This window comes from Peromyscus maniculatus, chromosome 14 (assembly GCF_049852395.1).
Source record: "Peromyscus maniculatus bairdii isolate BWxNUB_F1_BW_parent chromosome 14, HU_Pman_BW_mat_3.1, whole genome shotgun sequence".
NCBI classification, from domain to species: domain Eukaryota; kingdom Metazoa; phylum Chordata; class Mammalia; order Rodentia; family Cricetidae; genus Peromyscus; species Peromyscus maniculatus.
Window position 1 is genome coordinate 64,347,285 of NC_134865.1, and position 72,089 is coordinate 64,419,373.

Below are 72,089 nucleotides of genomic sequence, written 5' to 3' on the forward strand. Positions count from 1 at the left end.
TGTCTTCAGTAAGAAACTAGCAACAATCCTCAAGGTAATGGTATTGGACAGGGTCAATATCAGGGGTTGGGAGGTGAGCTACAGGGTGGGCTAGACTAAATGGGTTCGTTCTTTGGTCCTGAGTGAGTTCATTGTCAGTAGAGTAAGTGCTTTCAAAAGGTGAGCTTATTAATTTCCCAGTCTTTCCCTTCCTCCGCTGTTCCCTTTTTGTAGCACTCTCTAGTATGTGCTTCCATGTGCCTCCTCTGATGCAGAGCCTTGACACTCACTTCTCAGCCTCTAGAACGGTGCAAACACATGCAGGAATATACATAAATATGCTTGTGCATATGTGAATTAACCAGCTTCCGGTGTTATATAGCAGAGAGAGAAGAGAGGAGAGAGGAGAGAGAGAGAGAGAGAGAGAGAGAGAGAGAGAGAGAGAGAGAGAGAGAGAGACAGAGACAGAGACAGAGAGACAGAGAGAGACAGAGAGAGACAGAGACAGAGAGACAGAGACAGAGAGAGACAGAGAGAGAGAGAGACAGAGAGAGAGAGACAGAGACAGAGAGAGACAGAGAGAGACAGAGAGAGACAGAGAGAGAGAGACAGAGAGCCTGTTACTCTCATTATGACCAATTGCTAAACCTTTGCCAGCACAACCCTGGTTCCTAAGTACCAGGGAAGCTTTATTCATGTTGCCTCCTGTCAGCATTAACCAGGCTATCATGAATCAGAGTATATGAGCTGATCTAAGGGTGGTCATTCTCTGGTGTCAGAGTTCAACAAGAACAGAGAAATGAGACATGAGTTTGGGGAGAAAGAAAATACTTTTAGCTTTGCATTACAGGAGTCATTTATTTCTTCTGGAGTCCCTAAAGAAGACAGTTGGCATTTTCCCAAAGTGGCTGATCCTCCTGGGCTGCCTCCTGGCTGGTTTCCTAGGTCACTGCCTGCTGCTTCCTGCTCAGAACCCCTACTAGCATCTGGGGAAATTGAGTTGGCATAACAGATGCTAAATGTAGGGCAGGAACCCACGGGGCGCATCACCATCCTGCTGATGCTGTTTCCTCAGTTCCAAGCTGTTTTTATGCATTTTCATGTACCAGGTGTGCAGGACAACATGTGCCTCTTGTCCTACTTTGATGGAGGTTTTGTAAGAATGTCCCTTGACTGGTAGCTTCCTTACCATATTTCCTTAAGAAATTTACCCGGCTGTAGATAGTCACCTGAAAACTCTATGCTTAGAGTGCTCTACTAAATTCCACTCTGCATCATTTCCCTTTCATACTCTGTAGCTGTATACATTGCCAAGCACAGTAAACTGATTTGTACCTCACTTTCGTTGCCACGCGGATTGTTTTGCAGTTCAGGAAAACAGGCTGTGTTTTCCAAATCAACACTTTTCTGAGCTGTGACATTGGGAAGATAATTGAATCCTGCTGTATATCGTGTGTGTGGGGGGGAGGGTGTCAACATTTCTTTCCCATAGAACATTTGATAAATTTAGCTAAATAAGTAAGAGTTTGTGGCCTGTTTCACATTTCTGTAGTAACAGAGCACATATGTGGAAATAGAAGGATTCTGTTTTTGAAATTCGTGTAAAGCACCTGTCCCCTTTTCTGTTCCTTTCCTACTTAGATGTCCCATCTTTCTGTTCCCCTTGTGCACTCCTGTGTTAGGCCATTTGTCCTTCTCAGGCTAGTAAGACTGCACTCTGCCACTTAATGTTGATTTCAATATTGATCTGATTGAATCTACTGACTTCATTACAGTACTGCTTTGAAGTCTGGTACTTAGAATAAGACACAGTTCCTAACATCTCTATTATCTTTACTCCCAACTCAACCTCCCTTGAAGTACTCCTTTTGTAAGACTCACACAAACTAAGTTGTTGGTGAACTAAATCTGCTTCTTCATTGGCTTCCTATACTACCTTCTTTATTTTTTTTCAGCATTTAAATTGCAGGATGGAATCCTTTGGACATCCTGAAAATTACATTAAAGAGAGAAAAAAAATAAGAAGACCAAAGAACAAATTTAAATAAACTGCAGCTAAGGAAAGTGCTGGTGTGAGCACCCAACCTTTCCTGTTTGGTGATGTGTTTAATGGAAATCTCAAGCTGCTGTTGAGAGTGGATGCCTGTGTTGCTTTCTAGGCTTCACATGGCTGACCTGGTTTTTCTTGATGCTCATTACTTTATGCTTGATTTCTCTACATTTCTTTTCTCCAGCTTTTGCACAGTATGAGAAATGAATGATTTTAATAACCTAGGACTGGGTAGGTAAATCCAATCTCAGAATATTTGGTGACAGTAATTTCACTCCATCAGCCTTTCTGTCTTAAGATCCCTCAATCTTTTTTCCCAACTGGAAGGACAACCCAGAATGTGATTGCTTTCTTTTGGCCTTGTTACTTAGAGGATTTATCTCCTTTACTTAAAAACTGTCTTGGGATGCCCAACTGGCCAAGTTAATAGGGACAAATCTGGACCAATCAATAAAGGTCACACAATATAGAAAATAGTTGACTATCTCATCATTGATCCATCACCTGAAGAATGCAAAATGAAACATTAAGTTTTGCTGCATGCAGTCTTTTCATTGACACTAACCCTGATGGGCAGAGTCCATTAAACAAACTCAGCCTCTGACCTTTTGAGTATAGTGTTTTTCTCAAGAAGGTGTTTATATTATTAGTTTTAAAGCTAAGACACATATGCAACAGAGGCAATGTAACCTACAAACTACAAGACATACTTTTCTCGTGAACCCCTGTTTATCCATGGGTAAAACACGTAGTTCCTTGCAGTGCAACAAAATTTAGGACACATAATCAGTTCATTTTTCTAAAAAAAAAATCAAGGAGGGAATAGCAGGATTAAAGAGCGTTTAAAGTAGATTCTGGGAATGACACATCATTTCTGTGTTACTATTATATCAATGATAATTCTGCAGACAAGGTATCTAATAAGATAATAAATGATGTGTTAGGCTAGGTGCGGTGACACATGCCTTTAATTCCAGCACTAGGGAGGCAGAGGCAGACAGATCTCTGAGTTGAAAGTTATCATGGTCTGTATAATGAGTTCCAAGCCTGGCAGAGATACATAAAGAAACCTTGCCTAAAAAAAAAGTGGAATCTTACAAAGAAATTTGCTTTTAGTTCAATTAGTAGTGACAGCAATATAATCTTTGTAAGGCATTTAATAATTTTCTAGTATGCGTTGTGGGTGGTCTCCCAATACTTCATGGATATAGTTAATCAGAACCAAAAAAAAAAAAAAAAAAAAGCTTGCTGGCAATACCATTTAAATTAGGGAAATCAGACAAAGGTAAGCATTTACATTCCATGCACATAATAAAAGACCCCAAAACAGCACATGTGTTCACATTTTAAAACTTGTGAAGACAAGAAAGCTGTTATTTCCATTTCTATAGGATCTGTGAATTAGGGGGTTTTTTTGTTTGTTTGTTTGTTTTTGCCGCCTTTGGTTTAGACCAAAGGAAGGAATAACAAAAATCTTGAGAGTTGGAAGAGTTGAGGCTATGAGGTAACTTCTGTTCACATGCAGCTGTCATTACATTCTTAGCTTCCCACCAATTCTTTTTTAATCACTTAGTCCCTTTACAAACTCTTTACATGGTTTAACACTAAACTTTTGGTTAAAGTCCAAACAGTCCAAAAGGCCAAAAGCCTTGGATAATTTTCTAATAGTTAATATAAAATTTTGGGGCAAATAGAAACTAGGAAACTTAGCTATGGTATCTTATTATCCATTTTGTGTTTATTCCAGTGGATTTTTTTTAAATCTAGACTATTTTGCTTCACTTTATTCTGAGACTAAGAACTGACTTTAGATTTTAACAAGAATTGTTTTAAACGATAACATTTTGAATGATGATTTTTTATTTCTAGCTTTTTGAACTTTGCAATAAGGATATTCTATTCCCTTTAAAATGTCCTTTGCTGATTTGGTCCCTGACAAGAGTTACCAGTCAGACTTCCTGTGAGGAAGAAAGTTCTATTTATCTACTTCATATTTTCTCACTATTTATTTTTCATTTCCAAAATTGAAAATGGTATAAAAACTGTAAATTAATCCAAACACTGTTAGAGCACTGTTGATATTAAATGAGTCCATAAACAGATTTTTACAAACTGTCTCAGAAATGTATGTGATGAATATATACATTTCAGGGAAAGAGAGTCCAAGCATTGATATAATCCTCGGAGGGATTCCTAATAAAATTTATAGAATGTTTCCAAACTGCTCATACAGAAGGATGAACTGAGATATTAGTGTTTATGAGACTGATCATAATCATCCAACTAATCAGATCTTCAATGTGAGAAATCAACAAAGACTGTGTACATCCAGTCTAAGGTTGTGATCACTTAAGGAAAATTTTGTGTGTATAAATGTAAAGGATAACCTTAAAACATATTCCTTCCCAAACTCAATGTAAGTTTTTCTTTAGGACAAGCATGCCAAAAATGTGATTGTTACATGTAGCTTGGGAAATCAACAACTTTGTTCTTCCAGATGCCTAAGCTTAGTCAGGGACAGCGTTGGGCTCATAACTGTAATGTCTGTATCAACAGATGATGTCATAGCTCTAAATATTTAAGTGTGAACACATAAAATTTAAAATTTGGTTTAAAAATTAGCTGTCATCTAAGTTGCCATCTGTAGATAAGTGGAAACCTGTGCCAGTCTGATTTGTAATCAGGAATATGGTAATTGGTTTTGGCAAATGAATCTGGAAAACTTCTCCAGAATTAAAACGCTGCCAAGTGATGTACTTCTGAGCTCTATTCTTTCAGACTGACAGAGATAATACTCTAAAGACATACTATCTGACATTCTGTTTGAGACTTCAAAGAATTTTTGTTTTCTTATTTTTGCACATGTATGTGTGTATTGGGAATGTCTCTGTTTTCTAATGTGTGGGGGTACACAGATATGCAGATGACCACAGACATGTGCGTACATACATGTACAGGTTGATGTCTTGTGACTTCTTTAGTCATTAATTGCTTTATTTATTAGGGCAGGGTCTCTATCTGAACTCAGAACTTATATAATATCAGTTCTGTCTCATCTAGCTAGCCAGCTTGGCCCAGAAATCCTGTCTCACCCTTCTGCATACTGGAATTACAGTTTTTTATGTGGGTGCTGTGGATCTGAACACTGGTCCACATGCTTGCATGACAAGTACTTTACCTACTGAACCATATTTCCTTCCTCTACACTATAGTGTTTGTTGTTGGAGGGCTTCTCTCCAGGTTCCCCAAGCCTCACAGTCCCACAATCCACTTATAAAATAATCACTCAGACGCTTATATCACTTATAAACTGTATGGCCGTGGCAGGCTTCTTGCTAACTGTTCTTTTATCTTAAATTAACCCATTTCTATAAATCTATACCTTGCCACGTGGCTGGTGGCTTACCAGCGTCTTCACATGCTGCTTGTCCTGGCGGTGGCTGTAGTGTCTCTCCCCTCAGCCTTCTGCTTCCCAGAATTCTCCTCTCTCCTTGTCCCACCTACTTCCTGCCTGGTCACTGGCCATCAGTGTTTTATTTATATAGAATGATATCCACAGCAAGTGTTACTCTATAGTTGTGATAAAACATTGACCAAAAACAACTTGGGGAGGAAAGGGTTTATTAGGGTTATACTTCCCTGTTGCAATCAATCACTAAGGGAAGTCATCAGAGCAGGAACTGAAAAAAGGAACTTAGAAGAAGAAAGCATACAAAAATGGTTCTTGCGGGCAAATTCTTTGATTCGTTCTTTGATAGCTTTGTTATACAGCCCAGCATCAGCAGCCTAGGGATAGTACCACTCACAGTGGACTGAGCCTTCCTACATCCACGAGCAATGAAGACAGTGCCTCACAGACATGACACAGGATAATGTGATCTAGAATATTCATAAAATTTGTTAAGTGGTGCTCCCTCTGTTAGGTTTCAAACCTGGGAAATGCCTGAGGTGCCTATTTAACACATCAAAGCATTCCTAGCCACCAGGTTCTCCCTGAATTCTTTAGTCCTTAACCTGTTACAGGGCTCTCCTGGCTGGTATACTCCACCCTGTACCCTGAACTCTGCAGCCTGGGGGCTAGCCTGTTCTTCCCTATATAATCCAATCATTTTGGTTGCCTGCTCTCTTTTTGCCTTTGGGGACCTTGTATCCTGCACCTTGTTGCCCTCTCTCTTCTTTCTCTTCCCCTCTCCCTATCTCTACATGGTCCAGCTGAGTCTAGTCATATCCACTGTGGACTTTCCCAAATGTCCCTGCCTCTATCTATGTTTGCCTAAATATCTATAATTAACTTTGTCCTCTACCATATCTAGGAGCAGTCGTGTCCTTTTCTTTTCCTTTTTATTTTCTTTCTTATTAATTCTTCTCCAAGATGACTTTAGGTTGTGTCAAGTTGACAACAAAAAATAGCTACTTTTCCATTTTTATTTTATATTTATTTTATATTCTGACTAACGTTTCCCTCCCTCCTCTCCTCCCAGGCCCTCTCCTCTCATTCTCCCCTCACCTCTTCTATGCCTTCCCTCTTGTCCACTCTTCCTGTTTGAATTCAGAAAAGGGCAGGCCTCCCGTGGATATCAACATAACATGACATATCAAGTTGTGGTAAGACTAAGCACTATTAAGGCTGGGCAGGGCAAACTAGTATGAGGAATGGGGTTCCAAAAGCCAGCAAAAGAGTCAGAGACAGCCCCTGCTGCCACTGTTAGGAGTTCTGTAAGAAGACCAAGCCACACAACTGTCACATATAGGCAGAGTGCCTAGGTCAGTCCCATGCAGGCTCCCCAGTTGTGGGTTCAGTCTCTGTGAGCTCTTGTAAGCCCATATTACTTGATTCTGTGGATTTTCTTGACCCCTCTGTTTCCGGAAATCCTTCCTCCCTGTCTTTAGCAAGATTCCCTAAGCTCGACCTAATGTTTGACTGTGAGTCTCTGCATCTGTTTCCACTAGCTGCTGGATGAAGCCTCTCTGATGACAACTGGGCTAGATACCAATCTATGAGTTTATCAGAATATCATTAGGTGTTATTACATTGACATTCTTTTCCCAGTTGTGTTTGTTTCTAACCTAGGTGTCTGGGCCATCCAGCCTCTGGGTCCTGGAACTCTAGTCAGTTTGGGGGGAAAATCACTCTCATGGTGTGGGTCTCAGGCTGGACCAATCATTGGTAGGCCATCCTTACAATCTCTGTATCACCCTTACCCAAGCACATCACATAAGCAGGACAGACAATAGGTCATCCCACTTTCTCACTGATAGTCTTGCCTTGTCACAGGAGGTGGTAAGTTCAGGCTGCATTATCCCCTTTTGCTGGGAGTCTTAGCTGGGATCATCCTTGTAGATGCGTGGGAGTTTCTCTTACACCAGGTTTCTATCTGACCCTGAAATGATAACTTTCCCAGTCTTCTCTTTCAGAGCATAGCCATATACTTAAGAACACAGATGCAAACTACTTAATACTGCTTCCCAGAATTCTGGAGATAAGTATGACTCCTTGACACCTGCACCATGATGAAAAGCAGAGCAGGGCAGAACCAGTTGGCAAAGCTGTGCTTTTATTTTAGTTTAAAAACTCTCCTGGTCAGAAAAGGATTACAGGTATACAATAAAGACAGATTCAGATGGAAAAACAAACTCTAAACAGGTTACAAGATACTTAAAAATATACATAGGCTTGAGAAAGAATAGAAAAGGAGTAGAGAAAGTCTTTAAAAAACTAGAGTAAAAAAAGCCACCAGCCCGGCTAGCTCAGTTGGTAGAGCATGAGACTCTTAATCTCAGGGTCGTGGGTTCGTGCCCCGCATTGGGTGCCATTTGTTGCTGGAGGTTCCACGTAGCCCCACAGTCCCACAAACAAGTATAAAATAATCACTCAGACACTAATATTACTTACAAACTGTATGGCCATGGCAGGCTTCTTGCTAACTGTTCTTTTATCTTAAATTAACACATTTCTATAAATCTATACCTTGCCACGTGGCTGGTGGCTTACTGGCATCTTTACATATTGCTTGTCCTGGTGGTGGCTGCAGTGTCTCTCCCTCCTTCTTCCTGTTTCCCCAATTCTCCTCTCTCCTTGTCCCGCCTATACTCCCTGTCTGGTCACTGGCCATCAGTGTTTTATTTATATAGAGCGATATCCACAGCATAAAGATGGAAAATATACAGACAGTCTGGATACTGTATATTATTGTGTTGTCTTTGGGATTTTTTTTAGACTATAGAGAGACATTCAACTGTGGGGGTGGCTAAGTTAAACCAGCATATATATTTTAAAGATATTTTGACTTCAAAATTTGTGTCTAAGGATATGTTGCTTTGGAAAAGAGGTTCTGCTTTTGTTTCCATAGAAGATGAGAACCTGTGGATTGCTTTCAGGCTAATATGGTTTGATCAGCCAAGACACCCTAAAAGGTCTCTGATGACAGCCACGGCCCAGATGATCCAACATCCAGAGCAGCTTCAAGGCAGCTGGCTGAGATGACCCAGCCTCATACACTACTCCAGTCAGGATTTGACCATAACCTTAAATTTTCTCAGGATCCCCAAAATATTAGCAATGCCCCCAATCAGCAGGAAGTAGCCTAGACCACTATGCCCACATTCTCCAAAAATGGATTATGGATATTTGTCTTTATTTAGGGGGTTTGGCTACAAATTGATATTGGTCATAATGAGTCTCTTTCTAAAAGAAGAAGGGGGATATGATATGGCAATATATGATGTAGATATGATAGGATAAAAAGGTAGATAACTGAATCTAATTTAATCCAATAAACAACTGTTAATCTTACATATTTTACATTAGTATGGATTTTGGCTTATTGATACAAATTTAAAGTCAGTTTTATTATATTCTATGTGTAGTTTTACTCTTGTTGAAGATATTATGTTTTTACAACTCATTTAAAAATATAATATGTAATTAAAAAATAAAGATTAGTCCAGTCTGGTCTACAGAGCAAGATCCAGGACAGGCACCAAAACTATACAGGGAAACTCTGTCTGACAAAAACAATAAATAAATAACTAAATAAAAGATAAATAATTAATCATCTATAATAGTCAAACTTATAGTCATATTAGTTAGGTTTTTTAGGTATACAAAGATATGTTTCCGATAGGTAATCTTCAGACACTTCAAAAAAACTTATCATTTAAAACGTTTTAAGTACTTAGGCTTTTCTGGACAGAGAGAAACATCTGCTTCTGCAGCACCAATTACTTCAAAGAGGATGATGGACATTGAAGAAACTCATTATGGAGTTTGCTTACAATGTGGAAAGGGCTAGCTATTTCAACAAGAAACTGCTTTTCTCTGGCCTGCTTGACAGTATGTTGTATAAACTAGACATGCAGGACCCATAAGAAATGACCACTGAAGTTTGCCAAAACAAGGTGGGATTGTCCTTCAGGTTCATGTTTCACAGAAGAAACTGCCAGACATTCTACAGGAAATATTGCCAACTTAGGTGAAACAATTTTCAAATTTTCTGCTTCACTGAAAAGTATGCCAGAGACTCTAGGCCTATAGGCTGAAGCTAGATACCCCAGTGTTACAGAGAAGTTTGGGTGACTGTCCAGGCAGCCAGATGTCTCTGTCATTTCTAGAATTTTGTAAGTTGCTTGCAATGTAACTCCTGTTAACTCAGGTAATATTATATCTTTCTGGGGTCTTTGATGGAGTTGAAGACTAGATAGCTATAACTACAGTTTTCCTTAGAATAATAAAAGATAAATTAGATGTAAAACTTTAGACTCATGAAGATAAGATAGATGATAGGATATTTTCTTTAATTTTTGCCAAATACAAATAGACTAGATATTGTAACTGTAATTCTTGCTTGATATGTAATTTTACTATGTTAAAATGATAACTTTCATTTTTGATTAGACAGAAAAGGGGAAGCGCTGTGGGATGTCTTTCTGTATGGTGTGAATATGTGTTGCTACCACTGGTTAATAAGTAGCTGCTTTGGCCTATGGCCATACAGGCTATGGCCAGGTGGGAAATCCAAACAGAGATACAGATAGAAGGGCAGATGCTGTCAAGAGGCCCAAGGAGTAAGATGCCAGCAGACAGGTAATGCCACAGCTATGTGACAATATATAGATTAACAGAAATGAGTTAACTTTATATATAAGAATTAGCTAGTAATAAGCCTGACTCATAGATCAAACAGTTTGTAATTAATATTAAACTTGTGAATGCTTATTTGGGAACAGGCAGGTGGGAGAGATTTATCCATTTACATATCTATCTATCTATCTATCTATCTATCTATCTATCTATCTATCTGTATCTATCTATCCATCCATCTGTCTGCCCGCCTGCCTGTCTGTCCATCTGTCCATCTGTCTGTCTGTCTGTCTACTACTGATGACCAGCAAGAAAATTATTATTGTTAACTGTTATATAATTGTTAAGTGTATGTCTTTCACTAAGTTATCACCTATGTGTGTTAGGGTAGATATTCTTTGTAGATTAGAAAGATTATCCTTTCAGGAGTAACTTAGACATTGAAGTAGTTATGACCCTGGCAATTTGCATAAGTTCTGTCTGTTAAATTAGGTTGCTAGGAAATAAGAAGGAATAGGGGACCTATTTGAGTTGCAATTAAGTATTTAGTTGCATTGGTAGAAAATCATGAAGATCAGTTTCTAAATCTTTTGTGTATTCTCTGAAAAAATGTATTATTTATTTAACATTCTTTTTTTCATTAATTTTACATAGGTACTACAGTTTTCCCTCTCTCCTCTCTGTTCCCTCCCACTGCCTCCCATCTAGCCCCTCCCCCATCCACTGCTCCTCTGTCTATTCAGAAAGCACAGGCCTTCCATGGGCTTGAACAAAACATGGCCCATCAAGTTGAGGTAGGACTAAGCTTCTCCCCCTGCATCAAGGCTAGGGAAGGTAATCCAGCATGGGAACAGGTTCCTAAAGGCCAGCTAAGCACCAGGGACAGGTTCTGATCTCACTGCTAGGAGCCTTAGAAATAGACCAAGCTACACAAATGCCATACACATGCAGAGGGCCAATGTTGGTCCCATGAAGGCTCACTAATTGTCTGCTCAGATTCCATGTGCTATTTTTGTGGGTTCCCCCATCATGATCTTGACCCCCCTTGTCTCCTCCCTTTCTTCAGCAGGACTCCCAGAATTTGACTCAGTGCTTAGCTGTAGATCTCTGCATCTGCTTCTAAGATGATAATCAGGATATTCACCAATATATGAGTACAGGAGAAGGACAGTTCAGGCACCCTCTCTGGTATTGCTAGGGGTCTTAGCTAGGGTTATCTTTGTGGATTTCTGGGAGTCTCCCTGGCACCAGGTTTCTCCCTAACCCTGAAATGGTCCCTCCTATCAAGATGTTTCTTTCCTTACTTTCCCACTTTGTCCTGCTCCAAATTTACCTCCCTCACCCAGCCTGCCCAACCAGCTCCCTCAAGTTCCCATCCTCCCATCCCTTCCTCCCTTCCATTCCCAGTTTACTTTTTTTTAGCCGTTGACACACTTGTCTTTAAATACATTATAGAGAATATGTACTGCATTAAAACAGAGATCTGGTTTGTTTTCTCTGTGTTTAAGATTAAAATGAACCAGCAGATATAGATAGTTTGCTTGCTTATTTATTTACTTTGAAACACTGTGTCCTTTTGTGCAGGCTGACCATGAAGATGCTCCAAAACCTCTTCTAAAACTGACCTTGATATTATGATCCCTCATCTGACAGTGACATACTAAGGACCTATCCTTAGGTATTTGACTATGAAAAGGACCATTCTTTGGAAAGCAATTCCATCTTTCTTTGTGTCACCTTGTTTGAGGAGAAATGAAATCCAATTACCCTTTACTATGATTTGTGAAGTAGCAAATGGGTTTGACAACTTCTCAGCAATTCTGAAGACAGCCCATTTTTACTTTTCCCCTGTGGAGCTAAAATCATCACAGAATTTGGCCTTTGGCTCTCCTTTGTTACAGACTAAACAAGGTTTATTTAAAAAGAAAAATGAAAAAGAGAATAACTGTGGGTAAGAGCATAAATAACTCCTCATTATAGTATGGTAGAAACAGTGTTTAGCCCCAAGTATTCCACTGAGCTAAGATGATTAAGCAACCAGTATTTTTATAGCAACTTTCACTATTTATTCCACCACAAATGTTGAGTCCTTATTCTGTGACAGATAGTGTTTTTTTTTCTAGATATGTAAGATATGGACATGAATTGTCCATACCATTTCTTTACTGTCATGGAGCAGGTAGGCAGCCAAGTAAATAAAGGTAGAAGCAAGGCAATCGTTGAGGAAAAGTACTGTGAGAGGAGTACTATGATAGAGAAGGGAAAAAAATGCTCTATGCTGGATCAAAAGACAACACAAAGTTGTGTTCCAAATATAAAAGAATCTTCCATGCAATTTCTGGGTTAAAACAAGATGATCAGGCTATAATGGGCCAAAACGTGTCCCATTGGTGTGATGGTTGTTCTAAGCTGAAGGCAACTGAGAAAGAACAGACCTAGAATTCTCTATCCACTTATACTGTCAAAAAAAGGCTTGACTATACCTGTATGAAAGTGACATGAATTTCCATTTTCAAAGTTGTTCTCTTCTCCACATTATGAGGGGGGAAAACTCAACACAGGAGATATTTCTTAACACTGGATAAAGCCTAGGGTGAGTTTACGTAACAAACCTTATCTAGCATTCCTTTTCCATATATTTCCCAGTCACCTGTGGTGATTTAATGAGAATGTTCCCCATAGGCTCAACTATTTGATAACTTGTTTCTCAGTTGGTAGTGGTGTTTAAGGAGGTGCTGAGGCTTTGACAGAGGAAGTCTATTGCAAGCACTCTCATCTTTGAGAGTTTCCAATTTGCTCTCTCTGGTTAGTGCTTAAAGCTAAAGATGAGAGCTGTCAGTTTTTTGTTCCACCTTCATATTACCAAGTCTCCCTATCCTTAGGGACTATCCCTCTCAAGCCATAAGTCTAAAATAAATAATTTTTCTAAATCACCATTGGTCACTCTATTTCATTAAGTAAATAGTGACTTTACCACAGTTGATCATACAAACCATTTTTGTTTAGCCATGTCTCTGTAATTAAGCATCCTTTGACAAAATGGAATCTATATTTCTTATCATTCGGGTTTGTACTTTTTGTGTAAACCCATGAATGTAAAAATTCAGAAAATTAACTGAATTCTCATTTTTTCAAATCTTGATAATCTGTCCTTTACCAGAATCCAAAATAGTATAGGGAATACTTTTCTTTCCCACAGCAGGGGGTTTTCCAAAAAGAAAGACACTAAGTATAAAGGCCCTGAGTCAAATGGCATCTGAAACATAGATGGGGACTATATCATAAATAGGTCTATAATCTACATTTTTTAAAATATAAGTTTTTTTATGTGTGTGTATGTATATGTGGTTGTATGTGTGTGTGTGTGAGAGAGAGAGAGAGAGAGAGAGAGAGAGAGAGAGAGAGAGAGGGAGAGAGAGAGGGAGGGAGAAAGAGAGAGAGAGGGAGGGAGAAAGAGAGAGAGAGGGAGGGAGAGAGAGAGAGAGAGAGAAAGAAGGAGGGAGAGAGAGGTGCTTGTATCCTCTGGAGCTGCTACTATGAGTGGTTGTGAGCTGCCTGACATGGGTGCTGGGAAATGAATTCAAGTCCCCTGAAAGGATAGGAAGACATCTTTCCACCCTTATTTGATCTCTTATAGAATGTATGCGCACATTAGACTTAGGTCTAAATGGAAGAGAAAATATTTCTAAAGCAAATTAAGTGAATAGTACCAATTTATTTGACTTATTTAGTTTTTGTCCTAAGACACCATAATGACAGTCATGGGAATAAGATGTGACAGGAAGTATAAAACAGAAAGATGGAGATTCTGGGAATATGACAATAGTAGTGGATCAATATTTTCAGTAGCTTAATTGTCATATAAAAACAGACAGAAAACCAGACATCACAAGGAAAGGTTTTATGACAAGATACTGAAGGAAAAGTATTCAATGGCATTTTAAAATCATGACATTGCTAAGGTTATTTAGGACCACTGTGGTAGCAATTGGGTTTATAGTAACAGGATTTTTCAGTGAGAGACAGAGACTGAGTTCAACTCCATACAACACATGGACAAGTGGAAATTATCACGAGCAGGTAAGGTGGGGGGTGCAAAAATGGAAAATTACCAATGGAAACATGAATGGTGTCTTAAATGTTCTCTCCAAAATCATGTTGAAATTTAACTTACCAGTGTTGAGAGGTGACACTTTAATTTTTAAAAGTGATTTCATTTTTTTGAGATGATAATATATTTATATCATTTCTCTCTTTTCTTGCCTCCATCTAAACCTTCCCCTGTACCCCTCTTTGCTCTCTTTTAAACTAATGGAACCTTTTTCTCACTTGTTATATATACATATTCCCTAAATATACAACCCGAACCTGCTCAATCTGTATAAAGTTATTTGTGTGCGTGTTTCAGGACTGATTGCTTGGTATTGGATCAGAAGTCAGTGTGCTATTCCCTGGGAGAGACTATTTTTCCTGGATCACATTCCTGAATGCTTCAGCATCCAAAAGTGGAAGCCAAGCATGCACTTATTGTTTACAGAGGACCAGTCTGCAGTTTTCTCTGATAACTACAGATAATCAGCTAAGACAAAGGATGAGGGCATTCTATTGTAACAAATGACAGCTACAAAGTGCATTGATAAGACAAAGACCCAAACTAAAGCTTGGTCAAGCAAAGAATTTTTGTCAGTTCCTTTGAAAACCCTCAAATATGAGAGTGGAAGGTGGCACACATATACAATAGTAACTATATTGGTACAACTATTAAGGCAACTCCACGTAGTTAAAAGGGAGGTTTATTTTGTGAGGTAACTTACAAATGAAGGGATAGATTACAGGGTCTGGGAAAGGTGAGGCACAGTCCAGCGGTGTTCTCTGGAGAACTCTGCTTAGTCTACCTCCAGCGTCCAGGATCCAGGAACCAAGAGAGCCAGCCCATCCAGATATCGGGTCTTCAGGGGTTCTGTCTCAGCTCTGCCTTGTAGTGTGACAGTTACCGAAGCCTAAATGGGGGTGGAACTTGCAGGTCAAAGCTGGAACAGCTACCCACTGTATAACATATATAGAGGAGTAGAAGGAGTCAGCAAGGGAGTTTTAGAATAGCAGCTCTGACAGAAGACTAGAACAGCCCTTAATTCCCTAATTGTTTTCCAAGATGACTCTTGTTTCCCACACTGAGGAGAAACTTCTCTAAGAATAAATAAAAACAAAATAGTAAAGGGAACATAAACTTAAAGAGAAGTTTTAATACTAATTGCAAGAAATGGGCAAAACCAGGACACATGAGAAAGAAACTTCTTATTTAAATCCATATACTTAGAATAGAAAAGAGATTTCTGCAGTGTTGTAGTAAACACTTTCCTGAATCTTGCCTCTTCAAAATATTTAGAATTACTGTTTTCCCTAAAATATTTATAACGATAAATGTAAGGGTTCTGTAATTGTGGAAAACTGAGCCACAGATAGGGGAGGTTAACTTAAAATAAAACAGTGGTTAAAAGGAATCTACTGGCCATATATCCTGTTAAGATAAATACTGTTGCATTGAGGATGAGAGATAAACTTGTCCAGCTTGGCTCTTGATGAGCTGTGGTCAGAAGTAGCTGCCTAGGAGGTGCCTTCATAAGCATACTGGTAGCTGTATTTAGGTCCAAATTTTGTTTTCAAAGAAGTCTCTGCAAGGCTTGTGCAGCAATAACATTCATCTTTCACTCAGTCTCAGCAATTGCTTAGGCTGCCAAGAATGCTTCACAGGACTACTTGGGACAAAAGCTACTAAGCACGTGGGGAGGCTACCTAACTGCTGATTATGTTAGACAGTTGGATTGTCATTGAAGGCAATATCATTAAAGTATGCTATGTAACCCCATGTGCCTATTATCTGCATTTCTTCTCAAGTTATTTTTGTTCCTTTATAATAGAACCTACTCCCCTCCCCCATATATGAACTGGGCAGTTTTCCTTCCTGTATAGACTAAACACTTTAATGCATGGTTATTTTTACAAAGCTTTGAATTTGAATTATCTGTCAAAACTTTTTTATCATCAAATATAAGCCCTTTCTTAGCTGCTGTGGATATTGCTCTATATATAAATAAAACCCTGATGGCCAGTGACCAGGCAGGAAGTAGGTTGCCAGGCAGGAAGTAGGTGGGACAAGGAGAGAGAATTCTGGGAAGCCGAAGGCTGGAGAGAGACACTGCAGCCACCGCCAAGAGAAGCAGCATGTGAAGACGCCAGTAAGCCACCAGCCACGTGGCAAGGTATAGATTTATAAAAATGGGTTAATTTAAGATAAAAGAACAGTTAGCAAGAAGCCTACCACGGCCATACAGTTTATAAGTGATATAAGCGTCTGAGTGATTATTTTATACGTGGATTGTGGGACTGCGGGGCTTGGGGAACCAGGAGAGAAGCTCACCAGCAACAAATGGCGCCCAACGGCTCGAGTTTCCACCTTAAACCTGAGAATATTTAATAACCAATTCTAAACAGAGCCAAAACCAGGTTCCTGCTTCTTGTCTCATGTGAACAGCTAGACGCCGCAAAACGCAGGTTTGAACACTGGCGGATTCCTGGCGTGTGCCTTTGACCAGCAGTATGGCGGGAATGAGGGGTCTGCCAGAGTCACATTATGCTGTGTAGTAGATTCAGTCTTTACTAGTATTTTTTTAAAAAAAGGTTTCTGGGCTACATGCTGCTTTGATAAAAGCTTAGACCCACTATTTCTGAGACTTGATGACTCCCAGAGCTGCCGGAAAACTACCACTGCCATGTTGGGAAGCTGAAGTGGGCGGAGCCAGCAGCCACAGCGCTGTTTCAGGCTTAGAAGGATGCAGTTTAAAGCAATAGGCTCACAAAAAGACTGATTCAGATAACATCGTTTACAATGTGTGTAAAATATACGTAGGCTTGAAAGAGACAAAAAAATTAATGTAAAAAGCCACGTAAAGATGAATGTTACACAGACAATCTGGATTGTGTTGTCTTTGGGATTTTTAACTGCAAAAAAACATTTGATCAAAAAAGATGTTGAATTCAACCAATATGTATATTTTAAAGGTAACTTGACTTCAAAATTTGGATTTAAGGATATGTTGCTTTGGAAAAGAGGTTCTGCTTTTGTTTCCACAGAAAGCCAGAGGCTGTGGATTTGTTCCAGATTAAGATACATCAGGTTTCACCAGACAAGACCTCCTGAAAGGCTTCCGGTGACACCATGGCCCAGATGATCCAACATCCAGAGCGTTTTCAAGGCAACTGGTTCACACAATACAGCCTCAAGGACTACCCCATAGGCCTAAAATTTTCTTTGCGTCCCCATAAGATACAGCGCCCCCCTCCAGCAGGAAGTAGTAAGAGATGCTACGCCCAAATTCCCAAATATACCAAGCTGGCTTTAGAGGTGGAATTGGCTCAGTCCCCCTCTAAACCCAGACATATTGCCTTAAAAAAAATGGTTAAGAGATTCTTGTGTCCCAAATCAGAAGAGCCCTCTGATGTGGGACAGAGAAAAACCAATATTTTTATTTAAAACAGGTTGATTATAAATGTGATCTCTTTCTAAAAAAGAAAAAGAGGATATGATTAGATATATAGGAGGATATGGAGATGATAAGATAAAAGGGTAGATTAATGAACCTACTTTTAAAGAACAACTTGTTTAAAATGTTTTACATTGGTATAGATTTTAGTTTATGTTTAAAATGTTTTACATTGGTATAAATTTTAGTTTATTGATACAAACTTAAAGTTAATTTTGTTATACTGTATATATATATATATATATATATATTTCTATTCTTGTTTGAGGTATTATGTTTATGTAACTCATTTAAAATTGTAATGGATAATTAAATAATAGATTAATAATTAGTCATCTATGATAATAATATCTGTAGCCATGTTAGTTAAGTTTTCTAGGTATACATAGATATATTTCAGATAGATAGGTAATCTTGAAACACTTCATAGACCTAGAGAATATGGCATTTAAATAACTTAGAATTCTGTTGACATGAGACACAATTGCTCCTGGCTGCACCAATTTGATCCCGAGAGAATGTTGGGCTTCTAAGACATTTCCATTTGGAAGTTTGTCTTTTTGGCACAAAATGGCCTACTGGGCAAAGAACTGCCCTTGCCTTGATGGATGACAGTACAAATGCAATGCTGTCCTTTCTGGACAAGCGGGACACAAGGAAAGCGACCACTGTACTCTGCCAAGACAGGGTAAGATGGTCTTTCAGAAATCCTGCTTCTGAAAATAGTCTGTCAGATACTCTAGGCCTGTAGCCAATTTGAATGCACCAACAATGCTGAGAAACATTAGGTGACTGTCCAGGCTACCAGCTGTCTTGGTCTATTCTTGCAAGATTCCCGAAAGTTGCTTGCATCCATCTACCATTTCTCAGGTACCATTATGTTCCTTCTCAGGTCTTTGATGTGGTTGAAAACTAGATAGTTGTAATTTCCTCAGTTATGATAAAAGATAAGTTAGACATAAAACCTTAAACTCACACATATAAGATAGATAGGACATCTTCTTTAATATTGTAACTATAATTCTTGCTCGGTAATTGTTTTGTTATATGTAATTTTACCATTTTAAAGTTAAAACCTTCCTTTTTAAAAAAAGAAGAAAAGGGGAAGTGCTGTGGATATTGCTCTATATATAAATAAAACCCTGATGGCCAGTGACCAGGCAGGAAGTAGGTTGCCAGGCAGGAAGTAGGTGGGACAAGGAGAGAGAATTCTGGGAAGCCGAAGGCTGGAGAGAGACACTGCAGCCACCGCCAAGAGAAGCAGCATGTGAAGACGCCAGTAAGCCACCAGCCACGTGGCAAGGTATAGATTTATAAAAATGGGTTAATTTAAGATAAAAGAACAGTTAGCAAGAAGCCTACCACGGCCATACAGTTTATAAGTGATATAAGCGTCTGAGTGATTATTTTATACGTGGATTGTGGGACTGCGGGGCTTGGGGAACCAGGAGAGAAGCTCACCAGCAACACTTAGCTACTTGAGAAAAAAATGGAAATACATTTTAGTATAATCAGGAAAACGAAGAAAGAAATGCTTGGTGTTTTTTTTTTTAATTGTATCTTATAAACATACTTTTATTTTCAAAAGCAACTGTCACTCTGCCTCTAACAGATTTTCCCAGGTGCCTTTCAGGGGAGCCCACAACATCGCTACCAAAGTCAAATTGTTACTGGGGTGATACTGCCAGTCTGAGGAAGTCAATGTCCAATAACCAGTGAGGAAGTCAATGACCAATACCCAATAAATGGGCTCTTCTCTTCTCTGAGATCCATAGCTATAACTTCTCATCAAGGGATAAACCTTCATTAACTCTCAAGACTGCAAGACACTTCAGAAACAAGTCCTTCTTGTCACATAAGGGAAAGTCCTTGTTAATTCTGTCAAGACTGCTAAAAGGTTACCTTTCTCCATTCCATGCCCCATTCTATACCTCCTTGAAAGCTGTAATGAAAACAGAAAACATAGAATATCAAATATTCAGTTCGTCATGTCATAGAGCATACTATTTATACTTATTTTTGGGTAAGCAATTCTGCTTACTGGAATACAGTCACTATTGGTAAATAAGAATATCTGTTTATCAGCAGATTAAACAGATTTCTTGTGGCAATATTGGAGCCATGTTTTGTTTTTGTTTTTGTTTTTGTTTGTTTATGTACCAGTCATGCAGGAGAAATTTATGGATAAGGATCTTCTGAGACAGGGGCTGGGAGACTGTCCTAACTAGATTTCTTCCAATGCTGTGTTTTATCCATTCTGAGCATTTTGTATCACCACTTAGCTCAATCATTTTTTCTTATCATTCTGAACATAATTTTAGTGTTATATTGCTTAGGCAGCCTTTACTAATATTTATAACCTATAATACCATCTCTGATTTGTCTGATTTATAGCCACTAAATTTTCTAATTTTTCCCAAGAGAAAACTATACTATAATTTCTAACTAAATTCTTTTTTACTTATACTTTACTGTCTATTCTTTGTGAGAAGATGCTATGGATGTTTTATTTGATGTTAAATTCACAGTTACATTAATGTCTTCATAACACATGGATTTTCATTAAATATTTGTTGAACAAATTAATGAACAATCTATGAGCTAGACCTCACAGTAGCATTAAAAATACTTTTTGTTTTTTAAGACGAGGTCTACTTAGTATCCTATGGTGACCCTTGGCTCAAGATCACTCGGACTTAGTGTTCTAAGTCCTAGGACAACAGGTAAGTTTTCAAACCCCTTTGATTTATTCATCATTCATCTGATTCTAGGTATTTTCAATATAGTACATCATATACATGAATTTCAATCTAACATAATAAGAGGATGTTATCTATACTTTTGAGTGAAGAAAGTGAAATTTGTCAAGAAATTTCCATAGAACCATTTGAGAGTTTCTCTAAAGTTTTTATTTATTTTCTTTAAATTTGCTTCTTTTTTGATAAATCACTAATCCAAGTATCATTGCAAAACTGTATTTTGTGTAAGAACTCTATAAAATTGATGCTTTTTTTCCTTAGAAATAGAAAGTGTATTTGCCAAAGAGTCACTAAACAGACACTTCAAGTGGTTTAAACTTGAAAGGTAGACATGTGAGGCTTTGAGAAACATTTAACCTTGACATTCTTCCATCCTAATTGACATGTCTGCTGTTGGTTACTTGCTGAGATAAGAGGGATTTTCAATGGAGAATATGCAGGTCATTGGTTTTATGTTGGGTCCATTATAATTTATTGGAGTCTTGACAGTTCTAGGTGATAAAAAGAAGAAAGACTGGCTTTATTAGGTGATTTTCCTGTCTTCAGTAATGCTACTTTAATAGATAATAATGGTTAACAACTTGATGACATTTCCCCAATTTTACTTTAGCATTTGGAAGGTGATGAATTCTAGGACTTGGTAATGTTGGAATGAGCTCATAGCCCAGAATAGTGAATCTGGGAGTTGCAAAAGTCCATTTCTTTTAAACTTCAGCCCTATAGCTTTAGCTCTGTACTTCTCGGAGTACAACCTGACATTTCTTTTTGATTGGTTGAGAGCTCTAGGAATTAATAAGGGTTCACTTGGATATCTATCCATATATACCAATTTAATATGACTCACAAGAAGAAGAAGCCCAAATTATTTCCCTCACTTATGAAAAATATGCTTGATGCCAGCTAGTATTTAGAACCAACCTTATATCTAAGATGCTTTGTGATTTAGGTGGGGTGGGGTATAACATTTTAGGAGATCTTGATTGCATTATCCCCCAAATCTCTCATTTATTCTCAATCCCAGAACTGTAGCATGGAAAAGATTCATATTAGAGCTACAATTAGTGATAAGATTGTAAACAGTCCTAGAAATGGCAATGCTTGGCTTGCATGGATGTTTTTGCAAACCTGGCTGTAAAGCCAAATAATTGTGCCATGCAGTCTGGGATAGAAAAAGACGGAAAGAACATTATAGCCATGACTACCTGAAAGCAGGAAGAGAGAACTCATGTGTCATGACTTGATAGTCACATCACACAATTCTCAAAAGCCCTCTGTTCCCTCTCATCTGTCTCTCAGTGTTTGTCTTCCCTTCCTCTATTATTCTATCATTGTTTTTCAAATTCTTCTTTAGAATAGGGCCTTAGCATAGAGCTTCAGTAATTCAGTACAGGTGCTAAGACTGCAAAATTCCAACAACAATTTGTCAGTCAACCCCAAGTCAGATGTACTCTTGTTGGCATTGAAGATGGAGGTACTTGTTGCCAAGGAAAGCTGGTATAGTCTTGAAATATGCAATAGTTCAATGATAAGTATCAGTAAGGAAGCAGCGTCCTTGTTCTGAGAGGTGCTGGAAAGCTGAACTTGTATGTGGATTCTTCTGCCAAACACTTCAGTTAAAAGTCTAGTGCCATTGTGCAGGTCTTGTTTAGGAAAGCATGTTGTTGAGATTTTCATGAATGCTGCTTCCTCATCACATATAGAAGACATTATCGTGCAGCAGACATCTGGTCTTCTGGCTCATTCAGTCTTTTCTCCCATTCTGCAACGGCAGGCATATGAGTGACAATAAACGGACTCAGTAGGTTGTTTCTAAATGTTTGTATGTATGTACATATGTATGTATATGTGTGTGTATGTAACGATAATAAGTAAAGAGGAATTCATGAATTTGAGACATAGTAGGAATCATATGGGAGAAGTTGATGAGGGCAGAGAGAAAGAAATAATAATAACAGTAATTAAAACAATAATCATGGATGAAATTCTCAATTTTTTACTTTAAAAAGAAACATTCAGCCAGGCAGTGGTGGTGCACGCCTTTAATCCCAGCACTTGGAAGGCAGAAGCAGGTGGATCTCTGTGAGTTCAAGGCCAGCCTGGTCTACAAATCGAGTTTCAGGAAAGGCACAAAGCTACACAGAGAAACCCTGTTTCAAAAAAAAAAAAAAGAAAGATAAAAGAAAGAAAGAAAGAAATGAATTTAGTAAGGAAGAAAGAAAGAAAGAAAGAAAGAAAGAAACATTCAGTATCATCAGCACTTTGATTTTAACTTTGTTAGACATTAATAGAAAATCATATACTTGGGACCTACAGAAATGTGAGATAACAAATGGATATTGTTTTACATCTGGTGGTTATAGGCAGTATATTAATATAGTAGCTTAATAACTAATAGTAAAACAATCTCATTTCTCTCTTACTCACAGAAACGTTTGCCAATGTACATTGCAATTCAAAATATCATGTTCTCAGCTGTCTGAAGACACAGTTTGCTTAATTTTTGTTGATGAAGTTTCATAATTTTACTATGTTCTCTTCCATTTTTATTATAGATAATATGTTTTATTTATTTAAATTTTTAAGTAAAATTGTTTCTGAAAGCATATAATGTCATTAGAGGTACTGGGTATTAAAATGTTCTTATGTTAAAGTTAATTATGTATCTTTATCATTTCTCTTGATAATAGCTATTCCAAGTTAGTCAGTGTGATCTCACAGTTGAAAAGACCTTGAAGATTCATGTTTGAGTGATGTTCACTTTGAATTTCACAAAAGAAGGATACATATAGTGAAATGTATGTATCTTTAAGGGAGGAAGTAGATAGGGTGTTTTCTTTTTTTGAAGTTTCAATTAAATATTTACAATTTCTGTCCTTTTTGGACAAAAACAAAAAAAATCATATCTCTATTTTTCATTCATGTAAAGAAATACAATATGTTAAATAACTTGCATAAATTTGGTCAGAGGAACAGAGACAGCTTTCAGGGACAGAGTTTCTTTAGTATTATATTTTTCTACCACTTGTCTTTTCCAAGCTTCCCAGAAACTTTTTCATATCACTCTGTAACCTTTGGAATTGTTACAGGGCAGTGATTATTATCTAGAACAGGATCGATCTGCTAAGAGTTTCTTGTAAAAAAGAAATCATCATCATCTCTCCTTTTACAACAGGGAGTGAAGAAGTTTTGTTTATTGAGAAAGTATTTGTCTTCTTCTTAGAAAACAGAGAAAACATTTTTCCTCCTCATCTCCTAGGAGTAGTTAACGGTGTCTGGTATTGTAATAGACATTTGTCTTTAAGTTGAAAAGACTTTTAAAGAACAGGAGAGAAAGAAATTATGATGTCGTTTCTTATCTCTGGTTGATAATCAAAGTATCTTCAAGAATTTCCTTGGATATTCCCAGTCCAAGGATTAGGATTCAAGATCCTATGTTATAGCATATTTCCAAATCTAGTCTACATTGATACAGTTTGGAAGCCTGTTGAGTAGGATTTGCTTGGCGATATACCTACAGCAGCCTTAGATAAAGACAAGAATTTGCCTTTTTTATAGTTTCCAGGAGATGCTACTGTTGCTGTTCTGAGAACTGAAAGTGCTCCAGCTCTTATGTGATGATTGACATAATCCTAGAATGTTTAACCTTGGAATCAAGAGGAGAAGCAGACTGTAAATACATACCTGCAAAAGGGCAGTGGGCTAATTGCTGTAATAAAGTTATTATGAAACCTACCTTTGTGTCAGGCAATGTAGATATAAATTAATAACTCATTCCAATCAGAGAAACGAAAACACAAACAATAAAATCTAACTTGAATTTATGTACTTATTCACTTGCATAGTGTATGACTTTGTAGCTAGACGTGAGCTAATTGTGGTCTAGAATGATTAAGCTAGAACTAGTCAATATATCAGGGAGGGATAACAGCTCAAGTTCAATATTAACTTGTATTTAAATAGTTGAGGTTTAGAGAAGTAGATGTTGAGATCCTATACTAAGTAGAACCCATGGTCTTGTTTAATTCTTTCTCCCTCTCTCTCTTTCTCTCTCTCTCTTTCTCTCTCTTACACACACACACACACACACACACACACACACACACACACACGCAAACACACACACAGAGAAAGAATTTTAGTGTCAAATATTATTAGCTTTAGATATTTGTACAATGTTTTCTGCTTTCAGTTATGGGACTAGGGCATAGTTCAGTATCTTCAGCCTTTGCTCTGTCTCCATTCTCTCTTTCTATTGAATGCTCCCATCAATAGAATTGCATACTAACTCCCCCAAATGAAAAGGTAACTTCTATTTTCTGATACCATACTCAACCTTCTCTTGCTCAACAGCAACTATTTAGGAAGTCTTTGGTGTTTTCTAGTTCCTCTTTGGAATATTTTTTTTTAGACACCACTATTTCACTCAAATTGTTCTAATTAGTCATTAATGGTTTCTATTTTGCTACATTTCAATAGTCATCTCACAAGCACTCATATTTCTCATAGTGAATAAATCTGAAGATTTTGTAGTCTATTCAATGCACTCAATGGTGAGGAATGTTCTTCACTTCATTCCTAGGCTATCCTACCTCTTCTGCTATTTTCTTTTTGTCTGTTCATCTCTGTGATTGTAAACACATGATACTGACTATGCTTTATAACCTAAATGTTATACACAAAATAATTATGATTTATAGCTAAATATATTTTGACTATGCATGTGGAATCTAACCATCTTCTAATGGAAATAAACCATTTTTCATCATAATTATTTCTATTGCTGTTTCAGTAACAACTGGATTGATTTCTATGACCAAATATAGCAATTTGGGGGTTTGACCCTCATATCAATGGATCACATGTTATCCCAGTAGCCTTCTGTATCTCTGGTTGCTGTAATCATGAGTTCAACTAACTGTTGGTTGCAAATATTTCAAAAAATCCCATCTGTAATGAACATTGTTTTCATTGTACCCTAAACACAGCACTATACCATCTACCTCAGAAGTATGTACATTGTGCTAGGTATAGTAATGTAGAGATGACCGGAAATACATGGGTATAGTTATTTCATACCTGCAACCCCCTAGGATACTCTCACGTGGGTGGCTGAGTCTGTTCACTAGCTGGAACTGCTGAACCACCTTCTTCTTTTTTGTTTGTTTGTTTGTTTTTGTTTTGTTTTGGAGACAGGGTTTCTCTGTGTAGTTTTGTGCCTTTCCTGGAACTTGCTTTGGAGATGAGGCTGGCCTCAAACTCACAGAGATCCGCCTGCCTCTGCCTCCCGAGTGCTGGGATTAAAGGCGTGCGCCACCACTTGAACCATCTTCTTTGTTATCCTGATATATAGAAAATAAGATAGTCCTCACTGGAGAGCTCAGCTGACTTAGCTATTTTTGTTTCTTAAGTCAAAAATATGTTGTTCATTTGTCCATGTAGTGACCATCTTGATTACAGAAAACTCAGACTTTCCTTAATACCCATATTTTTTTTCTTTTCTGCCAATAAATTTTTCCTTGCCTTGGAAAATGAGATCCATTCTAAAATCTCTGGCCGAATCTTTAATTGTCAAGCTACTGCCTGACTGACTGTAACGTCATGAGTCTTTGTCACTCTGATCACCATTCCTATTACTAAAGCAGAATCTCAGTGTTTGTTGTTTTCATAAAAGACAGATCCATATGATGAGAAGTGGGGTGCAAGATTTCTTCCAGCACTAATATGATATCTATGCCCCTAGTTTGGGTTTTCCAGGATTTTTCTCTCAGTTAACCCATTCTGCTGTACTGTTAATCAAAGTCTAGTATCTAGAGTTCATTGACTTGCCTCAACTTCAGCCACCAATATAACTTCTGATAAAAATAAATATTCCTAGAGGCATAAAATAATTGGAAATTTTCCTTTTACTCTCTTCCAAGTTTCCATTCACATTTTAACTGTACTTTATTCTTTCAACTGCTGTAGAGTTAGCAGTAGGGTTAGATTTCTTCAGAATCTGCATGCTTTTCTTTTTATGGCTGAATTCAATCTTTCTAAGGTTCAATCTTTCCAAGGTTCATTTTTTTTCCTTATGTGCAAAGACATAATTTGAGTTATCTTAAAACTTGATTAGTTAACATCATTCAATGTTGGAAAATAGCTTCCCCTGTGTCTCTGGAGGCCATTTACAAATTAAGAAGGTATTGATATGTTCCTTTATGTTCTCCTAGACACTAAAAAGGAACCACAACAGGAAACAAAAACAGTAAATTAAACTAACCTTTAAAGACTCATCATTACCTATACATTAGTGCATCTGTCAGCCCTCATGAGAGAAGCTTCTTTTTGCGGTATCCATCAACTCATGAAAAGACTTACAACTGGATAAAATGCAGAAAGTAAGAGATTATGGGATGATCAGACCTAAACAACAGATCTGTATGAAAGTTCCTCCTCCCATGGCTTAACGCTCATTGTGAAGGGGGAGGCAGAAGGTTTGTAAGAGATAGAATCTGTGGAAGACTACAAGGAAACAGCATCTTCTTGACACAACAGGACAGTCGCATATAGAAATTCATAGTAGTTGAAATAGTATTCATAAGACCTGTACAAGCTCAAGCTAGACAAAATTATACCACGAAGAGGGGAACTATTGGCAGTTAGTAGCTGCTGGGAGAGGCAAAGTCAAATTTTTTCTTCAATGATGTTGTTTCTGGTGGGTTGACTACCTTCTTGTGAAGGCCACACATTCAAAAAGCAGCACAGATTAGACTGATAAAGTTGGAGCAAGAGGATACAGCTAATCAGGTTAGAAAAGGGGATGGTTCTGAGAGGAGTGAAAAAGGGGGTGATACTATCAAAATACATTGTATGAAATTCTCAAAGGACTAACAAAGAACCCCAAAACAAACTGAAACATAAGATTTCGCCATTCTTTTAAGTTAATGAGTTAATCTGCCTTTACCAATTAACATTTAAATTCTGCTTTTATAGCTTACCAAGGATATTTCATAAACAGTTTACTCTTTCACAACAAGAAAATAAGTGAAGAAAATGAGGGAGTTATAACTGGTCTATTCTCATTTCTAGACCCAAACACTGAATTTCAGGGTGGTGAAGGAACTGTGCCAAATGTTGCCTAGCTATGAAGCACAGGAGCCCAAACATGAACCAGATTTTTCCAAGCCTGAGAAGGGCTGTCCCATGTTTCCCTAACAGCCTTGAACTGTGTGGATAGGAAATATTCAATAAAAGGTCTCCAACTCAATTTGTTGTGAGACAATGGTTAAAACTGATTTCATGCAGGAAATAGACAAAGGCATCTAACCACAAGAGTGTGATCCAGCAGTTTGGAATGACAGTAGAGCCCATCTCATTGTTCTTTTTATTATCAGAAGGCTGCCTCAGCTGCCTGTGTTTTTGGTTTGGATGGGATTTTTATAGCAATGTTTACTCCATCCCATATGTGTAACATTTTGTGCAAGTCATTTTCTTGTGCTTCTGGGATTCAGCTCTGCACATTCCAGGTTACACATCTCAACTCCCCACAGCCATAAGAAAGGCAGTTTCATCATGATGAAGATCCTTCACTCTCGAGTAAGTTCAACCATAGACATAATGTCAGTGGACTGGAGACTCACTGGGGGCTATTTCCTGTTCCTACTTAACAGGAGAACCATTTATTTTTCAGACAGGGGAGATAAATTCTCAAACAACATTATATTATGATGTTCTATCAAATTATGCAACTTGATGTGATATGTTTAAAATGATATGTTTGCCAATGACTACATTTAATCCATTAAGAAGATGTTTAAAAGAAATTTGGTCTAGGTGAATGATGTCAGAATCCCATCTCTTTAGCTGAAAAGCAGATGTACAACACTCTTATTATCTTTAATCTCAGGATTCCAGTCTTTTATCATTCATCTAAAGAGATCTAAATGCTGATGTGTATAATGCTTTCTCTCAAATCACATCAATCAGTAAATAAAACACTTCAACCAAAGTGGACTATTTAAAGTAAGAATAAAAGTTCAAGCCAGATAAGGTGTCTCATACCTATAATCCTAGAACTTGATAGACAGCAGTAGGGACTGTCAGAGAGCTCAAGGGGAAGGTCATTATCTCATATCATTATCTGGGCTTCTCAGCAAGTTCAAGGACAGTTTGGGCTACATGAGACACTGTGAGGGGGCAAAGATATACAAAGTGGCTGGAGATATGGCTCAACAGCTTAAAGTGCTAGCTGCCTAAACATGAGGACCAGAATTTGGATCTCCTTTCACACATATGAAGTTGGATGTGGTTCCATGGATTTGTGTGATCTCAGTTCAGACAGAGACAGGAGGATTTTAGGGGTATGTAGGCTACTAGCCTTGGTAAAAAGTAAATACATAAAAATAAAACAAACATTTGCCTGTAAATTTCATGATGTCATTGTATTTTACTGCTGAGTAGTACTCCATTGTGTATATGTACCACATTTTCTTTATCCATTCTTCAGTTGAGGGGCATTTTGGTTGTTTCCAAGTTTATTACAATAAATGCTGCTATGAATATAGTTGAGCATGTGTCCTTGTGGTATGATTGAGCATTCCTTGGGTATATGCCCAAGAGTGGTATAGCTGAGTCTTGAGGTAGATCAATTCCTAGTTTTCTGAGAAACTCTAATACTGATTTCCAAAGTGGTTGTATAAGTTCGCACTCCCACCAACAGTGGAGGAGTGCTCTCATTGCTCCACATCCTCTCCAAAATAAGCTATCTTCAGTGTTTTTGATCTTAGCCATTCTGATGGGTGTAAGATGGTATCAAAGAGTCATTGAACAAACCAAACTAGTAGGAACTCATGAAATTTAGGTAGACCTTACTTTCTTGTAGGAGGGAATGGGGGTTTGGAGGTGGAGGCTGGAGGGGCAGGAGGAGGGAAGATCTTTGGTATGTAAGATGAATAAAAAATTTCTTAAACAAAACAAAATACATTATGGAAAAAATACTTTTCTAAATAAAAAAAAGAAAAGAAACAGCAATAACAAACCCTCTCCCTCAAAATTGCACTTTATATTCAGGAAGAGACCCTGCCTCAAAGGAATAAGGCATAGAGTGATAGAGCAAGCCAAAGTCTCTCTCTCTGACACACATCACAAAACTCATAGCAATTATACAAATCAAAAAGAATAAATGTGCTCAATATTGTTTTGTTGCCTAACAGCCAGTTGTGATGATGAGGCCATTTTCTTGAAAGGGTTAAATGAGAAGGGGAGCACCTTCTGGGAGCAGTCTGAATATTAAAAGGTCAGAGGAAAAGCCGTGCTGTTTTTGTCTGCTCACCTTGCTCCTCAATGGAGTGTACCTCTACTACATTGCTTCTATGGCTGCCATCATACTTTATGAAGCCTCTTCAGCCACCATGTAAACTAAAGGCCAACAGCTCTTCAGGAATCCTCCAAGGCTTTGCCACTAGACTGAGGCTGATGAAGCATGAAACCTTGTAGGTGTGTCTTCTAGATTCCTAGCCTCTCCAGTATGCAAACAGCTATTACTTGAATGCATGTATGTCAATCTAGTAGGTTGCCCTTATAATGTATACTCATTCTATTGGTTCAATTCCTCTACAGTATTCTGACTAATATACTAAGGTGACCATTATTCTGAAATAAAAAACATTGTGGCTGGGATGAGAAATTGTTAATGAAAGGGAAATGATTCCTTTTGTTTCCCTGGCCCTTTCATACTGTTTGATATTAAGCATGTATGTGTTTAATATCCTTGCAGAGATGATTGTCATTTTTAATAACTGAAAGGTAAATCTTCAGTAAAATCTATGCATGATAATTTATAATGAAAGGCAGAAGCAAGTTTGATAATTTTACTTTGTCCCTTTTATTACATAGACATGTAAACTAACTCCTGGAGACATGTCCTAATTTGTTTAAAGTAACACAGTGTTATGTTATAGGGACTGAAATAGGAGTGGAATAATTTGTGTCTGGCTGCCTAATCTGTTTGTCCCGTATGCCACTGAGAGAAATGAACACTTGAAAACAGGATCAGTAGCAGGAAGCCACAAGCCATTACCACAGACATTCCATTCTGATGGAATGCAATGGTGACCTCTGTGCCTTCCTTAGTTCTTGGAGTAAGCTCCTAAGATTGTCCTTGTCTTAGTTAAAGTTCCTATCACTGTGATGAAATAACAAAGCAACTTGGGGATGAAAGGGTTTATTCTGTTTAAAGTTTCATATAACAGTTCATCATCAAAAGCAGTGGGCAGGAACTCATACAGAACAGGAACCTGGAGGCAGGTGCTGATACAGAGGGTATGGAGGATGCTGCTTACTGGCTTACTCCTCAGAACTTGCTCATCTTGCCTTCTTATAGAACTCAGAACCACCAGCCTAGGGATTGTACCATCCATAATGGGCTGGACCCACCCCCATCGATCACTAATTAAGATAATGGCTTGCCTGACCTTATGGAGGTATTTTCTTAATTGAGGTTCCTTCCCCTCTGTTGTTGTAGGTTTTTGCTCTTTTGGGGAACCCACTATTGCTGTGGGATGTCTTTTTGTATGCTGTGAATATACGTGGCTCCCATTGGATAATTAAATAATGCTGTTTTGGCCTATTTGGATAATAAATAAAGCCCTTTTTGGCAAGAACACTTACAACCAGTCAGGAAATTTAAGCAGGGATACAGAGAGAAGAAGGGTGGAGTTGAGGGAGATGCTAGACTGCTGCCAAAGGAGCAAAAAGATGCCAGCAGACCGGTAATGCTACGGCTAAGTGGCAACATACAGTTTAATAGATATGGGTTAATTTATGATGAAAGAGCTAGCAAGCAAGGATCTGAAGCCATAGGCCATACAGTTTGTAATTAATACAAGCCTCTGAGTGATTATTTTACAAGCCACTGCAGGCCTGAGGGTGGGAGAGAGTCATCCCTACCACAGGCCTGGGCAGGGACTGTGAAATTTTTGTTTACATTTGGCCACCCAATGAGGGGCAAGAGTTTCCACTTAAAACCTGAGAGAACTTAAAAAGAAATTCTAAAACTGAGCTAAGAACAGCTTCCTAGTTTGTATGTCTCACGCAGTCTCTGGTACAGAGACACCATGGTACAGGGATGCTGTGGCATTTGAGCTTGAGCACAGCATGGCGGATTCCAGCCACTGTACACAGAAGCACCGCACCACCAAGCTGTGCCGCATGCTGCATGGCAGATTTAACTTTTGCTATAAGGTTTCTGGGCTGTATGATGCGTGGTGGAGACATAGATCCACTGTTTCCCAGAGTTGGTGAGGAGCATGGCTCCCAGAGTTGGTGGTAAACATACCTCTGCCATGTTGGATGGGGTGGAGCCAGCATCCAGGGCTGCCACTTTGGTCCTAGCCATGCTGCATTTTAAATCAATGATCAAAAAATGATTAGAAATGTACAATAAAGAAAAGATTCAGATGAAAAAAAAATCTCTAAACGGTTTACAATGTGTATAAAAAGGTATGTTGGCTTGAGAGAGAAAAGAGAAAGGATATAGGTAGTCATAAAAATAAAATAAAGTCTTAAAAAATAAAATAATATATAAAAAATATAATAAGCCACATAAAGATGGACACTACACAGAGATTCTGAATTGTGTTGCCTTTGGAATTTTTAACTGGAGAGAGACATTTGATTGTAAGGACTGCTGAGGAAAAACAAAATATGTATTTTGAAAGTATCTTAAATTCAAAATTTGGGTCTAAGGGTATGTTGCTTTGGAAAGGAGGCTCTGTTTTGTTTCCACAGGAAGCAAGAGGCTGTGGATTTATTCCAGGTTAAAATGGACCAGATTTGATCAAGTGAGACCTCCTGAATCTTTATGGATGGTATCTATCAGCAAAGGTTATAGCTGGTCTTTCTGGGACTTAACCATTATCTTGAATTTTCTCAGGATCCCCATAATATTAACAGTGCCCCCAATCAGCAGGAAGTAGCCTAGAACACTCTGCCCACATTCATAAAAAATGGATTATGGATGTTTGTCTTTGTTTAGGAGTTTGTTTTACAAATTGTTATTAGTCATAGTTAATATCTTTCTAAAAGAACAAAGGGGGATAGGTTATAGAAATGGTGAGGAAAAGGTAGATTATTGAATCTACTTTAATCCAAAAAACAACTGTTATTCTCAAAATATTTTACATTGGTATGGATTTTTGTTTATTAATACAAATTTAGGTCAGTTTTGCTATACAATATGTATATTTCTACTCTTGTCTAAGGTATTATGCTTATGGCACTCATTTAACATTGTAATGTATAATTAAGAAATACAGATTAATAATTAGTCACCTATGATAATGAAACTTATACTCATGCTAATTAAGTTTTATAGGTATACATAGATACATTTCAATTAGGTAGGTAATCTTCCAACACTTCGAAAGTCTACAGAATATGGCATTTTAAATGTTTTAAAAACTTAGACTTTTCCGGACAATGAGACACCTGGCAGCACCGATTTACTTCAAAGAGGAAGATGGGCATCGAAGACACTCCATATGGAGTTTGCTTTATTTGTGGCAAAAGTTAGCCACTGGGCAAGGGGATGCCCTCGCCTCAACTGCTTGACAGGATGTTGTATAAATTAGACATGCAGGACCCATACAAAGGTGACCACTGAACTTTGCAAGGCGAGATGGTCCTTCAGGTTCCTGCTTCACAGAGGAGACTGCCAAACATTTTACAGGACACAGGAAAAACAACTGATGAACTTTGCCAAAATGGGCAGAACAGTCCTTAAAATTTCCTGATTCACTGAAAGCTATGTCAGAGACTGTAGCCCTATAAGTTGAAGATAGATGCCCCAATGTTACAGAGGAACTTTGGATGACTGTCCAGGCAGCCAGATGTCTGTCATTTCTAGAATTATGGAAGATGATTGCAATACATTTCCTGTTTACTCGGGTAATATTATATCCTTCTGGAGTCTTTAATGGAGTTGAACACTAGATAGTTATAATTATAGTTTTCCTTAGTCATGATAAAACATAAATATAAAACTTTAGATTCACAAAAATAGGATAGATGATAGAATATTTTCTTTAATTTTGCCAATTACAAATAGACTAGATATTCTAACTGTAATTCTTGCTTGATAACTATTTTGTTATATATAATTTTAGTATGTTAAAATTAAAACCTACCTATTTGATTAGACAGAAAAGGAGAAGTGCTGTGGGATGTCTTTCTGTATGCTATGAATATGTGTGGCTTCCATTAGATAATAAATAAAGTTGTTTTGACCTATTTTGATAATAAACAAAGCCCTTTGGAGGGGGGCAAGAAAGCTTACAGCCAGGCAGGAAATCCAAGCAGAGATACAAAAAGAAGAAGGGCAGAGTCGAGGGAGACACCAGCCTGGTGCCAAAGAAGCAGTAAGATGCCAGCAGACCGGTAACACCATGGCCACATGGAAACATATAGATTAGTGTGATTATAGGTGGGAGAGATTTGTCTGGGCTGTGAGACAGGATGAAACAACTTCCTACTACACACCACCCAGCTACCAAATAAATCACATGGAGGCTTATTCTTACTTACAAATGCCCGAACTTACCTTGGATTGTTTCTTGCCAGCTTTCATTAACTTTATATTAGCCTGTTTACCTTTTATCTCTGGGTTTTTATCTTCCTATTCCTGTATACCTTTATTTGTTTCTTACTCCATGGCTTGCTGTGTAGCTGAGTGGCTGGCCCCTGGAATCTTCCTCCTTCTTTGGCTACTTCTCCCTTCCTCCTGGATTTCTCCTTCTGTGTATTCTCTCTGGCTACTAGCCTTGCCTATCCTTTCTTCTACCTTGCTATTGACCGTTCAGTTCTTTATTAGACCATCAGGTGTTTACACAGGAATAGTAACGCAGCTTCACAGAGTTAAACAAATGCAACATAAACAAAAGGAATATGCCTTAAAATAATATTCCACAACACCTCTCAGATGAATTCGGCTTGTGTTAAGTTGATGTAAAATTAGATAACACAGTCTCACTGCACCAACAACAACTTTACTTCTTATTTGTTGCTAAACTGAATCTATTCTATATTTTCTTTACCAAAAGGAGCTTCATATTAAGAAAGAAATAAGAAACAAGGAGAAGGGACTTAAAAATATTTCAGAAGCTAAAAAGACCACAAGCCCAATGACTTGAGTTTGATCCCAGGAGCACATGAATAAATGGAAGGAGATTGACTCCATAGATTTGTTCACTGGCCTCCACAATATGCCTTGGCATGCTTACCCACAAGTAATACATCACACACACAATAATAATAACAAAAGAAGATAATGAAAAAACAAAACAAAATTTTAATTTGATTCCCCCGTTAGTTAATCTCTGAAACTTTTGGTTGGCTTTCCCTAAAGAAAAGTTCACTTACTTTTACTAACAATAAATACAAACATGATTATGTGTTTCTTGGGTTATTCCCTTGAAGAAATCATGTCCTAAAGTAATAAATTCCAACCACTTGGCTGTATCCTTCAAATAGAAGTCACTCCTTTGGAGGAAAATCTGGAAAAAGTCAAACAATGAGCATTAAAACAGAGTTAGGACATTAGTGAGGGCTGTGTCTCACTTTCCTTCTCCTTCTTGTTCTTTTTTTTTTTGTTGTTGTTGTTTTGTTTTGTTTTTGGAAACAGGGTTTCTCTGTGTAGCTTTGTGCCTCTCCTGGAACTCACTTGGTAGTCCAGACTGGCCTCGAACTCACAGAGATCTTGTTCTAAGGGCACAAATGGGTTTTTGATTATGGGATGACCATTCCTCATGAGGTTTATCACAGTGATTTCTCTACAGCTTAAAAATGTTATTCCTACTCATCTGTCAAAGTTTTTACTTTGATGGATAAGTCTCATATACTTTAGTGTTTTAAATATATAACTTTAGTTATTTTTATTTGGTACAAAATTAGGGAAAGTCCATATTACCCATCACTAAACTATACTCCTGTAAGGTTGCAGAAATAGCAACTGTCTCTTTTAAAATTTTAAATAAAATGCTCATCTGCCCCCTACATGACACCCAGAGGAGGCTGAAAATGTGACAAGCCATAGAATGAACTGTTAAAGGAAGACCCGTTTCTGGCTGCTGTACTCAGCCAATTTGCATTCCAACTAAAGAACAATGTGGCCGCAAGTGCCAGTGCATAAATTAGCATCAAATGTAGGCGGAAACACTCATGCACACTGACAGTGTCACCCCAAAATATCTTTGATGGCTCACAAATAAAGAAGTCTGCTTCTCTGATCCAGTTCAGGCAAGAAAGCACAGAACGGGGTGGATTCATTGGAGTCCCATGGTTCAAACATAGAATCACCTTTTACACTTGTGTTGTCAATCCCATGTAGGTTTACTTTTCTGAGCTTCAGTTTGTTTCCTCTTGACTATTCCAATTTGAATAAAATGGATGACCTTATAGTATAGCAGTGGAAAAAAAGGCGGGGGTATTTTCAAAGGCTGCTTTTCATATTATATTAATTCTCATCCTTTTCTGTTGCTGTATTGAGATTGTTTATGTGGTTCTGGCAAGCTAAGGATTATCAGGAAGTTGATAAGTATTTTTTAAAAGATGCTGTTACAACTGCTGTTATTCAAGTATTTATTTTGTGCCATGCAATAAGCGAAATTCTTGACATCCATCATCCTTCACAATAACAGATGATATAAGATCACCATTTTGCAATACTGAGTGTGCAGGTCAGGACACACACAGCATCTGACAAGCTGTCAATGAACACACCATCGAAAGGCTTATTCTTTTCATATTTAGAGAGTTTGGTATATGCAAGAAAATACAGTATCAGCTCAGGACAGTGCGAGAGACAACAGAAAATATTAGATGTATGGCATTTATTTGCAGCAGACAAATGAGTAGACAGCCCATGAATTACAAAACAAGGATTATAATAGATAAAAATGAGCTGAGAGGGAAGTGGGTATCATGTGGAAACACAGAGAAGAAAAGAAAAATAATTGAGCCAGGCACTGACTGATCCCTGTGCATACTCCCAAGATAGAAGAAAGGAGCAAGATGTGAGGATCAATTCCTCTGTCACCCACAGTCACTTCTCCAGGGCATACCTGCTGAGAGACAAAAGAGCATGGAGAAGATTAGCTGAGCTCTGGGATTTGAGAGAAAGTTGGAAGGAAAAGAGTAAACTAGGGATAAAAAAAATTAAGGAAGTGTCTTTGTTAGGTAAAAGGCTAAAAAGGCTCAGCTCTGCCAGGAGTCACCTGAAGGAAGAGCCAGAAACAGGGGCATCCAGAACTGAATTGTCCTATTTTGACTTTCAGTGGAGCAGATGCATTGGAAAATGAAAATGTCTGATAGCTTTAAGCTTCAGCCTCTTCAATAGGTAAATGTCTTGTCTGTATTTTGCAGAAAATACAGGCATCCTAGGGATATTTAGTCATATAGGTGTGATTCACTGCTTTGGTACCCATTAAATCTCAAACATAGAGCCAGCCATCAGTGGTGCTCTTTTTGTTTTATTTATTTATTTATTTATTTATTTATTTATTTATTTATCTATCTATCTATCTATTTATTTATTTATTTTGATTTGCATGGGAGCAAGGATTATGACAATTTCCATCAAAGCATTTCTCATACAGTATATGGAAGATTTTTAGTTGGCTTTACGTGCTTTATTTATTTATTTTTTTGTAAGTGCCCTCTGTTTGTCAGCCCTTTCATTTATGCTTCATACTGGCTGCTGAGTTAAAAGAAAAACAAAGCAAGACACAGGGCTAATTTGCTTTTTTGTTTTTGTTTTTTTCTGTATGTGCAGGCAGGCTGATCAGCCAGCAGATGCTGCCCTCCTGCACAGGAAGGAACAGAGATATTTGTCTTGCAGCTTGAAATATCATGAGCTCCCAGCTAAGCCAGCTGTGGAGGCTGGCAAAGGCACTCATCCACACTGGAGGTTTTAAAGAGCAAAGTGCTACCCAAAGAATCTTTCCAACTCTCAGATCTATTCTGACTTAAACGGCATTGTCTTGCTAGGAAATATTTAGAGTAAGTCTCTAAATTAGTTCAATAGAGAGTAGCTAGAGGTACACAAGATTCCCTAGGCTAGAAGTTAACGAAAGAAATACATCGAAACAAAGCAGGATCAGACAGAAAAAAAAAAAAACACATATACAGAGTCAAGTGGCTCAGAGATCAATATTAGGAGGCAGAGAGACCTTAGCTAGAGACTGGCTCTCCCAAAGATGAGCTATGAGTGATTTGTGCAAAATAATTTGTAGGATTATAAGGATGGAATAAGAAAGCAATCTAACATTATTATCATATTGACAGACCAATAGTAATTGCTCGATAATTTATGTTCATATTGGTTATAATGATCATTTTTGTTCAAGTACCAAGTGACAGGATGTGATATCATGAAATTCTTAGGTTATCTCTATGAAAAGATTTTGGAGTGTTTTTAATTTTATAGACAGTAAACTAGACATGACTTTTCAAAAAAACTTGTTTACAGTGCTGTGTTTTGATCTGCCCTCTGAAATACCTTTTGAGCTTGAGTTTATACAGTACTATTTGTGTTTTGAGGTTCTCAAATGAAATTAAACAGAGGAAGTGAGAACTGCACTTCACTGAGACCCTTCACTGTAATACTCCTAAAGATCCAGAGACAGTACTTTGGAAACTCATCTCAATTTGCTCGTTCATAATGAGACAAGAAATGAGCGACTGTTTCTGAATATGTATTCTGGAAATAATGATCTTTACTTACTTCTAAGATTTCATATAAAGACTTAAAGTGATAATGGGCCTGACATTTTCTGTATATTTTGTCTGTGTCCCAATGGTTCATGTACTGGTAGCTTGATGCCCAGTGTGGTTCCACCCCTAAGAAATGGGTCCTAGGTGCTGAAGTGTTGGTTCAGTGCTTAATCACACTGGCTGACCTTCCAGAAGACCCAGTTTGATTCCCAGCATCCATATGGCAGCTTACAGACTCTAGTTCTAGTCCCAGATAATCCAATGCCATTTCTAGCCTCTGTGGTCTATTGATGAAATTATTAAGGCCACTCCACATAGTTAAAAGGATATTTAATGGCGTAATTTACAAATTAAGGGATAGGTAGGTCGCAGGGTCTGGGGAAGGTGTATCGCAGTCCAGTGGTGTTCTCTGGAGCTCTGCTCAGTCAATCTCCACTGTTCAGGGTCCTGGAACAGAGAGGGAGCGCTGGCCCATCCAGATCTCAGGTCTCCAGGCACCTTCCTTGGCCCTGCCTTGTAGGCGTGACAGTTGTTGAAGTCTCAATGGGGGTTGGACCTTTCAGATCAAAGCTGGAATGGCTACCCACTATAGTGGTCACTCATGCATGTGATGTACAGAGATATACGCAAGAAACATACTCATAACATATGAGAGAGAGAGAGAGAGAGAGAGAGAGAGAGAGAGAGAGAGAGAGAGAGAGAGAGAGGAAACGAGGAAGGGAGGGTGGAAGGGAGTGAGGGAGGGAAGCAGACCACCCAGATCAGAAGGAGATAATTTGGGGGGGCATCACCCTTAGTAGCAATTAACATGATTTTCATGGGATTTTGATCAGTTTGATTGACAGTAACGTATAACGTAACTGGTCCTTGAATCTCTCTGGCTCCAAGACTTGCTCTCTTTCGTACCTGGTCCTGCTACATTCTATTAGCCAGAGCTGTCCTCACCACAGTGGAGCAAATGGTGCTGACTGATCTTGGACATTCAGCTTCCAGAACTGAGAGCTGAAAGGAACCTCTTCTTATGCATTTCTGGTTTCTCGGGAGGTCAGCTGAAAATGAAATGATGTGTCTCTTCTATGAAACCTTCCTCTAGGACTCGACTGACTTTCCTCTAGGAAGAGCAGCAACATGTTTACTAGGATGGTAAGCACATTAGTACAAATGGGTCTAGCAGAGACAAACCAAATACCCTGCTTATATTGGTGATGAATTCTATAAAGCAGGGGGTTGTGCATTTAATCCCAGTTCTGTTCTGACATCTATCAACGTAAGTGCTACTAGAAGGGCTGCCATTGGTGTGTGAGATGGGTAAGAGGAGTGTTCTGGAGTGAAAAGATATCTGCTTGCACAGAAGGGAGAATAAACTGTGTTGTTCAGTCATGTGCCGTATGCAGTTTTACCTTAGGAAACCTTTTTTTTAAATATGACTTTCTTATAAATAGTATATCCTTCACATGGAGGTAATTTTGAGACTGGATTCCCTACATTTTAATATAAGTGATGGTCGAATTTGACTGTCAAGTTGATTGTACTAAAAAGATCCTAGGAGCTGGAAAATTCTCTCCGTGTGTGTGTGTGTGTGTGTGTGTTCTAGAGAGCAAATAAAGAAGTAACATCATGCCTTGATCTTACTTGATCATGAGTAAGGGTAGCAGCATCCCACAGGTTGTGAATCTGAATGAAGTAAAAGTAATAAGCTATTGTCACAAAGATTCTCCCTGCTACCCAGCTGCTGTGATGGAGAGTACCTTACACCTCCAAATTCTCTCTCTCTCTCTCTCTCTCTCTCTCTCTCTCTCTCTCTCTCTCTCTCTCTCTCATCTGAAAGCTTTTTGCAATCATTCTCTGAGATATAAGCACTTTCTCTTGTCAATGTTTGTCCCAGGTTTTCTCCTAGTGACACAATGGTAACCAATACAGTGTGAGGGAGGTTTAGCTACTATCATAATGAAGCTCAGCTCTGCATGGTTGATAACAGAAGGGCATCGGAAAGGACTATGCAGATCTCAAATGGTGAGAATAAAGCTCTTCATTTTCCCAACTGCGGTGACATTGACAAGAAATAGAAGAGCAATTTTGAATCAAAAGGAGAGCACCAATAAAAAGTTATTAAAGGAGGTGATCAGAATTGGAGACACAGGGGGGAAATCACATTGTTTGGGAACATGTTCTTTGCCTAAGACTCAAAACTAGTGTTTGAAAAGGGGAAGCCAGTATATAAAATAAAACACTTCCTAAAGGTAAAACGCTGGTCACAAAACAGGACATAAATTTAAGAAATGGACTTAGGGAGAAGTGGATGTTGACAGGGGTGGGGGAGAGATAAAAGAGGGTGGGGGAGTGAAGGTGTTCAGAATGCATTATATGCTTGCATGCAATGGTAAAAGAACAAGTTAATTAATACAGAGTGTAAAAGTATTTTGACCATAGGGCAATGTTGATTTTTAATCAAACAGATACCTATTTAATATTAGTGACTAAACTGCCCAAATAACACACGTACACTGTATAAAAGAGGAAAAAAAAAAGTAGCTTTAAGCAAAAACTATGCAGACACAGAAGTATTTAGTCCTCCCTTGGGTAAAAAGAAAATAAATCTCTATTCAAAAACCTTTCGGCTTCAGAACATCGAGTCTCCAATGTGTGGAGGCCATGATGGGCTGGGTAATGCTGCCCTTCTAGCATCCTATGAATAATTATCTCTGTCCCAAGCTCTTGGCAGCATGACCTGTCTTCATTTCATTAAGAGGAAGAAGGACAGACTGGGAATGACAATGGCAGAATTCATTTATTACATTTTAATGGAGAAGCAGCTCAGGAAGGGTGGGCCTAATGAGATATTTCTAAAGAAATTAGCCGGTTTCTATTAAAGCGCCGTCTCCCTTCTGTTCATGTTACTGATGGATAGCAGGGGCCACAGCAGTGGAGGCTTCCCACCTCCCCTTTGCTTTGTTTCCTGAGGCACAGAGCCATCTTTGCATGACCCATGTTAGGAAGGTGTAAATGAATCATCTTTGCAAAATGATAGCAAATCCTACCTCGGAAAGAGGACCTAAATTCACAATCCAGATTTATGATGTGCACAGGGACATATTTATGTACCCATATTGGGAAGATAGCACTGCATTAATGCCCCACTCCAAAAACAAAAAGAAAGTTAAAAACAAAATTCCCTCTCAATTTGTTATTTTTCATATTGAATTCATGAAATAAATACAATCAAATTTATCCTGACAGAATTTTCCTTTTAAAAATTGTGTGTGTGTGTGTGTGTGTGTGTGTGTGTGTGTGTGTGTGTGTGTGTTTCTTCTACCTTTTCATTGGTTTTGATTTTTTTCTTTTTCTGTTTGTTTTATTTTATGCTGGTCTGTTTGTTTGTTTGCTTGCTTGCCTATTTGTTTTCTAAAAGGAGAGAAAAGGGAGACTTGGGGTTGGATTGGAGGGGAGGTAGAGAGAATCTGGGAGGGGATGAGGAAGGGAAAACTGTGATCAGAATATATTATATGAAGAACATATTTTCAACAAAAATTTTCTAAAGATGTCCCAAATCTCTATTGTGCTTTATACTGTTCTTGGCTCTTGCCAGTGAATGCTGTAATTACAAATTATATATATATATATATATATATATATATATATATATATATACATATATTTCCTTTCCTCCATTTCTTCTCCCACAGGATCAGCAGTCAACACCTTAGAAGCATATATTATGAAGGTGAATGAATGAAGGATTTATTGTATGATTGCAATTTCACCAATTGCTTTATTATGGGGAAAAGAGATTTATGCTGATATTAAAAGATAACATTGGGATAATTTAAATTAAACAGTATATTTGTGCAAAAAACAACTTCTGAGTCAGAAAGTAAGCAACCCAAACCAGAACAGAGTCACTAATCTACCAGCACAGCATGGGCAGTGGGGATTATAGACAGAAACGGGACTTGAGTACAGAAACAGCTTGATTTGTTATAGCACAGCATTCACCTCATTTACATAGAATCTGCTAAATTGGTGGACTGTGCTTGACTTTTAGGGTTGGTTGAGAAGCAGCTGTGTGTTATACTCCTACGTAAGCTAGGTTTTAAGTTATCTTGAAGCTTTTATGATAGAAAGCCTAGGTTCAGATTGTCACAGGCCAATGAGCCCCCTGATGGTTTAACAGAGGGATCTTTAGTAAATCTATTACATAAATCTGGTGAAAAGGAGCCCAAGCCCCCTTTGACAGAGAGACTGGGGAGTGCAATTGGCTATACTTTGTTCTCTTAAGAGACCAGGTCTTTTGTGATTTATTTGCATAATGAGTACTTGATTTGTTGAGTGTTTAGTTTAGGCCAGATGCCAAATAAAGAGAAGACAATAATGCCAGCCGAGTTTCTTTCATCAACAAAAACCCAAACAAATAAACAATAAAACTTCTTATTTGATACACACACACACACACACACACACACACACACACACACACACACACTTAAGACAAAAATAAATCCACCCTCTTTGATGTTGGCTAATTAATACTAAAAGCTTTTATATTACAGATATCAGATTGCTTCAAAAATTAAACGTTCATATTAGTACAAAATATTTTGTATGGGCACTGTTTCATTAAAGGGGCTGATATGAGCCATGGGAAGGAAATCCAAAAGCAAAGAAACTACAGAGGATATATGAAAGCCAGAAGATAGTCAATGTAACAATAAAAAATTTTCAAAAGGAGGGAAAAAGAGAGATAGAGAAACTGAGGGAGCAGGAGAGAGGGATCTAATTAAAGGAAAATATATTGAATATTGCAGCCATAAATTAGAGAGACCAACGCATTGGCAAAAGGGAGCAAAGATCTTGGCAGAAATATTTTGGATAGGTCCAAACATTTGTGAACAACACAGCTAGGAAACAGAAGGTTACAATAAGCAAAGCTGGATGATGTGTTGGACATGGGCTAAAGGTTTGGATTTCTGCCTGATCAGGCCTCCATCTGTTGTCCAAACTTATATTTTCAATAATCCCTATATTGTGACATCATTTCCTTATAAGCTTATGTATTTTTCTTGGGTCACCATAGACTCCACAAAGACTTTCCAACATGACAGTAGTTAGCCACATGTGACTGAAAAACTCAAACTAAAATAAAAAGAATTTCTTTAATCACACTAGTGGAAGTTGACATGTTTAGTGGACATAGCAGGCCAGAGTCTGCATAGTGGACATTTCAGAATTCTTATGTAATTTCCACCATGACAGAATGACTATTTATCAAGTCCTATTCTAAAAAGGCCAAGAGATAACTGAAAATGCCTTTTGTGTATCTCTTCCACACTGGAAGAACAGTGAACCACTGGACCAGATATTTAGAAAATGTAGCACATAGTTCAAAGATGACATCCCAGATATTGGATGATAACTGGTTCTTATCTACCTATTTCTCCTTTATTTCATGTATAGAAGTGTGATTTAGTGGCTGGAGAGATGGCTCAGTGGATAAGAGCCAAGGAACTATGAGGACATGAGTTTGAATCTCAGCACCCACATAAAAATCTGGGTGTGGCTAGGCATGCACCTGTAATTCTATGAGGCTCAGAGACAGAATTTGAGTTTTCTAGTTATCATCCTGGATGATGAATTCAGGAGGAGACTTTGTCTAAAAGTAATAGGCAGAAAGAATTACAGAACAGGACCCTCATATCCACCACTGGTCTCCACATGTGTGTGCACAGCATCCCTCTCTGACATATGTGCATATATCACACAAGTATACACTACAAACACACACACACACACACACACACATTCACCTTCACTTGCATGCCCCCAAAACATCTATACACACAAAATAAATAAGTGAATGAAAAATTCTTGCTTTAATGAACTGCAACTCCCGAGTCATGAGAATTTAGTATTTTCCCAGAAGATCCTATGCTGCCAACCCTGAGGACCATATCATCATTTGTTCTTGAAACCCATGTACCTATTCGTGAGCTCTGATTCCTGCTCTTACCTTAAATACACCTGTACCATGAGAAACTGACTGTTTTCAAAGCAGTGTATGAGAACTGCAGTATACCCATTCTTTCCTAATGGTGCCTTTGTGCTTCCTTCCCTGTGACTATAGAAAAGGAAATTCATTCTCCCAAAGCACATAGGTAGATCTGATGAAGAATCATCTGACTTCTTAGAACACTGAGTTAAATATTAAACAACTCTCCATTAGTCATGAAGCATGACAAGCTCCCTAATACCATAGCCTCTGTACGTACCAAGGAACATGCTTCTTTGCATCAAACTTGACTTCCTAAGATTATCAACTACATAAAGCTTGTTCATCTTCTACTAGGAAACCTCTTATGTTTAACTATGACTTGGAACAACAGAATAGCTACAACTTTAACATAACTTTTTCATTGAGGCCTTTCATATATTCAATATTATGTGTTCCATATATTATGTCTTCCATAGGGAGACATAAATGGGGCTAGAAGCCTTTTCCACTTTATTTTTTGAGGCAAGGCCCATCACTCAACCTGGAGCTCATTAGATGGGTCAGACCAGATGGCCAGAAAAACTCTATGATCCTCCTACTTTCTGCTCCTCAATTCTAGTGTTATAGGTGCATGATAACACATCGCTAGCTTTTTCTTTGGTTCTGAGCATTCAATCTCAGGTCCTCATGTTTATATTATAAGCACTTTACTGACAGATATCTTTGTAGTTCCTATAGTATGTTTAAACATGTCCTCTAGGTGATTCAATAAAATATTAACTTTTGAGTAACATTAGTCTAGATCAAAGGGAGAGATTTCCCATACTTACTTACACTACACTTAGAGATAGAATCCAAGACCTGTTCTCTTGCTTCTATAACATGTTTGTCTGTCTGTTTTATTTTTGTTGGAGATTTTGTTTGACATTAAAGATACTTTCATATTTTAAACAATTAAAATCTTAGCTCTTACTTATTTTGTAAATGTATTTTTAAAGCATTAGTCAGACACTTAGAACTCACTGTAAAATGGAGCAACTTTGGTAAAACATGATCCTAATTAGTCTTAACAATAAAAACCTGGAGTCAGATATGGAGGGTGAAAGCTGAAATATCAGAGAAGCAGAGCAGCAGCCAATAGAAATTTCTTACCTCTACTAATCATCAGATGGAATGGGTGACCAAGATCCTGTCACCACGCACCTTATATTCCTGTCTCCACCTCCCTAGTGCTGGAATCAAAGGCATGCACCACGATTGCCTGACTCCATTTCTCTTTTAGACTGGTTCAGTCTTGTGTAGCCTAGGGTGGCCTTGAACATCTGATGTTCCTGTTTCCTACTTCTAAGTGCTGGGATTAAAGGTGTGTACCACCACTGCCTGGCCTCTATGCTTAACTAGTGGCTAGCTCCACCCTCTGATCTCCAGGAAAGCTTTATTTGTCAGAACGTAAACGAAATATCATACAACACTTTGGAAATATTCTTTCACTCTCAGGCTCATATCAGTGTGTTGACATGCTAAGTAGCATGCTAAAATATATTCTCCAAGAGAAACTATCTCTTACTATCACATTCAGAGTCATCAAATCCTCAGCCCTTAATACAATACCTTGTATAAAAAGAGATTTTGATAATGATGCTCTCTAATACAAGGGTCCAACATCAACAGAGTTCAAGCTGGTACCAGCAGAAATGGGTCAAAGCAAGGCCCTCACCTTGCCAATTGAAATCAAGAAATATCATCTGCCCTGTCTCCACAATGATACTTACTACAATAAAACTGCATCTATATTTTCATTCCATTAACCCAACCTCCTTCTATCAATGCCACTCTCTAATAAAACTCCTCCAGAATGGCTTTCAGGGACTTGAAGAAGACATTTTAATCTCTAACAATATTATGTGAGTAAGTAGCTGGCCCATCCTATATCAAAAGCATCAAGAAAACTAAAACAAAGAAATCATCAAACAAATAGTAAACCACAACTCAGCATCCATTCACTCTCATGTGAAGGATAATTTTCTTGTAGTAAAAAGCAAAATAAAACAAAAACCAAACTTCAAATATTTGAAATAAAAGAAACAACCTTCTACCATTTATTTTGATGTCTTTGAGACATCAGGGTTATTTTCAGGAAATAAAATTATAAAGTTTCCAATTTTAGTCAGGGAGTTCACTTTGTCTGCTGTGAAGTCCTGACCTTACAATTTCCCTCTCTATGCTCGGAGTACTTAACAAACAAAGGAAATAGCCAGCCGCCGTCTTCTGTGCCATTTCTATCTCATTCTGACGGACTTCTGGTTATGCAATTGTTTAATCACAGGCTCCAGGGGAGATTTCTGAAATGGTTACTATAGGAAATGACACGAAATTTCAATCAAATAAAATTTCCAGGAGAATTTTGATTGATTCCCTGCCAGCAAAATGATTGTGATCTTTAGAGCTTGGGCCTCGAAGTGGGAAGGTGATCATGATCATACTCTACTAGTGAGCTCCATCTGGACTCAAGCTGGCCCACTTGAGAAAACAAGTCGGATATCTTCCTCCGGGAATACTTCCACGTGCAAGAAGTTTCATATGAGCCAACATAAACCATGATATCCAATAATTCCACCTTTTGTAATGCAGCAACCTGAACCATGTTGTAAGGAACAGAAGACAGTGGTTCAGTTTTGTTTCTGATGTCATTATGATGTCATTACAGTTCCTGTTTCGGGTCCAGTAGATTTTTTTTCTTTCTAAACTATTTTAAGATATAGAATATAACCATTGTTTCAAAACTTCTTAAATCAAGACCCTTTTAGGAAGGGCTGTTAAATCATTAGAATTTTTTCCCTTGATACTCTATTGGTGTTCAAAGAAAATTAATGTTCAAAAGATGACCCCAGGGTTTGTGAGATCTTTTATTATCAAAGAAAGATTAAATTACTCTCTTTGAACTGTATCTGCAATGCAAGAGGGCTATGATTAGCAAGGTTTTCAAAAATATGGAAGTAAAACTAGATAAAATAAGGAAATAGGAATATTAATGTGATTATAAATACCAGATAAAAATCTGATAGAAAGGGATCATCACTGAGTGTCAAAAATATAACCTCATTGATTACTAGATAATTGCAAGGAAAAATATTCTTATAATGGATGCTTCAGACAATGACCAACATAACAATGTCACTAAGATAAATAAGTAACAGTGGGCCACTTAGAAATCTCATACTCCAACATGCTATAACCTGAAAGTCACAGTATTTCACTTGTTACTTTGCAAAAAACATTTAGTCTGGATTTCCTCAAACTTTAAGAGCTAATCTCAACTTACAAAAAAACGTAAGAAAGAGATGAACAAGATAAGTAACACAAATTCAAAATGTGTGGGGTTCTGCAAGATAACTGTCCAGGACTTTAAAAAAAAAATCAATATCTCACACACTGAAATAATTTGAAAAACATCTCAACAATACATCACTCGATTCTTGGAGTCTTGTGGTCTTTCTTCCTATCTGAAAGGAACTTTGCAGATGTATTTAAAGATCTTGTGATGTGGAGAATATTGTGTTTTAACTGAGTAGCAGTGATAGTTAGTCTGCAACTTCACAGATTTACTATCAGCTGGTTGATATGTCTCTGAGAACATCTTCCAGGTACTGTCTTAATTATGTTAATTGATGTGAGGATCTGTTTTCATCAGTGGCACCATTTTCAGGCTCGGAGATCTAGAAGTATATGAAAATGGAGAAATTGAGTGGAGCACTAGCATGTATGCACTACTTTCTCTCTGTTTACACTGTTGATTCCTTCACGCTCTTGCCTCTGTTATTCTGCTGTGATGAACTGGATCCTGGGAATGTAGCCAAATCAACTCTTTCACCACTATGCTGTTCTTGTTGATTTGTTTTACCACAGCCACAAGGTAACAAAACAAGATAATAAGACACAAATGTAATCACAAGAGTCCTTATAAAAGGATTTACTTGGGAAATTTTACCACATTGGAGGAGAAGGTGGTACACCCAAAGCAGTAGATCTTACAGGATTAGGATAAGTAAAGAGTGAGAAGTTTTAGCAGAATATGGTATAATTCACCAAACCCACCAAAGTCCAGCTAAACAAAACAAAACAAAAACAAACTCATTGGGGTGAGGATAGAACACATATTTGTCTGAATGTTAATAAGATCTAGTAAGAGTCTATGATTGATAGTTATTTTAGGGTGTATAACAGTATTGTTTATATAAAAAATATCTCTTAAATTTTGAATAGATCTGTTTAGTGCCATTTATTTATTCCAACAAATTCACCTGTGTGATTCAGGAAATTCTGCCTTTCTTATAGAACTAGCTAAAAGAATGACCTGTTCAGGCCAGGGTAGCGAACCACTGAGGACAATTTTTCATTCCTGATTTTCATTATTCTCATGTACAAGGAAAACCATAAAGTGCTTAAATCCAGATGTCTCTCTCTAGGGAATTTCAACCCTCCTCCAACTATCTTTTTCATCATCATTTTAAATTTTCAGGATTTATTCTTCAAATTTAAATAAAGTACAAATATTCCAAAAATGTGGGGTCAGCACAAACTGTGAAAATTTCTGCAAAAATACTACTGAGAAAACTGTATTTAAACATGCAACAAATAACATTTGACCTTTATTTTACATTGTGCACAAAGAAAATTCTTTAAAATGGATCGAAAAACAAAACTCTTAATGCCAGCTTAAAGAAAGCTACAAAAGACTACCACACGACCTCAGAAAGTATCCTACTGATCATGAGAATATACATATATGTACACATGCAGGCATCACCAAAAGCTCAGAGCAGCGAAGGACATGTTAAACACTTTTGCCCAGAAAAAGACAGCCCCCAAAATGAATTGGATTTGAGTGGGAAAAGACAATGGTAAGCTAGGTATCAGATGAAGAGGAGGCCATACTTTCTTTCAATTCAAGAGTAGAAAAATGAACTCAATTTTAAAATGAGAAAAAGAGAATACAATTTCTCAAGAACACATATAATTGACCAACATGATATCATTAGAGAAATACAAATCCAAGTGGCCATAAAATATTACCTCACATTCATAAAAAGTATGTGTTTTAAAAACTGAAAGGTTCCTATAATCCTTTCTCCCCGTCTCCTGCAGGATTCCCTGAATGTTTGGCTGTGGGTCTGCATCTGTTTCCATCAGTTGCTGGATGAAGCCTTTCTGAAGAAAATTGGCCCAGGCACCAATCTGGTCAGAGGAGATGGTCAGTTCAGGCTATGTATACAAGAAACCCACAGACTCAACTAGCCTGGCCTCAAAGGGTCTCACAGAGACCAAACAGACAATCAGGGATCCTGCATGGGACTGACCTAGGTCTTCTGCACATATATTACAGTTGTGTAGTTTGTTCTTCTTGTGGGATGCCTAACAGTGGGAATAGGGGCTATCTCTGACTCTTTTACAGACTTTTGGGACCCCACTCCTCATACTGGATTACCTTGCCCAGCCTTAATACATGGGGAAGTGTAGCAGGAATCTTAGAAGGTCTTATTAATAAAATCAAACCTGAGGCCAGTTATTGGGGTGAGTGCTGCAAGGTCAGAGAGCCAGAACAAGCCACAGCTACCTCACCTTGCCAATTCCTCAGCTGCTCCTCTTTCCTCAGCTGCTCCTGTTTCCTCAGACTGGAAGCCTCTGAGTCCTCATCCAGAATGAATCTCAGCTGAACTGTGCTGCTCCAAAGCCTGAAAGCTTAACCAGCCAAATGGTTAACCAGCCAAATGCTTCTAGTTTCTGGTCCTCACGCCTTATATACCTTTCTGCCTTTTACCACCACTCCCTGGGATTAAAGTTTCGCTTTTTGGGATTAAAGGCTTGAGTCACCATGCTTGGCTGTATCCTTGAACACATGGATTTCTGCCTCTGGAATGCTAGGATTAAAGTTGTGTGCTACCACTGCCTAACGTAAGTATCTAGTGGCTTTTCTGTTCTCTGACCCCAGATACGTTTATTAGGGTACACAACATTTTGGGGAACACAATACCACCACAGGGCGGTTCTTAGTTCTACTGCAACTTTGTATGTCATGTTTTGTAGACTCATGGGAGACCTGTCCTTTTCTTAATAGAAACAGAGGAGTGGACTGGGGTGATGGGAATAAGGAGGGCATGGGAAAGAGGGACTGGGAGGAGAGGAAGGAGGGGTAACTGAAGCCTGGATAAAATAAACAAACAAACAAATAAATAAATTTATAAAAAATTAAATAAAAGCTACCAAGCATTGGTATCTATTTCTCATGATAGTCAAGCTTCAATGTCAGCTTGACTGGATTTAGAGTCATCATGAGGTATGTTTCTGGGTAGGTCTGTATAGTTGATTCCAGACAGGTGTAACTGACAACACTCTTATCATTTATTTGGGTGGCACTGTCCAATTAGCTGTGGTGGACGTCTAAATACAAAGGGGCAAAGAAACATAGCTCCCCCCCCCCCAGATGCATGCTGCGTCCTGACAGAGTATCCAATGCGATCAACTGCTTCATACTCTTGTTGGCATGACTTCCCCACCAAAAATGGATTGCATTCCATCAAACTCCTAGCCAAAGAAATAGTCCCTTAATCTCTTTTTCAGGTAATTTGTCATAGCCATAAGAAAAGTAACTAAAATGTCTAGGTATCATTATTGAGTTGGAGTGGTTCTGCCAATTTGAAAATATTGTGGGAACATTTTGAATAGTAATCTTCTTTATCCGAATTTTCATGAAATCTAAACCGGGATCATTTTAGTTTTAACAATATGTAAGGAAAACAAATGGTATTGTCAATCGGAGAGATAAATCATGGTGTCAAATTTTTATTTAAGAAATTGGCAATGTTGCAGAGATGACTCACTGGTTTAGAACACATATCAGGTCTTTGATCCACTTCTTTGATCCACTTGGACTTAAGTTTTGTGGACGGTGACAGATATGGATCTATTTGTAGCCTTTATATGTTGACATCCAGTTATGCCAGCACCATTTGTTGAAGATGCTTTCTTTTTTCCATTGTACAGTTTTGGCTTCTTTCTCAAAAATTGTATGCTCATAGGTGTGCGGATTAATGTCAGGGTCTTCAATTCGATTCCATTGGTCCACATGTCGGTTTTTATGTCAGTACCAAGTTGTTTTTATTCCTGTAGCTCTGCAGTAGAGCTTGAGGTCAGGGATCATGATGCCTCCAGAGGTTATTTTATTGTACAAGATTCCTTTGGCTATGCTGTTTTTTGTTTGTTTGTTTGTTTGGTTGGTTGGTTGGTTGGTTGGTTGGTTTTTTTTTTTCCACATGAAGTTGAGTATTATTCTTTCTAGGTCTGTGAAGAATTGTGTTGGTATTTTGATGGGGATTGCATTGAATCTGTAGATTGCTTTTGGTAAGATTGCCATTTTTACTTTGTTAATACTGCCTATCCATGAGCATGGGAGATCTCTCCATTTTCTAACATCTTCTTCAATTTCTTTTTTTCAGAGACTTAAAGTTCTGGTCATACAGGTCCTTTACTTGCTTAGTTAAAGTTTCCACATTGAAAAAAGCACAGGGATGAATAGCCAAACTAGTGGAAACACATGAACTATGAACCAATAGCTGAGGAGCCCCCAACTGGATCAGGCACTCTAAATAAGTGAGACAGTTGATTAGCTTGAACTGTTTGGGAAGCACCCAGGTAGTGGGACCTGGACCTGTCCTTAGTGCATGAGCTGGCTATTTGGAACCTGGGCCCTATGCAGGGACACTTTGTGCAGCCTGGGAGGAGGTACTGGACCTGCCTGGACTGAATCTATCAGGTTGAGCTGAATCCCCAGGGGAATCCTTGCCCTGGAGGAGATGGGAATGGGGGGGTGGGCTGGAAGGCAGCGGTGGGGGGGGGGGGCTGGGAGGAGGGAGGACGGGGAATCCATGACTGATATGTAATGAAAAAAATAAAAAATAAACACATATCAGTTACTCTTGCAGAGAATCCAAGTCTAGTTCCCAGTATCCAGATCTGGAAGCTCACAGGGGATCTGATTCTCCCTTCAGGTCTCCATGTGCAGACACACAACATACCCTCATATCAGACACAAATACATACACTTTTCTAAAATGCATTGTAAAAACTGAATAGCTAAGAATATTTGTTATTGATTCTAGCACACTGTTAAAAGGAAAAAAATATGGATAACTTTACTATAGATTATGTGTACATGGAATAAAAAAATATAATTCATTATGAGGAGTGACACTGGTTTTTATGTAAAGTCAATAACGGACAGGAAAATGAACTTAAGAAAAATAAAATTCCATGTTCCCTCTTACCTTGCTATTTGTTCTAAACGTTCTATACTTTCAAAACTGTAATTGGTATACTTGCTTCAAAATCGCAACAGAATGAAACTCCAGATGCTCACAGATGGTAAGCCTACAAACTTAATTAAAACTCATGCTTTATTATCCCAAAACAGGAAAATTGAGAATGCCTTGCCCAAAGAAAATGTTTATGTTTTCTCCTTCTCATCTCCAACCATCCAGAAAACTTCAGGGGTCATAGACATGGAATAAAAGTTTCTATTTGTTGCCAGGCTAGAGAAAAGTGTAAAGACACACACCATTAACCTAAATACAGATTTAAATTCAAATTAAACAAACAATTGTGAGTGGTATACCATGTGCCTAGCACTGTCTTACTAATTTAATCAGGATTTAATGAGAATATTATAAAAAGGAATTAAATGTACAAGCTTTCATCAACAAACATATTGAGCACCTATCATATTCTTTGTATTATATGTATTTAATTATGTTTTTATTTGTTGATGACATAATATTACTTTTTCTTCAAATGCAATGTAATGAAATTAAATAACCATACAGCATCTATTTACATAGTCATTTTCTCTTCCCTATAAATAGTTATGATATTTTATCATGACTCATACCTAGCAGGTAATGTTGAAATTGAGTGTATTTATTTAGTAAGGAAGTTGCTTTTTTCTTTGTATGTGAACCCATAACTTCCTCATATACCTTCTAGACTGAATAAAGAAATCAAGAAAATATTTTAAAAATCTTTGCTAACCCTTCCAGATTAAAGATGTAGAACATCTCACCTAGGCACAGTAATGTATCACCACCAAAAATGAAAGAAGACTAAAATCAGAAAAGCATTCATGAAGAAATGAATAAAACTGATAGCTGACTTCCTGGCCAAACAGAGGATAGGAAACACTAAAGTAATATGTTAAAAACACTCAAGTAACAGATGTTTTAGAATTTTATACTCATACAAAATAACTTGCAACAGTAGAAGGAAGAAAACATTTTTCAGACACAAAATTTAAAAACAAAAGAGAAATTTTTACTCTCAAATTTTTCTGAAACAGTTCTAAAAGGAATCCTTCTGGCAGAAAGAAAAATCACATTGTATAAAAAAGGAAAAATAATGAAGATATTATAATAGAGATAATATAGTCATTAGTTATATTTGATGCTACAAAATATTAAATATTTTGAATATGAATAAATGCATGTATATAAAACTTGAATATTTCTATTAAATCTACATATATACACACATGTATAATTACATCAAATGTAGAATGGGATTATGATTGGGTATAAAGGCAAAAAATTAAAAAAAAAATACACACACTGACCAGTTACTTGTAAAGGACCTGATCTAACACACTTTAACAAAGACAAATGGAAAGGCATAGACTTGACTTACAGATTCTCTTCTATTACTTACCAGTGTCAGTCAAGGAATGTGGAGATAATGGGATGCAGGGTTTGCCTCTCTAAAGGTATAGAGAAGCACTCACAGAATAGCATTCATCAGATAAGTGCAATGAATGCCTTGATAATGATACTTACATTCCTAGTTAGCAAAGTCAGAACAGACAGTCCCAACTGAGGAGACAGGGAAGCTTCCCAAAAGAGCAACTGGGGAGGAGACACAAATTACCTGTGAAAAAATAGAAAAGGATGTAGGGAAAGAGTATGTGAAACTATTCAGAAGTTGCGTGCTCATGGGAAATAAAATTTACTCAGACTTGTTATCATGATATTGGGAGGAGGAACAGAGAGGGTACTTTAAATATGTAAGTGTAGGCAGTACAGTATACATACATACACACACGCCTATCTTCTAACATTCAAGTTGGTGGCAGGAAAGTAATTGGTGTTTGAAGTAGCCTAACATCAGCAATTTAAATAGAAGTTAATTTCAAAGGTAGTTCTTATATGTGTTTCAATTAGCATTATTTTTATTATACTAGAGACAGTATGATTTTTTTATTGATGAAATTAGCAGTGTCCAAAGTATGGTACAAATATGAACCACATATAATAAATTCAATAAAGAAACCTGTAATGAAGAATCATCAGAGGCTGTGGATCTTTATGTCTGTTGTAGTGTATAGGTTGCTCCAAGTTCAGCCTAATAGAATATTACCTGAAGATTATTTCTTGATTAATTAAATCTTCACACAAGCTTTGTAGAGAACAGAGAATCCAACTAAGCTATTACAATGGACTTAATGGCAACTATTTCTGTAGGATCTTCAATAAATGTTAATGTGACAGAATTTGTTGACACTTATAGGCAGTGAGATTGCAACAGCCTATGAAGAGTTCTCTTATTTCTAAATATTGGAAAGCATCAACATCTGACTCTTCCTCCCTCAGCTATTGATAATGAATGATTGGGATGGTTTAGGAGGATATGAACAGGCAAATGTGCTTCATAACACCTGTATATATTCACTTGAAAGCTGTGGTTATGGTTTTAGACCTAGATTAGAAGACAAAGGAAGGAGAGTGGTTCATTAGACAATTTTGTGCTGGCTAATAATAGTGAGATTGGTATGTTCCATGATCACTAGTCAGCAACTGATGAAAAACTTTTAAGAAAAAATGTTTATGGATTATTGGGAATATAGTTCTATGGTATAACACTTGCCAGCATGCTTGAGTTCATAGATTCAATCACCTGTATTGAAAATGGTTGAATGATTAAGTTAGTAAATAAACAAGTAAATAAGTAAGTGAGTAAATAAATAAATAAATAAATAAATAAATAAATAAATAAATAGATAGATAAACAAAGTACACACACACACACACACACACACAAAAAAAAAAAAAAAAAACCTAATAGAGAGGGTGAAAGTGAAATTATTCCAGTGAAGGACCAATGCCTATGGTCTGTGCAGTGAAAGATACCAATCCCCAGAGCCAGATTAGTGGTAGCAGAGATAAAAGGACTGAGATGATAAGCTAAAGCTGTGTGAACAAAGTTAGATTACCAGGAGTTGACTTTTTGCATGTAAAAAACAGAAAGGTACAATTATGTCTGAGATGGTGAATATGAAGAAATCTGGTCATTATTTAAGTTTATGAGCATTTTTGGAATGTCAGAGTCTCCATCAAAGTTTCTTTTATAATAGCAATTGACCTTATTTAATAATTTTTAACTATTTATGAACCTTACAATTTTTTAAATTTCTTGTTTGTGTTGATTTTTTTTAGTTCTTTGAAAATATTGTACAATTTATTTTGATCATATTATAACCTTTCCCCCAACAACTCCCAGATCCCAACACGTACCCACTCAAATTCATGCCTTTTTAGAAAAGCATATTAGGTTCAATTCATGGTGTACATATATTCATGGTTATATGTCCATACACAAGAACACAGTCCACCTACCAGTGGCCACAACTTTAAAGACTTCATCTATAAGCAGCTCTCATTTACCAATAGCTCCTCAGATATGGGTGGGCCTTCATGACCACCTCTCCTCTAAGATTGGGATTTTGTCTGGCTTGAGTTTGCTTGGATCTTGTGAATGCCGACACAACCTCTCTTCATCTGTGCAACTGCTCTATTCTGTCCCCAAACCCATGATTTCGCTATTTTATTGTAGCCATCCAGCCCTTATGGATCTCATAAACTTTCTGTTTCACTTTCTTAATGATCATGAGCTTTGCGAAGATGGTAGTATGAGGTAAAAGGAGGATGGTAGTATGAGGTAAAAGGTCCGTTTTTGGATTATCATTCCACAGTGCCCTATTCTCTGCTATCTGTCTTTATTTTCTAATTGATTAACATTGGTAATTCTCAAAGAATGAATATTTAGTTTATTTTCAGTAGTAATAATATTTTATGTTAACTGGGTGATGCTTGATTTTTTACTTGCATATTTATTTAAAATAAGTCATTGGAAGTTTTCTGGAGTTTTGTGGGTTTTTAATTTTTATTTATCTCTCACAAATATAAATGCAAAAGTTTTCAACAAAGTACTTACAGACCAGATTCAAAAATACATCAAAAAATTATTGACCACAATCAAGTTGACTTCACTACAAAGATTCAGGGATTGTTCAAAATATCTAAATCAATAAATATAATCTACCACATAAACATTCCAAAAGATAAAACCACATGATCGCCTCATTAGTTGCAGAAAAGTCCTTTGAGTAAATTCAGCATCATTTTTAATAAATATAAAAGCCCCGGAGACATTGTGGATACAGAGTCATATATCAATATAATAAATAAAAGGAACTTACAATAAGCCACAGAAAATATTATCCTAAATGAAGAGAAATTCAAAGCACTCCTATTAAAATCAGGAACAGACAAGGTTGTCTACTCTCTCTGTCCCTGTTGAATATAGTACTTGAAATCTTAGGCAGAGCAGTAAGACAACTGAAGGAGGTCAAGGGGGATCAAATAGTAAAGAAAGAAGTAGAGATATCTTTAGTTGAAGATGACATGATTATGTAAACAAAAGAGCCAAAGACTCCACCAGGAAATGTCTACAGGTGGTAAACACCATCAGTAAAGTAGCAAGATACAATATTAGCACACAAAAATCAGTAGCTTTCCCATATACAACTTACAAAAATACGAAGAAAAACATAGGGAAATGGTACCTTTCACAATAGCCTGAAAAATATCTTGAGATAACTCTAGCCTAGCACATGACTCCAACCCCACAGAAACATCTTCTGGACACAACAGGACTAATACACAGTTGAACTCACAGAGATTATAGCAGCATGCACAAGACCTGTGCAGGTTTATATCAGACAAAAGCCCAGTATGGGTAGGAGAAGTAAACACATGTTCCCACTCTTAACTGAGAAGCTATCTGCAACTGGTGTCTACAGGACAAGGAAAACATGTTTTCTTGAATGGAATTTAACTGGGTATATCAACCATGCTCCAGGGAAAGTTCTATGTCCAGGAGTAGTTGGCCAACACAATATGGATTTCATAGTTTTCTTGTGTGCTTTTTGTTTTGTTTTGTTGTGGTTGTTTCAGTCTGTTGTTTGTTTGTTTGTTTTGAGAGAGAGAGAAGAGATAGATACAAAGTTGAATATGTAAGGAGGTAGGCAGGATTATGGGGAAGTTGAAGAGAAAAAAAACTGTGATCAAAATGATATGTATGAAAAAAACTCTAAAAAAAAGGAAGCAATAACCTTTTCCATTAATTCATTCTGGCTACATTCTATTCATTTATTTCTTCTATCTTCTAAATAATTTATGACCAGAAAATTCTTTTTTTGATGCTTTTAAACATGAGTTACTTTTAGTTATATAAAATTTCATTATTTTTAGAATTGATATTAATTTAGTTATATTATGAATAAAAATAAATTAATAAACACTTTATAATAATTTATTCCTACTTTGATCCATTCTCCTCCAGTGTAACCTTATACATATGTTTTGATACTTTGAGCTTTGCTAATATATTGCTATATTGCTTTAAGAAATGATTCATGCTAATTTAAACGTATTCATGGGTTGATAACCTTTTATAAATGAATATAATTATGTAATAGCAATGGAAATAAAGATATATGACATAGTCATAATTGCAGAATTTTCCTTCTTTTCCCTTTAGAATCAATATCCTTCAGATAAGATATTACATTATGTAAAACATGTGGTTATCATTTGGTTAGATTTTTTTGCTTACTCCACTATGATGATGCAATTCATCTATATTAAAAAGCATAGCAATAGTTCATCCTATTTTAAAATTTTATTCATAATAAATTATATGAAATTGTTCTTTTGCATTTGGGAAACTTTGCTTCTATTTTTGCTTTTTAATTATAATTTAATTCATATTGCCACACACATCTTGTAACATATCTATTTAGTTTTCTTAGGTATGAGCCTAGGAGAAAGAGCCATAGAATGGACGAGGCATATATATATATATATATATATATATATATATATATATATATATGATGTACATATATAATTACTACCAAATCTACCAAATAGGTGTTTGTAAGAGTGCCTGTCTGGAATCCAACCAAAAGCACATGAGAATTCTAGTTCTAATACATTTTCATAAGAATTTGATAACTTTCTATTTCATTTTACATTTGTCTCTTTTTGTTTTAGTTCTAGCCATATAATTAGGCATGAGGAGGGCTGGTTTCCTCCCAGGCAATAATGTACAGCAACTCTTTACTAGGCTGTGGATAGGACATTTCGCTATCTACTGGTGACTTTTTTATTTTATTTTTTTGTTTGTTTGCTTGCTTCCTGTTGCTGTGGTAAAATACCTCTACAAAAGAAACTTAAGAGAATAAGGATCTACTTAGTTCAAAAGTCTAGGCAGCCGTCTGTCAGTATAGGAAAGTCAAGGTGGCAGTGGCTTAAAGCTGTTAATCTCATTACACAGTCAAGGACAGATAATAATGAATTAAAGAATATATGTTGGGGCTTACCTTTTTTTTGCTAGTCTTAGACAAGTCTGCATCTCTTTTGGGGGAATAGTTTCTCACATCATTTAATGTAATCAATATGTTCAGTAACTCTTGTTTGGTACTACCAAACACATACTTTGTAGTAATTGAAGAAGGTTATTATATGCCTATCCCCTGGCTACTTCTCCTAGGCTCACACCTAAGAAAATTAAATAGATATGTCAAAAGGTGTATATGGCAATGTGAGTGAAATCATGACTCATGAAAGCAAAATAGAAGCACAATTTTCCAACCAGAAAAGTACAACAACTTCATATGATGAACTATTTTCATGGATATGCACACACGAAGTGTTATCTAGAGAGTCCTTTCTGGTACTCCTTTTCCAAGTGAATATAAATTCTGTCAAGTTGACAATTATAAGTAATTATTACATCAACGACTCTACTAGATTTCTACTACACTGGTGTTTCATTGGATATTATAATTAATGAATAAGAAACAGGAGATACCTCATATCATATTGACAGAGTTATTTTTCCTTAGGATTAATGGTATCGATAGAAAAAATTCTAAGGAATATCCAGTAGCTGCAATATAACCATAAAAACATTTTAAGGTAACAAATAGCTCTTCTAAAATCACCGTGGTTACAAATCATATAGGACACACATTGTTGCAGGAATCTTAAAAGTTCTTATTAATAAAATCAAACCCGAGGCCAGTTATTGGGGTCAATGCTGGTAGATCAGAGAGACAGAACAAGCCACAGCTATCTCACCTCGCCGGATCCTCAGCTGGTCTTGTCTCCTCAGACTGGAGGCCTCTGAGTCTTCATCCGGAATGGGTCTCAGCTGAATTACTGCTCAAAAGCCTGAAGCTTAACCAGGCCAAATGCTTAACCAACCAAAAAATCTTCTAGTTTCTGGTCCTCACGCCTTATATATCTTTTTGCTTTCTACCACCACTCCCTGGGATTAAAGGCTGGCTTTCTGGGATTAAAGGCATGTGTCACCATGCTTGCTATTTCCAATGTGGCCTTGAACTCACAGAGATCCAGAGGGATTTCTGTCTCTGGAATGCTAGGATTAAAGGCGTGTGCTATCTCTGCCTAACTAGTGGCTTGTCTGTTCTCTGACCCCAGGTAAGTTTATTAAGGTACACAATATTTTGGGGAACACAATACCACCACATTTCCTCTCTTTTTGTCTAAAATTAAAGAAAGCTTATAACTAATACAAGAAAAACTATCCAATAAGTATATACAATATATACTGCCAAAAATTACATTAATGATGTCTAGTCCATTAACATTTGACAGATTCAGATAGAAACTCCATTATATATATTAACAATGTCCAGTCCAGTAAAATCTGATAAACTCAGACCAAAAAAATTTTCATTACTTATCTTATTTAAAACAAGTAGTTCCTTTTAAAAAGTAGATTCCATAATCTCCCTTTTTATCTTATCATATCCATATTTTCTCTTTTTTCTTTTCATAATAAATTCATTAGTCTACCTTTTGTCATTTTTATATCTTCTCCTTTTTCTTCAGTGTAGATTCAGTGATCTACCTATTTATCCTATTATTTCTTTATCTTTTTTCTCAGAGTAGATTCGATGATCTATCTCATATCTATATTCTCTTTTTCTTTTTGCTTTCTAGGGGTGAAGATATCTTTAGGGAATCTTGAAAAGAAAATTTTGGGGTTAATCATCAAGTCCTGTATCATTTGTCCAGTCTCTCCATAATGGAAAGTTCAGGGCATGTTTCAAGTCCTTGTTTGAGTAGTCTGTCAGGCTGGATCATCTCAACTAGTCCTCTCGAAATTGTTCTGACCAGTTTGTAGTCCAAAGTCGATTTTTCTATGGCGTTAATCGGCTTAATGGCTTTATCATAGTCCATGTGGAATCGTTGTTGTAGGATCCTGTCATCTTTTTGAAGATTTCAAAGTCACTGTTAGGCATGGTCATGGTTTCCTGCAGACTTTTTTTTTTTTTTTTTCTTTTTTTTTTTGCCTCCTCTGTGGTTTGGAGCAATCATAGTCTGATAAATGTCTGTCTCTCGGAACCATGAACATTCTTCCCTAGAACAGAAAATCTTCACAGCAATTTTTCCCCACCATTTGTCTTGCCAAACTTTTCCAAACTGACCTTTGCCGATGCTTTCTTGTAACATGATGGTCCTGGCAATTCTTCTCTGAACCAGCAGCAGTAAACCCTTCGTCCCAGGTAGCAGCATCACTGCAGTCACCAACATGATGAGAAGGAGCTGGCAACGTGGAGCAGTAGCCACTGCTTCCATGGTCCCACCACTGTTTGTGGCTCAGTCCGGGCTAAAGCTTCTCCCAAGCCTCCTAGGCCAGCCTCAAACTCGGGATCCTTCTGCCTCTGTCTCTTTCAGCAAATCCTACCGCACGCTTGGGCCTGAGCTCGGGCTCACAAGGCCACAGGCAAACAGCTTTTTCATGAATTCGTAACACGAACGTTGGGCGCCAGATGTAGATGTAACCAACAGTCTTATTAAATAAGAAACACAGAAACAATGTAAAAGAGAAAGCCGAGAGGTCAGAGCTCAGAGCTAAAATCTCACCCTTCCGCCTGTGGTGTCCCAGCTTCCCGAAAAGAGACCTATTTCCTGTCTGTTCGTCTATTTATAGTATGTTGTTCTGCCTTCTCATTGGTTGTAAACCCAAACACATGACTGCCTCATCACTGTCTGAATGTACAGCCTCCTAGGTCTTAAAGGCATATGTCTCCAATGCTGGCTGTATCCCTGAACACACAGAGATCTATGGGATTAAAGGCATGTGCCACCACCGCCACACTCTGTCTATGGCTCTAATAGCTCTGACCCCCGGGTAACTTTATTTATTAACATACAATCAAAATCACATTTCAGTACAATTAGAATACCACCACAACACATACTTTTTTTTTCAACTTGTTGAAATTACAAACATTGGTCAGCAACATCCAGTCCCATTTCCATTATCAAGTTGCCATGTCACATATACAGGTCAAGTGACTAAACTGTCAAATAACTTGTCAAAAATGGCCACTATTCCTACCCTTAGCTTCAGAGTCTCTGCTAATCCCCATTCCCAGAATGAAAGTTTTAAACTCAGATGTGATAATATGTGGTTAAAATTCTGTGGTTAAAAGCCAGGCCAAGTTAGGGAAAGCAGTACCACCTGAGTCCCTTTGCTGTCAGAGTGGAAGTCACTCTGGAAACGTTCAGTACACGGCCTGGGGATAACACTCTTCTCTGACTTTGGTAGTGCAGTTGTTATCCTTGCCACCATCCCTGCCAGTTACTCCAATGGTGATTTGATGGATAAATCTCATCATAAACTGAATATCTGTTTATTTAAAGTTGCTTCATTTCACTAAATTATGTCCTATCAGTCAAGACATAGGTGGGAGGCTAATGTCTTCACGTTTACAAATCCAGCCTAGTGGTAGCTCATATTCTGAGCACCGAAGTCCTCAAGAGACCCATTTGTGAGTTCGTAAATACTAAACTTCTCCTGTTTTCCCAGGGCTGAAAAGGGCCTGCGTTTTTCCTTATAGGATTTCACTGACAAAGACGATTTAGTCATTTTACATGTTTAGACATCTGGGAGAAGTTATCAGAAAGAAGAAAATAAATAGTCAGCATGAATTGATTATCTGTCCAAAGGCAATTTATCATCAGAATATTTTACTCAATCTAGTAAATTATGCCTTAAATGTCACTGAAGAAACTTATGCCATTCTTTGCCTTGAGAAGTTTTATCAATATTTTGAGTCATATATGATCATGTTTAGGGGGCAGAAGTTTCTGTCAGTTGCCTTGAACGGGGAAAAACAAATACTCTTTTAATAATTTACATAGTGAACAAATTTCTGTAGATTGATAACTGACCCCCTATTTCTCTTACTCTCACTTTCATTTATATTTATCTGATTTGAGAATATGTTGTTATTATATAGATTATAAATAGAGCCATTGGAATACTAGTCAGAACTCTTACTCAGCTAGTCTATATTAATAATTTTGACAAAATTTGAAAGGTATTATTTCCATATGTATGGGAAATAGACCCATAGAAATCAGACTGCACAGTAATATCATATTATTATGTTAAACATATTATTTGTCCTGCAATTAAACTTATGAGAGACATTTCCAGGTATATTTACAATTTTTCCTAATTGGCATACTTTATGGTTGCTGCATAGCAGTGATTTTGTGAAATTCTACAAGGTCATAGAAAAAAAACAGCAAAAAAAATGGCAGTGACGGGGGAGAAGGACATCACAATGTAGGAGAACAGAGAGATAAATTGTCTAACTGATGGATCTAGGGGGGCTAATTCTTATGGCTACCTGTTTCCCCTCCTGCACAGAGCACTCATTGCCTTGCGACGGAACTCTGACATTGAAAAGAAAATTATAGTCAAGAGAATTGAATCCACTCATATGCCTTAAAAATAATTTAAGGGGCATATGTCTTTCAAATAATACTGCTGAATTTGATGGTGCCAGCAAGAGGTCAGTAAATATATTAATGAGAGAAGAAAGAAAAGAACACACAAGTTCAGATATTCCAAATCACAGCAATGAACTCCTCCTCTCACAAAACTGAAAATTAAAAAGGGGATAACAGTGAAACTTACTTCAGCAACCTTTGGAAATATGCTTTCTGTTTGCGTAGTTTTTCAACTTAATGAACGAATCTTTGAAAGCTTGTCACATAGTATTTATTGGCTTAACTTTCCCAGCAACAATCAAGCACAGTTCGGTAGTGTCTTTGAGAGTCATGTTTACTGGCACACTTCACAACCCTATTCTGCAGTGAGTCATAACCTGTGAGAATCAATGAAACATCAATGCATGCTTCTCTGCCTGCCTCCCTCCATGTTCCTCAACTATATTGGGCCACATCATTAACGGTGTTTGTTTGAATTGATCTGCTTAGATATAAGTCACTTCCCTTGCCCTGTAAGTTCGTAAAGGCACGGTGATTTCTCATTTAGCTCTGTAGGTTCAGTGTATAAGAGTTTGGCTTCAATCAGAGCTCTACAGTTCCAAGAGACTCAAAGATTTTTGAAAGAGGGATTTTAAGTTGAGAGTGAAATTATTGTCTCATCTTCTAATTTTTCATTGAATACATAGTTTCCAGTATATAGTCTTGGAAACACATTTTACTTGCAGATAAAATCAGGGAAGGGAAGGAGATGGTACTTGTAGTAAGAAAAGAGAGGCAGTATTAAAAGGAAAAGAGACTTTTAGGCACTCCCCACCCCATGACAGGATTTCAAGCATTCCAAGAAAGTCTTGAACTCTGTGTCTAGTTAACTTTAACTGTCAACTAGAAACAGTGTAGAGTCACCTGAGAAAGGCAACTGAGAGATTGCCCAGATAAGTTTGTCTGTAGGTGTATTAGTTTGGGTTTTTATTGCTGTGAAGAGACACCATGACCATGGCAACTCTTATAAGGAAACATTTAATTGGGGTGGCTCACTTAGACTTTCAGATGTTCAGTCCATTATCATCATGATTTGGGAACATGGAAGCATGCAGGCAAATGTAGTGCTGGAGCTGAGAGTGCTACATCTTGGCTTGCAGGTAACAGGAAGTCCCCTGACTCACTAGGTGGTATACCAAGCACAGGAACCCCCACAGCTTGACTCCACAGTGACATACTTCTTCCAAAAGGCCATATTCACTCCAACAAAGCCATGCCTTCTGATAGTTTCACTCCCTATGAGATTATAGAGGCCAATTACATTCAAATGATCACAGTGGGCAAGTCTGTGGTGGATTGCCTTGATTATTAATTGATACAGACATCAGACTGTGAACAGTTCTATTCTCTAAGCAGACAGTCCTTAAGCAAGCAATATTCTATCATGGTTCCAGATTCAAGATCTTGTTTGAATTCCTGTCCTGGCTTTCCTTAGTAATAGACTGTATGTAATCTCTAACATGAATCAAGTTCTCTCATCCCTATGTTTCTTTTGGTCAGAGGATTTTATTACAGCAAAAAGGTGGAAGCTAGAACAGTATGTAGCTGTGGATGATGTTGAAATCTGGATCTAGCTGCCTCTTACTTCCCCAGTGCTGATATTACATCCATGAGCCATCATACCTTGTTTTATGTAGAGTTGAAGTCCCATCCAAGGGCTTCATATATACTAAGCAAGTTTTTAACTAATTTATCTAGATCCTAGATCTCATCACTGAGAAATCTACTAATAATTAGTTTGTAAATGTAAATTCCAGATTTGGAAATTAGCTTAGCTAAAGTTATTTAGAGGGGAGGAATAGAGTATTAGAAAGGGCAATTATGAGAAAACATATATCCTTGAGAGAGAAGGTAAACCATTATTGTTATTAACTAATTGAATAAGGAAATAAAGCACTAATAAATGCTCTGTAGAGGACAAAACTGGATCAGGTAGCATAGAGGCATCTGAAGTAGGGTAGTCAGAGAGATGAAGTCCAATTTGAAATTTGATAATGAGAAAGAAGATGCCAGAAACCAACGAAACAGTAAATAGAAAAGTTGACTACTGAGAAGCTTCACATGTTCAAAAACAAGGGGTGAGTGAGAATTACAAAATGACTGATTTTGTTGAACAGTGAGTAGAACTTCCAGGAAGCAAGTTGAAGAGATGAAAGAAAATAGGCCTTAGGCCTGTTCATAGAGAGAGTCATTATCTCCTGGTACACACGTAGTACTCAATAGAGTATTGCCTTATATATTTTTTCTATTTATACAACAAAATACCATGAGAAAGGAAACATAAATGAAAGTTTTAATTGGGACCTCATGATCCAAGGATGAGAGCCCATGGGAATTAGGGATGGGGAGCATAGCATCGGTAAGGTAGATATGACAGTGGAACAGTAGCTAAGAACTTCTATCTTATCCACTGGCATGGGGTGGTTGAGTGGACACTGACTGTCCCAATATCCTATCCTCTAAGTGCATGTAATGCAGTGGCTGTATTATTGATATTTTAGATTAATTTTCTAGGTATGGGATTGTAAAGCTAGAGAAGCATTAAGGATGTCTTAAAATTTATAAATGTGATTAAATAAATGTCAGGTAATTCATTTTACAGAGGCTGAAACAGAGGGGCAGGCAAGGGGTTAAAAGTCACTAGTGAAGTAGGAGTTGAGAGGTTTAAAATGGCATGGCACATTTACAATAGTCAGTATCAATTGTCAACTTGAGAGGATCTAGAACTACCTGTAAGATAAGCCTCTGCACGTGCCTGGAAAGGATTATCTAGACTAGGCCACTTGAGATAGGAAGCTACAACTTAACTGTGGGTAGCCCATCCCATGAGCTGGAGTCTTGGTTTTAATAAACAGGAGGACATGAGCTGAGTACAAGTGTTCATTGATATCTGTAGATGAATTTTGAAACAGTCTTATTAAATAAGAAACACAGAGACAAATACAGAAGTAATAGCCAAAGAGATCAGAGAACTAGCAAAGAGCCAAGACTACCTTATCTTACCATGTCACCACAGTCGCTCCCCCAGAGAGAGCTTCTTCCTGTGTAACCTTTGTTTCCTTTGTTTTTATTGCCTTTCTGTTTTGCTTTCTCATTGGCTCTAAGCCCAGCCACACGACTTCCTCATCACTGCCTGTCTATACAGACCTCCAGGTCTCTATGGTTGGTACTGGGATTAAAGGCTCAAGACACCATACTTGGCTGTGTCCTTGACCACACAGAGACTCTGCCTGCCATGTGATCGGATTAAGAGCATGTGCTACCACAGCCTGACTTCTGCTTATGGCTGACTATAACCTCTGATCTCTAGGCAAACTTTAACATACAAATAGAATCACATTTCAGCCCAATTAAAATATCACCACATGCCGGGCGGTGGTGGCGCATGCCTTTAATCCCAGCACTCAGGAGGCAGAAGCAGGCGGATCTCTGTGAGTTCGAGGCCAGCCTGGGCTACCAAGTGAGTTCCAGGAAAGGCGCAAAGCTACACATAGATACCCTGTCTTGGAAAACCAAAGGGGGTAAAAAATATCACCACAGACCTCTGAATCCTGACTCTGGACATCTTGAATTTTTGCTACCATGACTGACTATAGCATTCCTTAAATTGCTATTATCAGACATTTTTTCATAGCCAGAAGAAAATAAACTAATACAAAATCTATTTATATATGGTGAATTAAATGTTGGTTGGGCCTTAAGGGATGATTTTGAATAGTAAATCCTTTGTTCGGTGTACATGTCTCTGGTCCTCCATGCATACATGCATGTGTGTGTTTGTGTATGTGTGTGTGTGTGTGTGTGTGTGTGTGTGTGCATACAAGCACCTGTGCATATGTGCACCTGTGCATACAAGCTTGTGTAGAAGATATATATTGGAGATTAATAAATAAATTTGTGTTTGGAGCTATGGAATTAGTCCCTGCTTAGTGAGCAGAGCTGGATTTGGTGTTTACATGAAAGAAAAGTTACATAAATGTTCCTGGGAGAATGTGAATTTAGAGTAGGAGAATCCAACAAATGATAATGAGAAGGAGCTACAATGAATTATGTGCGAAGCCAATTAAGTGATATCTTAGAATAAAATGAAAAGAAGTACCATTTCAAACATGAAATTACATTGAATTTTAAAGCTTGACATTTTTCCTAGCATCTCTATACTGCATTCACTGGGGAGTATGCCCAATGTGATAAGACCATATTTACATTTCTTGGATTTTTAAGTGAGTCATGGATGGAGTCATGTTCCAGTCAGCAAGAGTCAGGTCAAATTCTTTAGGAAGGAAGTCCTTTTACTATATGTGCTTTGTTTCTTGCATGTCTGTTTTTTTTTTTTTTGTTGTTGTTGTTTGTTTGTTTGTTTTTTGTTTTTTTTTCCAAGACAGGGTTTCTCTGTGTAGCTCACTCGAGCCAAGGCTGGTCTCAAACTTGCAGAGATCCACCTGCCTTTGCCTCCCGAGTGATGAGTGATGGGATTAAAGGTGTGTGCCACCACCGCCCGGCAGTTTCTTGCATGTCTTAATCGCCTAGTGAGATCTGGAACACAAAGGGTGCAGCTGCCTTCCATCCACAGATACAATAATAAAGTTAAGAGAGGCTGCATTGTAGTGCTAGCCAAGAATGTCATGTAAAATAAAATATATAAAATTTACATTTTATTTAAGCCTTTGCAGCTTGGGAATCTTTGTTATTAGGTAACAAATAACAGTCTCAGTCTACTTGTGCTTCTATAACAAAATACCTCACAGAAGTTACATTAGATACTTCTGCATTGCTATGCCCAAATACTTGACAAAGAGAAGTTTACAGGCAAGTTTTATTTTGGCCCACAGTGTGAGGGAGTTTCAGTCCACCATGGCAGGGAGGATGTGAAATCTCTTGGAACAGGAATATGTGATGAAGAATCCTTATATGGTACCAGAAACAAAACAAAAACAAACAACCAAAGACAGAGAATATGGCTTAAATCAAGGGTGGGTGAGTATAAACTTCAAAAGCCTACTCTTAGTGACTTATTTCTACCAGTCAGGACCCACTCCTATCCCATCACCACACACACACACACACACACACACACACACACACACACACACACACACATGTACACACAGAAACACACTTATACACACACACAGGGTGAGAGAGAGATATAGATAGAGAGAATAATTTGCTCTTTAACAGTTTAATGTATGTCTAAACTACATTCAATTTGCTCTCATGCCCACTTTTTTTAATCCCTCTTTACCTCTCCCCTATCCCTATTATCACTCTCTCCTCCCTAGAGGTGCCTTACCTTCTTTCCTCACATTTATGCCATTTTGTCTTGTGGCTCTCTGATTTTATTTGTACAAGTGTTTGTTCATGGGTTGGAATTATCCCTTGGAGGCTCACTCTTTGATACACAACTGAAGGCAGTGCTGTCCATGCTCTGGAATCTATTTGTTGCCATAGTTTCACAGGGAACAGTAGGGACTCATCCCCACTCTGAGATCCATCTCTGATTGTTGACGGATCCAGCATTGTGCAGGCTAGTACAGGCAACAGTAGCTGTTATGAGATCAAGTTTGCAATGTCTCTGCAAAAGGATCCACCTTTTAAAGTCTCCAGAGCTTTCAAAATAGTTTTTTTTTTAAAGGGTGGGACCTGGGCATAGAGAGTGTAAGCCTGTCAGGGTATTTCTGACCCAAGCAAGAATACTCATTGTTGGCCAATAAGGCTATGGCCATCTCATAACGGACAATGCATTTAGTAAATTTAAATAATCCTTAGTCTTTATGATACCATTAGTATTTAAATGTCCAAAGTCTTTTCTGAGAAGTATAGCAAAATCTTAGCTCTAAAGCTCCTGCAAAACTAATAATATAGTTGTATATTACCAATACATAATGGCAGAGACTAAAACTTCCCATTCTACAAGGGGAGAACTGAGACAACAAGTAAAGGTCAGATTAAATCAAGAAGTTGCAAAAAACTGCAAATAGTTGGCTGTCATCTTTCTGTATAAGCTCATATTTCGTATCTTCTGGGAGTAGACAAATAAGGGTCTGATTAATTTAGCTCACTGTATGACATCTCTGATGGTATGAATCAGTCCCCTAACTTGCCATGGTATTTTATGTAACCATTGGATCTCAACCAAAGAAAACTTTCATTTGCTATACACAAACATAATAAAAGTGGTTTATAGCAAGTCCAGAGCCAACATCAAATTACAAGGAGAGAATCTCAATACAATTCCCAAACCCCAAAACTCAGAATCAGAAACATGACAAGGTTGTCTACGCTCTTCATATCTATTCAATATAGGACTTTAAGTTATAGCTAAATGTAGCTGGAGTTTTCTCCAGTCCTGTCCAGGCCCACAGACCCCACAACTGCTTATAAAATAAACACACCAACTCTTATATTATTTAAATTGCTCATCCATTTGCTCAGGACTACCATTGTCTACCTCTTACACTTAAACTCAGCCTATTTCTGTTAATCTATATGTCGCCACATGATCCATGGCTTTACCTGTTGTCGTTACATGTTGCTCCCTGGACAGCAGGTTGGCATCTCCTCACTCAGCCTTACTATTCCTAGAATTTTCCTCTCTGCTTGTCCTGCCTATACTTCCTGCCTGGCTACTGGCCAATCAGCATTTTATTTATCAGTCAATCATAGCACCGTACTTTGACAGCATACAGGGCATCCCACAGCACTTCCCTTTTTCTGTTTTTTTTTTTAAAGGAAGATTTTAACTTTAACATAGTAAAATTACATATAATAAGCAATTATCAAGCAAGAGTTATAGTTGCAATATTAAAGAAGATATTCTATCTATCTTATATTTGTGAGTCTAAGTTTTCATATCTAACTTTTATCACAACTGAGGAAATTATAACTATCTAGTCTTCAACTACATCAAAGACTTCAGGTGGATATAATATTACCTAAGAAATGGGAGAAGGATGCAAGCAACTTTTGGGAGTCTTATGAGAGTAGACAGAGACAGCTGGTAGCCTGGTCAGTTATCCAAAGTTTCTTTGTAAAGTTGGGGCATCTGTCTTCAGCCCACAGGTATGGAGTCTCTCAGTCACATTTCTATGTGCCCTGTAAAATGTCTAGCAGTTTCCTCTGTAAAGCAGGAACCTGAAGGACCATTTTGCCAAGCAAAGTTCAGTGGTCACCTTCCTATGGGTTCTGCATGTCCAGTTGATCAAGCAGCCCAGGCAAGAACAGTTTCTTGCACAAATGGCTATTTTTGCCAAGAAGAAGATAAACTCTATATAATAAAGTGTCTTTTATACCCATCCTCCTCTCTGAAGTAAATCAGTGCTGCCAGCAGCAGACATGTCTCATTGTCCAGAAAGTCTAAATTTTTAAAACATTGTAAATGCCATATTCTGTAGGTCTTTGAAATGTTTGAAGATTACCCACCTAATTGAATTATATCTATGTATAACTAGAAAACGTAACATGACTATAAGTTTGACTATCATAGAAGACTAATTGTTAATCTGTATTTCTTATTTATCCACTACAATTTCAAATGAGCTGCACAAACATAATACCTTAAACAAGAGTAGAAATATACACACAGTATAACAAAATTAACTTTAAATTTGTATCAATAAACTAAATTCCATAGCAATATAAAACATTTCTAAACAAGTTGTTCTCTAAAAGTAGGTTCATTAATCTAACTTTCAATCCTATCATTATCTATACTATCCCCCTTTCTTCTTTAGAAAGAGATTGTATTTATAATCAACCTGTTTTAAATAAAAATATTGGTTTTTCTCTGTCCCACACCAGAGGGCTCTTCTGATATGGGACAAAAGAATCTCTCAACTTTTTGGGAGGGCAATATGTTTGGGTTTAGAGAAAGAGTGAGCCAATTCCATCTCCAAAGCCAGCTTGGTGTATTTGGGAATTTGGGCATAGCTTTTCTTACTACTTCCTGCTGGATGGGGGCGCTGTATCTTATAGGGACACAAAGAAAAATGTATGCTTATGCGGTAGTCCATGAGGCTGTATTGTCTGAGCTAGTTGCCTTGAAACTATTCTGGATATTGGACCATCTGGGTCATGGTGTCAGAAACTATTCTGGATATTGGATCATCTGGGCCATGGTGTCATCAGAGACCTTTCAGGGGTCTTGGGTGGTCAAACCTGATGTATCCTAATCTGGAACAAATCCATAGCATCAGCTTCCTGTGGAATAAAAGCAGAGCCTTTTTTCCAAAACAGGTATATCTTTAGATCTAAATTTTGAACTCAACAGCTTTTACAATCAAATGTTTTTCTGCAGTTAAGAATCCCAAAGACAACACAATGCAGATTCTCTGTGCGATATCCATCTTTACATGGCTTATTTTTTATATTACCTTTACTGTCTCTTTAAAGACTTTATTTTTTAAAACTATCTATTTGTTTATATAACTGCATATAACTGTATATATTTTTTTCTCTCTCTTTCAAGCCTAAGTACATTTTTACACACATTGTAAACTATTCCATCTGAATCTATCTTATTGTGAACCTATTCCTTTAAACTGCAGCATTCGTAGACTGAAATGGTGCAGTGGCTGATGGCTCAACCCACCTCAGCTTCCCAACATGGCAGTGGTACAGTTTACTGCCAGTTCTGGGTATGGAGCTATGTGTACCATCAACTATCAGAAGCAGTTCTATCAAAGCAGTAGCCC